The 72,089-nt window shown below is 35.6% G+C and overlaps 4 protein-coding genes across 4 annotated transcripts; 1 reads left to right on the forward strand and 3 right to left on the reverse strand.

The window, feature by feature from the left end:
* Positions 1-32,295: 32,295 nt before the first annotated feature.
* On the forward strand, positions 32,296-33,867 carry LOC111893041 (aquaporin TIP1-1). Its single transcript, XM_023889113.3, has 2 exons — positions 32,296-32,759; positions 33,281-33,867. Exons 1-2 carry the CDS (start codon positions 32,376-32,378, stop codon positions 33,647-33,649), a joined length of 753 nt encoding a protein of 250 aa, XP_023744881.1. The 5' UTR covers positions 32,296-32,375; the 3' UTR covers positions 33,650-33,867.
* A 20-nt stretch (positions 33,868-33,887) lies between these two features.
* LOC111893040 (carbonic anhydrase Nec1) lies at positions 33,888-36,303 on the reverse strand. Its single transcript, XM_023889112.3, has 7 exons — positions 36,102-36,303; positions 35,756-35,973; positions 34,938-35,044; positions 34,720-34,834; positions 34,484-34,651; positions 34,235-34,288; positions 33,888-34,083 (listed from the first exon to the last, which is right to left on the reverse strand). Exons 1-7 carry the CDS (start codon positions 36,181-36,183, stop codon positions 34,015-34,017), a joined length of 813 nt encoding a protein of 270 aa, XP_023744880.1. The 5' UTR covers positions 36,184-36,303; the 3' UTR covers positions 33,888-34,014.
* A 9,514-nt stretch (positions 36,304-45,817) lies between these two features.
* Positions 45,818-48,055, reverse strand: LOC111893047 (carbonic anhydrase Nec1). Its single transcript, XM_023889119.2, has 7 exons — positions 47,836-48,055; positions 47,460-47,677; positions 46,862-46,968; positions 46,634-46,736; positions 46,323-46,490; positions 46,173-46,226; positions 45,818-46,048 (listed from the first exon to the last, which is right to left on the reverse strand). Exons 1-7 carry the CDS (start codon positions 47,924-47,926, stop codon positions 45,968-45,970), a joined length of 822 nt encoding a protein of 273 aa, XP_023744887.1. The 5' UTR covers positions 47,927-48,055; the 3' UTR covers positions 45,818-45,967.
* Positions 48,056-52,888: 4,833 nt separating this feature from the next.
* Positions 52,889-55,387, reverse strand: LOC111893030 (carbonic anhydrase Nec1). The gene is made up of 7 exons (XM_023889104.3): positions 55,186-55,387; positions 54,781-54,998; positions 54,279-54,385; positions 53,719-53,821; positions 53,298-53,465; positions 53,156-53,209; positions 52,889-53,072 (listed from the first exon to the last, which is right to left on the reverse strand). Exons 1-7 carry the CDS (start codon positions 55,280-55,282, stop codon positions 52,992-52,994), a joined length of 828 nt encoding a protein of 275 aa, XP_023744872.1. The 5' UTR covers positions 55,283-55,387; the 3' UTR covers positions 52,889-52,991.
* Positions 55,388-72,089: the final 16,702 nt, after the last annotated feature.

A 72,089-nucleotide genomic window follows, 5' to 3' on the forward strand; every position in this document is an offset into this window, starting at 1 on the left:
ATTTTAGGAAAGTTGCCTAAAATGCTTTTATGTGCTAAATGTTATATGTTGCCATATATGATATTATTTGTTCGGATCTACGGTTTGTTGCCAACCGGATCTGAAGGTTTTTGTGTTTAGGATTCTAAGCGTATGTATACGACATTAGAACTAGCATGTAATCGTTTGGAGTAATAAGGTGAAATTATTCGGTGTGTAGATCAAAAATGGTGAGAACAAGAAGCGGAATTGGAAATGCTGATGAAAATAGGAATCAACCGCCTGTAAATCAACAAATACCTGTCGTAGCTGATGCACCTGAGCCGATAACAATGGCTGGTGTACAAATGATGATTCAAATGATGTTGGATCGTCAGATGGAAGAAACAAGACGCCTGTTTAGGCAGCATCGTGAAGAACCGTCGATTCAAGCAGAAGAGCCCGAGGAGAATGGAGAGCAATCTGGAGGAGAAAACTTTAGTGGGATTATTGGTCAAGACGAACAACCAGTGGTTAGACGCAATAACCAGTATGGAGGAAATGATGGTCGTGGGTGCAAGTATAAGGATTTCATGGCATCCAAACCACCATGTCTATCCGGAAGCCCGACGCCGGTGCAAGTTATGGACTGGGTCTCTGAAATGGAGACTATGTTTGAAAGTTGCGAATGCAGCAACAGGCAGAAGACCGCTCTTGCGATCCCTCTGCTAAAATCTGGTGTGCTGAGTTGGTGGAAGTTGTTAGCTGACTCTATGCCCAAGGGAGAAGCAAGCAAAATGTCTTGGGAAGACTTTGTGGAACAATTAAAAATGCAATACTGCTCCGAGCAGGACCTTCTGGAAATCAGTAATGAGTTTCAGAATTTGAAGAAAGGGAAATTGAGCGTTACTGAATACGCTGCAAGTTTCACGGAAAAGATGAAGTTTATCCCATATTTGGTGCCTACAGAACTCTCTAAGGTCAACAAGTTTTCCCTTGGACTACCAGTAGACTATGGTCCAATGGTTAAGCAAGCAACTACATTGAAAGCCGCCATCTGGGCTGCTAGAAATGTTGAGACTCAGATCAGGGAAAAAGGTCTGGAAAGGTCAGAGGTTGGTGAAAAGAGGAAAATCGATGGATTTTCAGGGTCCAGCAAGAAAAGTAAATTCTCGAAGTCTAGTTCGAGAGGAAGTGGAGGAAAGGTAGAGGCGAAATGGTGCGACAAGTGCAAAAAGAAGCATCATGGGAAGTGTGGCGGGGAAACCACATGCTTCAAATGTGGAAAGCCAGGGCATTATGCCAATGACTGCACCTTTACCAAGAATGTTTGTTATGGTTGTGGTGAGGAGGGGCACATCTCAAGGGATTGTCCGAAAAAGAAGGAAGTAGCAAGACCCAACATTCCGCCAAAGCCAAAGGCGAGAGCATTCCAGATGACACTGGAAGCTGCTAAAGATGAAGCTGATGTCGCTTCAGGTACCTTTCTCGTTAACGAATTGCCTGCCCAAATTTTATTTGATTCTGGAGCCAACTACTCCTTTATATCGCATGAATTTGGTAGAAAGCTAGCTTTGCCTGTTGTTAGACTAGATAATGCCTTATTAGTCGAAGTTGCTAGTGGCAAGTTTGTACCTGTTAGCTATCGCATGAAAAACATCTTAATTGATCTGAATGGGAATAAGTTCCACGAGGAATTATTGCCTATCGAACTTAATGGTTTCGACATCGTATTGGGAATGGATTGGCTTAGCGCCAACGACGCCGAAATTTTATGCAAGAAGGAAATAGTCAAAGTAAACCCGTCTGGGAAAGATTCGTTTATGGTGTATGGAGATAAACGCAGAGTGAATTCTGGAATCATTTCATTGATGAAAGCCAGAAAATGTTTGACCAAGGGGTGTACATCATATTTAGCATTCGTGATTGATGCTAAGAAGGAAAAGAAGGTGATGCAGAATATTCCAGTGGTGTGTGATTATCCGGAAGTATTTCCCGAAGATCTTCCTGGATTACCGCCTGATCGACAAGTGGAATTCCGTATTGACTTGTTGCCAGGAACGACGCCAATTGCAAAAGCACCTTATCGATTAGCACCGATGGAGATGAAGGAGCTAATGATGCAACTTCAGGAGTTATTGGACAACGGTTTCATTAGACCTAGTTCATCACCCTGGGGAGCTCCGGTGTTATTCGTGAAGAAGAAAGATGGAAGTATGAGAATGTGCATTGATTACCGAGAGCTGAACAAGGCAACAATAAAGAATAGATATCCGTTGCCGAGGATTGATGACCTGTTTGATCAATTGCAAGGTTCGAGCTATTTCTCGAAGATCGATCTAAGGTCAGGATATCATCAGCTAAAAGTAAGAGAGCAAGATATCGAGAAGACTGCATTCAGAACTAGATATGGACACTATGAGTTTTTGGTTATGTCGTTTGGACTAACCAATGCTCCAGCAGCATTCATTGATTTAATGAATAGGGTTTGTAATCCTTTTCTTGATAAATCCGTAATAGTGTTCATAGATGACATTCTGATTTACTCGAAAAGCCAGAAGGAGCATGGCAGACACTTGCGAGAAGTGTTGGAAGTTTTGAAGAAGGAGAAGTTTTATGCAAAGTTCTCCAAATGTGATTTTTGGATTCGTGAAGTCCAATTCTTGGGTCACGTGGTCAACCAAGAAGGGATAATGGTTGATCCAGCAAAGATTGAAGTTGTAACGAAGTGGGAACAACCGAAAAGTCCCACGGAGATCCGAAGCTTTTTAGGATTAGTCGGGTATTACCGAAGGTTTATCCAAGGCTTTTCTTCGATTGCTACTCCGTTGACAGCTTTGACCCACAAAGGAGCTACTTATGCTTGGGGTGAGAAGCATAAGGAAGCATTTGAGAAGCTAAAGGATAAGCTATGCGAGACACCGATACTTTCTCTACCCGATGGAGTTGAAGACTTCGCTGTCTATAGCGATGCGTCTGGTGTTGGATTGGGTTGTGTTTTGACCCAAAGAGAAAAGGTGATAGCATATGCGTCTCAACAATTGAAAGAGCATGAAAAGAACTACCCGACTCATGATTTAGAGTTGGCAGCGGTAGTTTTCGCTCTGAAAATATGGAGGCATTACCTCTATGGCATGAAGTGCAAACTTTTCACTGATCATAAGAGTCTCCAATATCTTTTTGGTCAGAAAGAATTGAATATGAGGCAATGACGCTGGCTGGAATTACTTAAGGACTACGACTGTGAGATACTTTACCACCCCGGTAAGGCCAATGTTGTTGCTGATGCTCTCAGTCGGAAGGTCAATCTTGAAAAGAAAAGGCCAACAGCGTTGAGAATTGAAGTTGTCTCGACTATTTTGGAAAGTATCAAGAAAGCTCAAAGCGAAGCTTCTGAGAAAAATGACCGAAAGGAGGAACGTTTGGGCAAAACGTTGGTGTTCGGTGTAAACAGTCACGGACTGAAGGTGTTCCAAGATCGGATTTGGATACCTAAGACAGGAGGAGTCAGAGATCTTCTGATGGAAGAAGCTCACAAAACCACGTACTCGATTCATCCCGGTAGCACAAAAATGTATAGGGACCTGAAACCCTATTATTGGTGGCCGACGATGAAGCTCGACATCGCGAAGTATGTGGCCGAGTGTGTGACTTGTGCAAGAGTCAAGGCACAACATCAGAAACCATACGGGATTTTAGAACCATTACCTGTGCCTATGGGTAAGTGGGAAGACATTGCTATGGATTTTGTCACTAAACTACCCAGAACAAAAAGTGGTCACGACATGATTTAGGTGGTCGTTGATCGATTCACTAAGAGTGCGCATTTTATAGCAGCCAACGAGAAATGGTCTATGGAAAAGCTTGCGAATTCTTACGTGAAGGAAATTGTGAGGCTTCACGGTGTTCCGCTAACGATTGTGTCGGATCGTGATAGTCGTTTCACCTCGCGATTTTGGAAAAGTCTACAAGAGGAATTAGGTACCAAGTTGTGTTTAAGTACAACTTACCATCCGCAGACTGATGGTCAGAGCGAAAGAACGATACAAACACTTGAAGATATGCTGAGAGCGTGTACCTTGGAATTCCTAGGTAATTGGGATGAACATTTACCTTTGGTAGAATTTTCCTATAATAATAGTTTTCACTCGAGCATAAAGATGGCACCTTATCAAGCATTGTATGGACAGAAGTGTCGTACGCCATCTTGTTGGCTTGAGGCTGGGGAAAAGCAGTTTATGGGACCGGAGATAGTCCATCAAACGGCTGAAAAGTTGAAAATAATTAGGGAAAGAATGTTAGCAGCTCAGGACCATCAAAAGAGTTACGCTGACAAAAAGCGAAGACCGATGACTTTTGAAGTTGGAGATTCGGTTTTGCTTAAAGTCTCTCCATGGAAGGGACTTATAAGATTTGGTAAAAGGGGAAAGTTAAGTCCAAGGTTTATTGGACCATTTAAAGTTCTTCAGAGGATTGGGAACCAAGCTTACAAGCTCGAACTACCAGAAGAACTGAATGGAATTCATAACACTTTTCATGTGTGTTACTTGAGGAAGTTCACGGGAGAAGTTCCCGACATAATTCCACGTTCGGAGTTGAGGATCGATGAGAACAAAAGGTTGATTGAGGAACCGGAGGCAATTGTTGACCGAAAGACTAAGAAATTGCGACGTAAGATGGTTGAGTTAGTGCTTGTCCGATGGAAACACACGAATGGGCCGAATCTCACCTGGGAAACGGAGAGTGACATGATGAGTCGCTATCCGCATTTGTTTGCTGGTGTGTGATTCCGGGGACGGAATCATTCTAAGGTGGAGAGAATTGTAACGCCTGTGTTTCTGGGCTTGCCATTTTTAGCAATGTAATAGTCTAGGTTAACCATTGTAACCCCAATTTGAAATAATAAAATGTATTATTTGTGAATTTGTGTATTATGTGAGTTATGTGTTTATTTGCTTAATTATGTGATGTAATTAAATTAAGAATAAAATAAGCGTCAAAATTAAGGTGTGAGATAAGCCCGATATCTTTGCATAAAGTTGTAGTGGTTGAAACAAGGATTCCGGAGATATAAGGAATGCCAAAATCCGAGTTATAACGAAGAAGTTATGACCTGTCGAAGTTTCGCGTCAGAACCGGCACGACGCCGAGTAGCGTAAAATATGAATTTAAGATAGAGCGATATTTAGCCTTAGCAATCTAAACGAAATTCGTAGATTTCGTTAAACCGAGAGCGTGCGTAAAAGGAACGCCCAAATCTGACTTCGTATGATGAAGTTATGATTTTCTGAAGTTTCGACGTGGCAGTATGCAGCCCGAATACTCGATTTGAGATCGAGCGATTTCTAGCCGAAACAATCTAAATGAGAATCGAAGATCTCATTGTTAGTAGCGAAACGATGAAAAGATAGGCGAGAACGAACGTCGGACGAAGAAGTTATGATTTTATAACGAAGTTTTCCTGTCCGAGCCTTCTAAAAATAATTAATAAAAATAAAAGTCAAAATTAGCCGATGGTGTCTAAAAGAAAGTTGTAAAGCGTAGTCTCACCTTCGCGTGGATATAAAGAACGTCGAAAACGGAGTTCGTATGAAGGAGATATGAATTTTTGAAGTTTAATAAATATTTAATATTTATTTTTATTTAACTCCGATATTATCTGAAGAAGGATGAGGCGGTCTATCCGAAGTACGCAGCGCGTACTGCTGTACGCCCCGCGTACAGCGAGGGGCACTCGAGTAGTCCGAAGTCGTATGCAGTGACGTAAGGGGACCGATGACGTAAGTGCTGACGACCACCGAGGCGTACGCCCCGCGTAGCCTCGTACACCCCGCGTACGTGCGAGGGTTCAGCACCTATAAAAGGAGATCCGAAGCAGCCGAGTTTTCTTTTACAAATTCTTCATCTTCTCTCATCTTTTGCCTCGATTTGCGTGCCATTTATACCCCGAAGCCCCGGTATTATTCCCGAGCCCCGAAGCGAGATCCGAAGCCCCGAGGATCCCGAAGAGCGTTATTTCCGAGCCGAAGCCCTGCCCGCGAGGAGCCCAGTTTTTGTGAAGATCTTCCAGATCTACGGAGAGACATCACTTCTGTAAGCCGTAGTGCTGTCGGATCATCTTTCTGATCAAGTGAGTGTATAGTCCCTTTTCAATACGCAATATTATGAAGTATTTAATATAAAAGACGTGTACGTGTATATATTTTGTGGTTATATGTGTGAATGTATATTCTCTATGAAATATGTGTTATGTGTGTATGCCTCATCTGTTATGTGGAATATGTATTGATTAAAGCATGCTATACAGGTTTTTAAACAGTGTATAAAAATGTATATTTTTATCTACTAATATGTTAGGTAGAACATGGGTAGATAATTGGTGTGTAATAAACAGATGAGAGGCCTCGGTGTTATTGGTGTTATTCTAGTCATTCAGCAGAGTATGGATGACGACCACGGACTATTCTAGACTGTCCTGTGGAACACTAGCAGGCTCATTACATGTAGGTGTTGTGAACGACGTGTTCACCGGTGTACTCTATCCCCCACATGGTTGCCTTTAGGACACTTATTGTCGAGGAAGCCCCTTTGCAGTAATGTCCGTCCCGATGAAAATCCTAAAATAAGTTCCTTGTAATAGACGTTATTTTTAGGAACGTAAGGTGAGGATAACGGGAATGGGTAATCGGGTTTATTGTTGAATGTTGTAATTAAAATATAATTATTGTGGGTTTGAAAACCCTATATGCTCACCAGGCTCCCAAGCCTGACCCACTCAGTTGATTTGTTTTACAGGAAGTGGCGCAAGAGCTTAAGATGGTCGAACATCAAGTTGTTTTGTTTACAAGTCTGTATATGTATATATTTGTTGAACGACTTGTAATATCATCGTTTATGCTTTATGATCTGTATCGGAACATGACATCCCGACTTTTGATTATGAAATGAAATCATGAAATGTTTTGATAAATATCTATTTTATCATGTTTTGTTTTGGGAACAAATTCCGCATCTCTTTTAAAATCAAACAGATTTACTCTGAAAATGTTTTAAAAAGCATAAATGAAATCGGTCTTTTCTGGCCGGGATTTTGGGGATGTCACAGTTGGTATCAAAGCATTAGTTTAAGCGAACTAGGAATTTGTAGGATTTCTAGACTTAAACTTAGTATGCTAAAGGGAGATTGTGAGATGTGTGTCTGATAAATTTTAGACACGAGCACTAGTTTATTTTAGGAAAGTTGCCTAAAATGCTTTTATGTGCTAAATGTTATATGTTGCCATATATGATATTATTTGTTCGGATCTACGGTTTGTTGCCAACCGGATCTGAAGGTTTTTGTGTTTAGGATTCTAAGCGTATGTATACGACATTAGAACTAGCATGTAATCGTTTGGAGTAATAAGGTGAAATTATTCGGTGTGTAGATCAAAAATGGTGAGAACAAGAAGCGGAATTGGAAATGCTGATGAAAATAGGAATCAACCGCCTGTAAATCAACAAATACCTGTCGTAGCTGATGCACCTGAGCCGATAACAATGGCTGGTGTACAAATGATGATTCAAATGATGTTGGATCGTCAGATGGAAGAAACAAGACGCCTGTTTAGGCAGCATCGTGAAGAACCGTCGATTCAAGCAGAAGAGCCCGAGGAGAATGGAGAGCAATCTGGAGGAGAAAACTTTAGTGGGATTATTGGTCAAGACGAACAACCAGTGGTTAGACGCAATAACCAGTATGGAGGAAATGATGGTCGTGGGTGCAAGTATAAGGATTTCATGGCATCCAAACCACCATGTCTATCCGGAAGCCCGACGCCGGTGCAAGTTATGGACTGGGTCTCTGAAATGGAGACTATGTTTGAAAGTTGCGAATGCAGCAACAGGCAGAAGACCGCTCTTGCGATCCCTCTGCTAAAATCTGGTGTGCTGAGTTGGTGGAAGTTGTTAGCTGACTCTATGCCCAAGGGAGAAGCAAGCAAAATGTCTTGGGAAGACTTTGTGGAACAATTAAAAATGCAATACTGCTCCGAGCAGGACCTTCTGGAAATCAGTAATGAGTTTCAGAATTTGAAGAAAGGGAAATTGAGCGTTACTGAATACGCTGCAAGTTTCACGGAAAAGATGAAGTTTATCCCATATTTGGTGCCTACAGAACTCTCTAAGGTCAACAAGTTTTCCCTTGGACTACCAGTAGACTATGGTCCAATGGTTAAGCAAGCAACTACATTGAAAGCCGCCATCTGGGCTGCTAGAAATGTTGAGACTCAGATCAGGGAAAAAGGTCTGGAAAGGTCAGAGGTTGGTGAAAAGAGGAAAATCGATGGATTTTCAGGGTCCAGCAAGAAAAGTAAATTCTCGAAGTCTAGTTCGAGAGGAAGTGGAGGAAAGGTAGAGGCGAAATGGTGCGACAAGTGCAAAAAGAAGCATCATGGGAAGTGTGGCGGGGAAACCACATGCTTCAAATGTGGAAAGCCAGGGCATTATGCCAATGACTGCACCTTTACCAAGAATGTTTGTTATGGTTGTGGTGAGGAGGGGCACATCTCAAGGGATTGTCCGAAAAAGAAGGAAGTAGCAAGACCCAACATTCCGCCAAAGCCAAAGGCGAGAGCATTCCAGATGACACTGGAAGCTGCTAAAGATGAAGCTGATGTCGCTTCAGGTACCTTTCTCGTTAACGAATTGCCTGCCCAAATTTTATTTGATTCTGGAGCCAACTACTCCTTTATATCGCATGAATTTGGTAGAAAGCTAGCTTTGCCTGTTGTTAGACTAGATAATGCCTTATTAGTCGAAGTTGCTAGTGGCAAGTTTGTACCTGTTAGCTATCGCATGAAAAACATCTTAATTGATCTGAATGGGAATAAGTTCCACGAGGAATTATTGCCTATCGAACTTAATGGTTTCGACATCGTATTGGGAATGGATTGGCTTAGCGCCAACGACGCCGAAATTTTATGCAAGAAGGAAATAGTCAAAGTAAACCCGTCTGGGAAAGATTCGTTTATGGTGTATGGAGATAAACGCAGAGTGAATTCTGGAATCATTTCATTGATGAAAGCCAGAAAATGTTTGACCAAGGGGTGTACATCATATTTAGCATTCGTGATTGATGCTAAGAAGGAAAAGAAGGTGATGCAGAATATTCCAGTGGTGTGTGATTATCCGGAAGTATTTCCCGAAGATCTTCCTGGATTACCGCCTGATCGACAAGTGGAATTCCGTATTGACTTGTTGCCAGGAACGACGCCAATTGCAAAAGCACCTTATCGATTAGCACCGATGGAGATGAAGGAGCTAATGATGCAACTTCAGGAGTTATTGGACAACGGTTTCATTAGACCTAGTTCATCACCCTGGGGAGCTCCGGTGTTATTCGTGAAGAAGAAAGATGGAAGTATGAGAATGTGCATTGATTACCGAGAGCTGAACAAGGCAACAATAAAGAATAGATATCCGTTGCCGAGGATTGATGACCTGTTTGATCAATTGCAAGGTTCGAGCTATTTCTCGAAGATCGATCTAAGGTCAGGATATCATCAGCTAAAAGTAAGAGAGCAAGATATCGAGAAGACTGCATTCAGAACTAGATATGGACACTATGAGTTTTTGGTTATGTCGTTTGGACTAACCAATGCTCCAGCAGCATTCATTGATTTAATGAATAGGGTTTGTAATCCTTTTCTTGATAAATCCGTAATAGTGTTCATAGATGACATTCTGATTTACTCGAAAAGCCAAAAGGAGCATGGCAGACACTTGCGAGAAGTGTTGGAAGTTTTGAAGAAGGAGAAGTTTTATGCAAAGTTCTCCAAATGTGATTTTTGGATTCGTGAAGTCCAATTCTTGGGTCACGTGGTCAACCAAGAAGGGATAATGGTTGATCCAGCAAAGATTGAAGTTGTAACGAAGTGGGAACAACCGAAAAGTCCCACGGAGATCCGAAGCTTTTTAGGATTAGTCGGGTATTACCGAAGGTTTATCCAAGGCTTTTCTTCGATTGCTACTCCGTTGACAGCTTTGACCCACAAAGGAGCTACTTATGCTTGGGGTGAGAAGCATAAGGAAGCATTTGAGAAGCTAAAGGATAAGCTATGCGAGACACCGATACTTTCTCTACCCGATGGAGTTGAAGACTTCGCTGTCTATAGCGATGCGTCTGGTGTTGGATTGGGTTGTGTTTTGACCCAAAGAGAAAAGGTGATAGCATATGCGTCTCAACAATTGAAAGAGCATGAAAAGAACTACCCGACTCATGATTTAGAGTTGGCAGCGGTAGTTTTCGCTCTGAAAATATGGAGGCATTACCTCTATGGCATGAAGTGCAAACTTTTCACTGATCATAAGAGTCTCCAATATCTTTTTGGTCAGAAAGAATTGAATATGAGGCAATGACGCTGGCTGGAATTACTTAAGGACTACGACTGTGAGATACTTTACCACCCCGGTAAGGCCAATGTTGTTGCTGATGCTCTCAGTCGGAAGGTCAATCTTGAAAAGAAAAGGCCAACAGCGTTGAGAATTGAAGTTGTCTCGACTATTTTGGAAAGTATCAAGAAAGCTCAAAGCGAAGCTTCTGAGAAAAATGACCGAAAGGAGGAACGTTTGGGCAAAACGTTGGTGTTCGGTGTAAACAGTCACGGACTGAAGGTGTTCCAAGATCGGATTTGGATACCTAAGACAGGAGGAGTCAGAGATCTTCTGATGGAAGAAGCTCACAAAACCACGTACTCGATTCATCCCGGTAGCACAAAAATGTATAGGGACCTGAAACCCTATTATTGGTGGCCGACGATGAAGCTCGACATCGCGAAGTATGTGGCCGAGTGTGTGACTTGTGCAAGAGTCAAGGCACAACATCAGAAACCATACGGGATTTTAGAACCATTACCTGTGCCTATGGGTAAGTGGGAAGACATTGCTATGGATTTTGTCACTAAACTACCCAGAACAAAAAGTGGTCACGACATGATTTAGGTGGTCGTTGATCGATTCACTAAGAGTGCGCATTTTATAGCAGCCAACGAGAGATGGTCTATGGAAAAGCTTGCGAATTCTTACGTGAAGGAAATTGTGAGGCTTCACGGTGTTCCGCTAACGATTGTGTCGGATCGTGATAGTCGTTTCACCTCGCGATTTTGGAAAAGTCTACAAGAGGAATTGGGTACCAAGTTGTGTTTAAGTACAACTTACCATCCGCAGACTGATGGTCAGAGCGAAAGAACGATACAAACACTTGAAGATATGCTGAGAGCGTGTACCTTGGAATTCCTAGGTAATTGGGATGAACATTTACCTTTGGTAGAATTTTCCTATAATAATAGTTTTCACTCGAGCATAAAGATGGCACCTTATCAAGCATTGTATGGACAGAAGTGTCGTACGCCATCTTGTTGGCTTGAGGCTGGGGAAAAGCAGTTTATGGGACCGGAGATAGTCCATCAAACGGCTGAAAAGTTGAAAATAATTAGGGAAAGAATGTTAGCAGCTCAGGACCATCAAAAGAGTTACGCTGACAAAAAGCGAAGACCGATGACTTTTGAAGTTGGAGATTCGGTTTTGCTTAAAGTCTCTCCATGGAAGGGACTTATAAGATTTGGTAAAAGGGGAAAGTTAAGTCCAAGGTTTATTGGACCATTTAAAGTTCTTCAGAGGATTGGGAACCAAGCTTACAAGCTCAAACTACCAGAAGAACTGAATGGAATTCATAACACTTTTCATGTGTGTTACTTGAGGAAGTTCACGGGAGAAGTTCCCGACATAATTCCACGTTCGGAGTTGAGGATCGATGAGAACAAAAGGTTGATTGAGGAACCGGAGGCAATTGTTGACCGAAAGACTAAGAAATTGCGACGTAAGATGGTTGAGTTAGTGCTTGTCCGATGGAAACACACGAATGGGCCGAATCTCACCTGGGAAACGGAGAGTGACATGATGAGTCGCTATCCGCATTTGTTTGCTGGTGTGTGATTCCGGGGACGGAATCATTCTAAGGTGGAGAGAATTGTCACGCCCGTGTTTCTGGGCTTGCCATTTTTAGCAATGTAATAGTCTAGGTTAACCATTGTAACCCCAATTTGAAATAATAAAATGTATTATTTGTGAATTTGTGTATTATGTGAGTTATGTGTTTATTTGCTTAATTATGTGATGTAATTAAATTAAGAATAAAATAAGCGTCAAAATTAAGGTGTGAGATAAGCCCGATATCTTTGCATAAAGTTGTAGTGGTTGAAACAAGGATTCCGGAGATATAAGGAATGCCAAAATCCGAGTTATAACGAAGAAGTTATGACCTGTCGAAGTTTCGCGTCAGAACCGGCACGACGCCGAGTAGCGTAAAATATGAATTTAAGATAGAGCGATATTTAGCCTTAGCGATCTAAACAAAATTCGTAGATTTCGTTAAACCGAGAGCGTGCGTAAAAGGAACGCCCAAATCTGACTTCGTATGATGAAGTTATGATTTTCTGAAGTTTCGACATGGCAGTATGCAGCCCGAATACTCGATTTGAGATCGAGCGATTTCTAGCCGAAACAATCTAAATGAGAATCGAAGATCTCATTGTTAGTAGCGAAACGATGAAAAGATAGGCAAGAACGAACGTCGTACGAAGAAGTTATGATTTTATAACGAAGTTTTCCTGTCCGAGCCTTCTAAAAATAATTAATAAAAATAAAAGTCAAAATTAGCCGATGGTGTCTAAACGAAAGTTGTAAAGCGTAGTCTCACCTTCGCGTGGATATAAAGAACGTCGAAAACGGAGTTCGTATAAAGGAGATATGAATTTTTGAAGTTTAATAAATATTTAATATTTATTTTTATTTAACTCCGATATTATCTGAAGAAGGATGAGGCGGTCTATCCGAAGTACGCAGCGCGTACTGCTGTACGCCCCGCGTACAGCGAGGGGCACTCAAGTAGTCCGAAGTCGTATGCAGTGACGTAAGGGGACCGATGACGTAAGCGCTGACGACCACCGAGGCGTACGCCCCGCGTAGCCTCGTACACCCCGCGTACGTGCGAGGGTTCAGCACCTATAAAAGGAGATCCGAAGCAGCCGAGTTTTCTTTTACAAATTCTTCATCTTCTCTCATCTTTTGCCTCGATTTGCGTGCCATTTATACCCCGAAGCCCCGGTATTATTCCCGAGCCCCGAAGCGAGATCCGAAGCCCCGAGGATCCCGAAGAGCGTTATTTCCGAGCCGAAGCCCTGCCCGCGAGGAGCCCAGTTTTTGTGAAGATCTTCCAGATCTACGGAGAGACATCACTTCTGTAAGCCGTAGTGCTGTCGGATCATCTTTCTGATCAAGTGAGTGTATAGTCCCTTTTCAATACGCAATATTATGAAGTATTTAATATAAAAGACGTGCTACGTGTATATATTTTGTGGTTATATGTGTGAATGTATATTCTCTATGAAATATGTGTTATGTGTGTATGCCTCATCTGTTATGTGGAATATGTATTGATTAAAGCATGCTATACAGGTTTTTAAACAGTGTATAAAAATGTATATTTTTATCTACTAATATGTTAGGTAGAACATGGGTAGATAATTGGTGTGTAATAAACAGATGAGAGGCCTCGGTGTTATTGGTGTTATTCTAGTCATTCAGCAGAGTATGGATGACGACCACGGACTATTCTAGACTGTCCTGTGGAACACTAGCAGGCTCATTACATGTAGGTGTTGTGAACGACGTGTTCACCGGTATACTCTATCCCCCACATGGTTGCCTTTAGGACACTTATTGTCGAGGAAGCCCCTTTGCAGTAATGTCCGTCCCGATGAAAATCCTAAAATAAGTTCCTTGTAATAGACGTTATTTTTAGGAACGTAAGGTGAGGATAACGGGAATGGGTAATCGGGTTTATTGTTGAATGTTGTAATTAAAATATAATTATTGTGGGTTTGAAAACCCTATATGCTCACCAGGCTCCCAAGCCTGACCCACTCAGTTGATTTGTTTTACAGGAAGTGGCGCAAGAGCTTAAGATGGTCGAACATCAAGTTGTTTTGTTTACAAGTCTGTATATGTATATATTTGTTGAACGACTTGTAATATCATCGTTTATGCTTTATGATCTGTATCGGAACATGACATCCCGACTTTTGATTATGAAATGAAATCATGAAATGTTTTGATAAATATCTATTTTATCATGTTTTGTTTTGGGAACAAATTCCGCATCTCTTTTAAAATCAAACAGATTTACTCTGAAAATGTTTTAAAAAGCATAAATGAAATCGGTCTTTTCTGGCCGGGATTTTGGGGATGTCACAGTTGGTATCAGAGCATTAGTTTAAGCGAACTAGGAATTTGTAGGATTTCTAGACTTAAACTTAGTATGCTAAAGGGAGATTGTGAGATGTGTGTCTGATAAATTTTAGACACGAGCACTAGTTTATTTTAGGAAAGTTGCCTAAAATGCTTTTATGTGCTAAATGTTATATGTTGTCATATATGATATTATTTGTTCGGATCTACGGTTTGTTGCCAACCGGATCTGAAGGTTTTTGTGTTTAGGATTCTAAGCGTATGTATACGACATTAGAACTAGCATGTAATCGTTTGGAGTAATAAGGTGAAATTATTCGGTGTGTAGATCAAAAATGGTGAGAACAAGAAGCGGAATTGGAAATGCTGATGAAAATAGGAATCAACCGCCTGTAAATCAACAAATACCTGTCGTAGCTGATGCACCTGAGCCGATAACAATGGCTGGTGTACAAATGATGATTCAAATGATGTTGGATCGTCAGATGGAAGAAACAAGACGCCTGTTTAGGCAGCATCGTGAAGAACCGTCGATTCAAGCAGAAGAGCCCGAGGAGAATGGAGAGCAATCTGGAGGAGAAAACTTTAGTGGGATTATTGGTCAAGACGAACAACCAGTGGTTAGACGCAATAACCAGTATGGAGGAAATGATGGTCGTGGGTGCAAGTATAAGGATTTCACGGCATCCAAACCACCATGTCTATCCGGAAGCCCGACGCCGGTGCAAGTTATGGACTGGGTCTCTGAAATGGAGACTATGTTTGAAAGTTGCGAATGCAGCAACAGGCAGAAGACCGCTCTTGCGATCCCTCTGCTAAAATCTGGTGTGCTGAGTTGGTGGAAGTTGTTAGCTGACTCTATGCCCAAGGGAGAAGCAAGCAAAATGTCTTGGGAAGACTTTGTGGAACAATTAAAAATGCAATACTGCTCCGAGCAGGACCTTCTGGAAATCAGTAATGAGTTTCAGAATTTGAAGAAAGGGAAATTGAGCGTTACTGAATACGCTGCAAGTTTCACGGAAAAGATGAAGTTTATCCCATATTTGGTGCCTACAGAACTCTCTAAGGTCAACAAGTTTTCCCTTGGACTACCAGTAGACTATGGTCCAATGGTTAAGCAAGCAACTACATTGAAAGCCGCCATCTGGGCTGCTAGAAATGTTGAGACTCAGATCAGGGAAAAAGGTCTGGAAAGGTCAGAGGTTGGTGAAAAGAGGAAAATCGATGGATTTTCAGGGTCCAGCAAGAAAAGTAAATTCTCGAAGTCTAGTTCGAGAGGAAGTGGAGGAAAGGTAGAGGCGAAATGGTGCGACAAGTGCAAAAAGAAGCATCATGGGAAGTGTGGCGGGGAAACCACATGCTTCAAATGTGGAAAGCCAGGGCATTATGCCAATGACTGCACCTTTACCAAGAATGTTTGTTATGGTTGTGGTGAGGAGGGGCACATCTCAAGGGATTGTCCGAAAAAGAAGGAAGTAGCAAGACCCAACATTCCGCCAAAGCCAAAGGCGAGAGCATTCCAGATGACACTGGAAGCTGCTAAAGATGAAGCTGATGTCGCTTCAGGTACCTTTCTCGTTAACGAATTGCCTGCCCAAATTTTATTTGATTCTGGAGCCAACTACTCCTTTATATCGCATGAATTTGGTAGAAAGCTAGCTTTGCCTGTTGTTAGACTAGATAATGCCTTATTAGTCGAAGTTGCTAGTGGCAAGTTTGTACCTGTTAGCTATCGCATGAAAAACATCTTAATTGATCTGAATGGGAATAAGTTCCACAAGGAATTATTGCCTATCGAACTTAATGGTTTCGACATCGTATTGGGAATGGATTGGCTTAGCGCCAACGACGCCGAAATTTTATGCAAGAAGGAAATAGTCAAAGTAAACCCGCCTGGGAAAGATTCGTTTATGGTGTATGGAGATAAACGCAGAGTGAATTCTGGAATCATTTCATTGATGAAAGCCAGAAAATGTTTGACCAAGGGGTGTACATCATATTTAGCATTCGTGATTGATGCTAAGAAGGAAAAGAAGGTGATGCAGAATATTCCAGTGGTGTGTGATTATCCGGAAGTATTTCCCGAAGATCTTCCTGGATTACCGCCTGATCGACAAGTGGAATTCCGTATTGACTTGTTGCCAGGAACGACGCCAATTGCAAAAGCACCTTATCGATTAGCACCGATGGAGATGAAGGAGCTAATGATGCAACTTTAGGAGTTATTGGACAACGGTTTCATTAGACCGTTGTCCAAAATTCACAATATCCTGGGGCATTCTTCACCAAATACTCTCGGGCAAACCGATCTACTACACATTTGGTCATATTCTCTCGCTGGAAACCCTAACTCCGCTACCGGCCGCCGTCTGTCGCCGCCGCCAGCCACTGCCACTCATTTTGACCAAAATTTTCAAAATTCTTGTTTCTCATCAGAGATTCAAAAGATTCAACCTTGTAGGTCAAATTCAAGCTTGGGGTGCGGTTTTGTGGATTTCTTTTTGAGTTTTGACACTCGAATTTGGTACATTCCTTTTAAATTAATTGCATTCAATTTCTAATTTTCACAGGACTTATGTTTTGCATTAGAGTGATTAGAATTAGTTTGCTTTGACTTGATTGGATTGCATTGCATTGAATTTTACCAAATCGCAAGTTTGGAGTATTTTTCCGGTTTTTATTTTTTATTTTTGTTGAATTGATTGGATTGGTGTGAGGCGACTGTGAAGGATAATTTTGGCCAAGTTTTTGTCTTTGCTAGGTTCTCTTTGCAAGTCCAATGGGAAAGAACAAAACCATTCATGCGACTCATCGTTCTTCCCGTGAAGGTCAATCATCACAGTCAACCAAAAAAATGTCCACCGACCATGTCGATCGTAATGGTAACCTTGCCCTCACTAGTGCACAAATGAAGCAATTCAAGTCCAACATCCAAAAACGTGTGATCCGAGCTACAAAGTTTTACCACCAGGAGTCGATGATCAACATTGGCCTTGATGATTGCTTGCAACAACTGTTCTTCAACATCCATTGGCAAGATTTCCTAGATCTCTCCGCACGCACATACATGCAACCCACACTTGAGTTCCTCTCTACTTATGCACAGAATGACATGGACTAGGTGCTCACATTTCGACTCCAGGGTCGGCAACATCAACTCTCATACACCACCCTCAACACAATCATGGGCACATACGATGAACACAACACTGACATTTATAGTTATTAATGGACTCAGTTCAAGAGTAGGCCGAAAGTAGAGTTTTGGATCCAGATCACCAATCTTTTAAACTTCAATCCAAGTCGACAAAAAGATCCTTACATCATCCATCCTTGTTGGAGAATCGCACAACGGATCCTTTCCACTTCAATCTTTGGTCGTCATGAGCCGGGACAAATAAACATAGTCGAGCTATACTTCCTCTATTGCATGACTAGCCGTCGTTGGTCTTTCCCCGGTTTCACTATCTTTTTCTTGGATAAATGTGACAGTATAAGCACGAAGACTACTGGCGACATTTGCATTGGAGGTCTTATTACCCTAATTGGTTTGGGTATAGGCCTTCAATTTCCCGAGTCTGAGTATGTACCAGTGGATGACCCACCTCGCTACCTCCTCGACTGCTTCGCTCTCACCCAAATGGAATTATTGGTACCTATCAGCAATCGTCAGTACCCTTGGCTCAATCATGCCAAGGAATTAGTTTACACCTTACCTAATATCAGCATATCCGCCTTTACCACCAACGACGCTGCAACCTAGTTCTTGACCGAAGAGTTACATGATGATGATGCTGACGATGCTGATGACATGTAGGTAGACATTGGCCATGCTGGTAGCCCATGTGAAGCCGAAGACCATTATGACCTCCCAATCTGACAACTGCCACCACCCTATTATGGTCAGCCCTCGGGAGCACACTTCGATCCACAATATGAGTACCACTCTTATCAACAACACAACGAACCCGAACCCGAGTTCCCTCTTGATATCTACAGTCAGCTTGCTTCATTGCGCCTCTAGGGAAACCGGAATACAATAGCCATTCGATGCATCGAGGAGTAGCAAGCTCGTGCCAACAACTACATGGAGGATCTTTGGTATCATTTTCGTCCTGAAGGCGGTTACCGTCCTTATGGGCCTCCTCCACCTTGATCCTGGTATGATCCTTCCTTACTCTCATCCTAAGCATTAAGGATAATGCTTAATTTTAAGCTTGGGGTGAGGTATTTTTATATTTTATTTTTTATTGCATTTAGGTTGTATATAGTTGCATTTGGAGTAAGTCATTTAGATCATTTAGGTCATTCATAAAAATTGCATAAAAAAAGTTCAAAAATATTGCATATTTTATTTCTTTCTTTTCTAATTTTCATACTTTTTAGATGCATCTTAGTTTAAGTTTCATGCATTTTTTCTCTCTTGTCTTCTCATCCCTACATGTACCATAGCGTTGATTCATAAGTATTGAATCATAGATTGGTCCCGGGTCTTGATATGGAATTCCTTGTATTGGATAAATGGGACACGTTTTGAGCCTCACAGACCACTTTGAGACCGCTTGTGTGGGGGTCAGATGCAGGTAGCTTGATTGGGTCTAGGTGCGGAGGGATGTGGTTGGTCAAAGCGATGTGTGCGAGCAAAGATTAGCCCAGTAAGTTATTTTGAAGACATTGACGACTCACATCTTGGTTTTGGGGGGAGTACCCCTTAGTACTCCCGAGTCTCGTCCGAGCCTTGCTGAGTTTGATTCTCACCATTTTTTTAAGATAGTTCATCATTTTTCTAGGGGTCTAGAGTAGATAGTTAGATAGATTTTGTTTATCACACCTTACATTGAGGTGCTTGATGAACTTTGAAGTGGGTCCCCAAATTCAGATCTTTTGGGGCCAAGTTTTTTAGGTAACACCCATTTTTGAGTTATATCCCACCCTTTTTAGTTGATCTTGGCACATTTTCAATGATCATTAGGTGTTCATGTTAGCCTCCATCCTATGTTACATGGTGAAATTCCTTTGACCTTCCAAGAAGAAAACACAAAAAAATGAAGAAATTGGAAAAGTGAAGACAAAAAGAAACAATGAAGAAGATTAAAGAAAAGCAACAAAAAATGAAGAATAAAAAATGAAGAAAAGAGCAACACAAAATGAAGAACAAGAATCCAAGATCAAGACTATCTTATGTTTAAAAAAAGGATCAGGCTTCAAAGAGGCTGAAGACCAAATAACAGAAGCACAAGATTGAAGATTTAAGTTGTTAGGTTTAGGTTTAGGATGAGTAGAACTTTTTATTATTTTATTTTACTTTTGATTTTTGGTGAAAGAAGGCTATGATGATGAGATGGTAGATTGTAAAGGAAAGTACAAGGGAGAAACCTCTGAAATCGGATGTTTGCCTAGAGGCCATGCTGCAAAACCCTATTTCGTACTATACACTTTAGCTTGACAAATGTAGGAATCATAGTGTTTGAAGAGGCGCCTTTCCTTCATGCACTATGGTCTACATTGGTGATTTAGAGTGCCCCTAATGGGTGCATCCTCTATTTCCTTTGTCTTGCACACCGCGACTACATCTAGCCGTGATCTATTCGCCCTTCAAGTGGTTTGAGAATACGGTTTATGGCTCTAAAGCGGGGAACATTTTGAAGATGTGTAGGGTCCATGAAAGACTGATTCTGACCATGTTGACTGATGTTGACAAAGTTATATGGTATTTTTCTTTTTTCTTTTTAGTTTAGCATATCCCGAGCTCATTTTAGTCTTGTTCTAACTTGAGGACAAGTTAGGTTTAAGCTTGGGGGATTTGATAGCTTATTTTTATTTCCTTATTTTTATTAGTTTATTTTAGATTATTAGATCTTTTTATCATTATTACATTGTATTTTATTTATTTTCTTTATTATGGATCATACCGGCGACTTTTATGTTGCATGAGGTAATTTTGTAGGGTTTTGGAACTTGTTGCGGTTATGGTTTAGCTTGGAAATGGGCTTTATGGGCTTCTGAGGCATTATTGGGCTTTGCGGATCCATTAAAGGAAATTTGGGCTTAAAAGGCTAAAGACTTGGATAAAGTGGGCTTGTGAAGATGGATCATGGATTGTTAATTTGGGCTTGGAGCATCCATATTTGAAGCTAAAAGATGATTAGTTAATTTGAATCATGTGGGATATGGAGGGGACTAAGGGAATCTTTGGTAGTGGGATGGTTAGTGGTGGAAAATGACCCAATAGCATTCCATCAATACTTGCGCGGGTGGAATCTCCATCGCGTGGGTACCCGCGCAATTGCCCAGTTTTGGGCATTTTGGTCATTTGGCTTGCCATTACCTTAAGGGATTGGATCTATCAGCTATCACTTCGATTTTACACCATTGGAGACCAGAAGAAGGCGATTTTGGAGCTTCAAACTAATTTCTTTTCATCTTTCCAAGTTATTGGTAGTTTCTTTATGCAATTAGACTTTTGTGATTGTTATTTTATTGCCATGAGTGGCTAAATCCTCTATTTTGGTTTTGGTAGACCTTGGGTAAAACCTTTGAATGTTTGTGGGTTTTTGAAGGATTTATGTTTATTTATCATTTATCTTAAGTTTGTGATTCTAGTTCATATTTCTTATGCTTGTTTAATGCTTTGATTATGAGCTTGGTAATTTAATAAGCAATTGTTGGTTTATTTCTTTGGTTTAGCATTGAATAATTGAATTTACTTAAAACAAGGGCTTTATGATGGTAGAAATCATCTCTAGCTTATGAATCATAACTCCTTTATGGATGTGTAAGCATTGATATCCTCTAGGAATTGGGGATTCCTTCATTCTCAAGGCTAATCAACTTCTTGGGTTCAATTGCTTCAATTGGATCCTTGATTTTGATTAAGAAGGTGTGTTGTGGGCTTCCCCAACCTCTATACAACTTATGAGGAATCTTAGCATATCATGTTTCATGATTGCTATAACTAATTTGGGATGAATGATAAGATTCATACTAAATCCTAATGATACACAAACAAATGTTCATTGTGTTGAATTGCATTGGTTTACCAATTCTCTCCGATATTTGAGCATCTCATCACCTTGCTTAATTGCAAGTTTTCTAGTTATTCAAGTCTTTTAGTATTCAAGAAATCATAACACCCCCCCCCCCCCCTTTAGTTTAATTGTATTTAGTTAGTTTATTTACACTAGTTCTTTTGGATTGCATTGGTGATTGAATACAACCATTTCCCCGAGGATCGATACCCCTTTTTATCATTATATTATGTTTTATTTGCAAACAAATGGTGTAATTTTCTTGGTGGACTTGACATCCCACCACACGCTCACATGAATTACTTCATGGAACTTATCACGAGTGACAGTGAGACGATAATATCATATAGTCCTCAAACCAAGATATATGAGTTGTTGATTACGAGTTGGTTGTGCATTGATAGTATGAAAACACATTAGTAACTTGATGTTATAAAATGTGTTGTTGTGTATAATTTAACAAGTAATTAGTACAAGCGTATAAGTCAAAGTTTATATGTTCCTTTTATCCTAAGAGGATTAAAAGCGATATCTTGGGCCCCTCGATGTTTTTGTTTTGACTTATGTGTTGGGCCCGGTCAGGACTCAATTGATGTGTTCAATTAAGTTCTATGTCAAAAAAATCAAAATCGAGAAACAAACTGTTGGACAATAAGTATGACCTTATTCCATGTCTTTGTCCACACGATATCTTGAAGAATAGAGGATTATATGATCCCTTATCTACAAGACAACGACTTTTGAGAGCTATGATTGCTAATCGGATTTTAAAGTTACATTGGCAATTATAGTTATTAGACTTATCCAAGTGGGAGATTGTTGGATTAGGTGTCTAAGCCCATAACTATAATTGGTTTGTACTTGACCCAATAGTATCATGGTCCTTTTGGGTTACATTCACCGGAGCAATTTGATAGGATGGATAATTGAGAAAGAGGTTATTTGTGATTTATTAGTATATTATATGAATAATATATTAACTGAGAAATCATATTATTTAATTAGTATTGATCAAAAATTAATTTGGAGTTAATTTAGTGATCAAAAGAGACTGATTAAATTTACAAGACTGATTAGGTAAATCAGTAATACTTATAGTTTGGTCTAGTGATCCATGTTGATTAGGGATGGGCTAAATCTATGAGAGAGTCCATGAAGAGTTAGTCCAAAGGGCCTATCATATGGATCATTGGAATACTTAAAGGTTTAAGTAAATTAGGGTTTTATGTAAGAAACCCTAATGATTCCACACTATAAATTGAACCCCTAGCCTTCCCAAAACCGGCCTATCTCTTCTAAGGTGAAACCCTAGCCGATTTTGGTGCTTCCTAACCTATCTCTCATAAGCCTCCTCTTACTTTTGGTGTTTGTGACTTATTTGAGGTATCACATTTAAGGTACTAAGCTCTTGAAAGGCCAAGTTCTACAAGATACGACAAAGAGGTATTCGTCTAACTTGTTTTATGTTGCAAATCTCTAAATTGTATGCTAGTTAGGGTTCATGATTTGGAAAAATGAAAATTGCATGTATAACTTGAGAAAACTTAGATCCAAAGCATTAGGGTTTTATATGCACCATAGGATTGTTATAGTGCTCAAAACCCATCAACCCCTACTTTATTGAATTCAAGAATGTATCTTTTTGAGAAGCTATATGGTCACCTACCAGACTACTCTTCCTTACGGGTTTTTGGATGTACCTGTTTTGTTCTTCGTCCTCATGTTGAGAGGATCAAGTTGGGGCCGAAATATATACTATTTGTGTATTTTTGGGGTATGGTGTTGGACAGAAAGTATACCGTTGTTATGATCCTGTGAGTTAGAAGTTATATGTTTCCCGACATGTCACTTTTTTGGAACATACTCCTTCCTAATCAATTCCTGCTACAACCCACAATGTAACGAAGTCAAATCTTCTGCATATTGATCCTTTTGATGAAAAGATAGAGGCTCGAGACCCATCTATGCCACCTGATCCTTTAGCTCATGACATACCCACTTATTCAGAGAGTTCCTTGACTCCCCATGTTCCTAAGTATGCTCCTTTGACTATTGAAATTAAAGATCCACCTCCACCACCACACCTCAGGAAATCTACTTGTCTTGTTAAGTCCACAAAGCTTCCAGATTTTGCTTACTCTACATACTCAGGACCATTTGCTTCATTTATAGCGAGCATCCATCGTCTGTCTGAACCTAAATCGTATAAATAAGATGTTCTAGATCCTCTTTGGCAGAATGCTATGGCTGAGGAACTCACTGCTCTTCATCAGACTCATACATGAGATTTGGTTTCCCTTCCTTCTGGGAAACATACGATAGGTTGTCATTGGGTGTACAAGATAAAACAAAATTTGATGGATCTGTTGAGCGGTACAAGGCCAGACTTGTAGCAAAAAGGTATTCCCAACAATACGGTTTTGACTATAAGGAGAAATTTGCTCCAGTTGCAAAGATGACGACAATTCGTACTATGATTTTAGTTGCATCCATTCGATAGTGGAAGATCTTTCAAATGGATTTCAAGATTGCATTTTTGAATGGTGACCTCCATGAAGAGGTTTATATGACTCCTCCCCCAGGAATTCAGCACCAGCCAGGTGAGGTTTATCGGCTTTGCAAAGCTTTGTATGGTCTCAAGCAAGCCCTTCGTGCTTGGTTTGAGAATTTCTGCACAATGATTTCCTCTCTTGGATTTGTCAAGAGTAATCATGATTCAACTTTGTTTGTTAGATGCTCGAGTGCAAGACAAATTCTTTTGTCCTTATATGTGGATGACATGATTATTACTGATGATGACCATGGTGGTATTGATTCTTTGAAGAATGATCTAGCTCATCAATTTGCTATGAAGGATTTGGGCTTGCTGCGTTAGTTCTTGGTTATTGAGGTAGCTCAGTCTAAAAAAGGGCATCTTCTTTCTCAGACTATATATATATATATATATATATATATATATATATATATATATATATATATATATATATATATATATATATATGACTTGTTTACACGGGCGAGCCTCTTTGACAATCGGACTGTTAATACTCCTCTTTAAACCAACGCACAATATATATATATATATATATATATATATATATATATATATATATATATATATATATATATATATATATATACTAGCCGTCTCCCCGCGCAAAGCGGCGGGCGGCGAATAATTTGATATCTTTAGAGTTAAAACCATTTTGCGTTCACTTCGAGAAATGAATATTAAATGACATTTATTTTTCAAGAGCATTACCATACCATATTAAAGGGGTGTTTGGCTAAGCTTTTTTAAAACAACTTATTAGGTTCCACATCACTATAAGTTAAAAAAGTGTTTGGATTAAAATAAGTTATTCCGGTGGGGAACCTCTAATACGTCATTTTTTCATAAGTTACCCTACACTTACTTATTAACTTATAAGCTAATAAACTAATAAGCAATAAGCTTTTTTTGCCAAACACCCTCTAAATGGTTATTATTTCCATTTATACATACCCAAACCACTTGTACTGTTTATCGTCCTCTTTTTTTTTCGTTTTCCTTAATTCATTTATTAATTTAATGTCCTACTAAGTAAAATGCTAAAATATATAAATAATAGTTTATAAAAATAAAGCTTTAGAATATCAGGTGTTGTGATTCAAAAGTCGATAAATAGGCCTTTGAGAAGGCCAAAATACTCAGGTGTCAACTTGTTCATTGTGATCTTAAACCAAGTTTGGTCACAAATTAAAACATTTTCAACGATGGTATGTAATTCAAGGATTCATATTGATTTAGGTTCTCGAAACCTTAAAATATTGAACAAAATCTATATAGAACCTTATAATAAGGACAATAATCACCGTAATCAGGAAGTCCATATAATGAAACTTGATAGTATAAGGACCAATGATGAAAAATGTTTCATTTTTAGACTAAACAAGATTAAAAATATACAAACTACCTTAATCATGTTAAATCTTGTGTTTAACCGTTCTTTATTGCAAAAGTAAGATGCCAAAATATACAAACTAATGATAATACAATACTCTAACTGGCCCTCTTGGTTGAGTTCTTTGAACCTGCAAAGCCAACACATTAAAGAAACATAGTAAAAATCTTTTTAGGAACAAACCTGATATAATAAAGCCTTCACCCAATATATTTATAAGATAAAAATACAAAAAGTTAAAAATGATGAAATCAATTACAAGTAAGGATTAAAATAAAAATATGTTAAGAAAGAGCCATCTGCAGGAGGGATATTTGAATCAACATGTATTTTCTGATGGTTTCAAATTTTGAATTATCCGAAATTTAGGGAAGGAGATAGAATTTGTTGAGAAATATAAGGATTCAAAACACAGGTTAAAATTTAATATTATTTTATTGATGACTACTTGTACTATTTTTAGAAATAGTGGGATTTTTTTTATAAGATAGTATATATATATATATATATATATATATATATATATATATATATATATATATATATATATATATATATATATATGACTTGTTTACACGGGCGAGCCTCTTTGACAATCGGACTGTTAATACTCCTCTTCAAACCAACGCACAATATTCTCCTACTGATGGTGTTCCTTTGTCCGATCCGAATCTTTATCGCATTGTTGTGGGAAGTTTGGTTTATCTCACAGTTACTTGTCCAGATATTGCTCATGTTGTTCATGTTGCCAGTCAGTTTGTTATTGCTCCTACCTCTGTTTATTGGTGAGCTGTACTCCGTATTCTGACATATCTTCGTGGCACTCAGTTTCAGACCCTCTTGTTTCCATCAACGTTTTCTCTTGAGTTACTTGTCTATAGTGATGTTGATTAGGACGATGATCGTCATGATCGTAAATCCACCACCGAATTTTGTGTATTTCTTGGAGAGTCTCTTATTTCATGGAAGAGCAAGAAATAGGACGTTGTCTCTAGATCTTTCACGAAGGCTGAATATCGTGCTATGGCTGTGACTAGATGTCAAATTATCTGGTTACGGTGGCTGCTTGCGGATATGGGTGTTCACATTTCTTCATCTACTCCTCTGCATTGTGATAACAAAAGTGCGATACAAATTGTGAATGATTTTGTTTTTCATGAGCGGACGAAGCACATTGAGATTGATTGTCACTTTACCCGTCATCACCTATAGCTTGGGACCATATCGTTTCCCTTTGTTTCATCAACCTTGCAGCTTGCGGATATTTTTACGAAAGCTCTATCGGCTTCTCGGTTTCGGTTCTTGTGTGACAAACTCTCAATGCTTATTGTCGTGACATTGTGAGTTTGAGGGGAGATGTTAGCATATATATTATTAACCCACATGTTTATGAGCTCTTTAGTCTCTAGTCTATTAGGGTTTTGTTTACCTAGTATTTATATCCGTTTTATTCTTTATAATCTTTATGCTTTTTCGTTAAGAACCTTGTAATTTTCTCTATCATAATGATATGACAATATTATAAAACAAAACTACTTCGTTTTTAGTAAAGCCATCTTCCATGCATTTTCATTTGTTATATGAATATCTCTTTTAGCTATAAAAATATACTATTTTACTACATTATAACTATTGTATTTAATTACGTACCGTTAGATCTTTTTTTTTTTGGCGATTTAACTGTAATGAACATTAGGTTTTTCTAAAATCTTCTTCAAAGAGTTGTAATCCAATTAATTACTCAAGCCTTTACGCTCATCAAATCAACTTTTCAAACATACTTTATATTTTACTCGAATAGATATTCCAAAACATGACTATAAAGACAATTGTAACGCTATCAAGAATCAAGTTGTGATAAAGTCATTAAGAATCTTTTTACCTTTAATGTTGATTGCTTGCTTTTTTTTTTCCTGAAAGAAGTCGAGCAACTTCTGCAACATTCATCCCACATGATAAGTTGACTTATTCGATCTAAAATACACAGTTTAGGATAATAAATTATAAATAAGTTTAAACATTTATAAAAAATTAAAGTTTAACTATTTTCCCCAAAACATAAATAACTTTATAAGTTCTATGAGTTTTTCAGTTTATTTTCCTCTTATTTGTATTCATACTATTTTCCGCATCATTCTAGTCCTTATTCATTTACAAATATATAATATTTATTTACTTTTTTTTGGGTGATGTTTGATTGAATATTATCCATAACGTGGCATGTCGTTTTAGTTTATCCATTGATTCGCTGGACTGACAGAGTGGATCCAAATCACTTCTAAATTAGTTATTATAAAATACTGAAATGGTTTTTCAGTTAGAGCTAAATTGAAAGAAAATTCTAATAAAAGAATCGAAATTCATAAAACTTTGACATGCAAATTAGGTTTTTAAACAATAAAAATGAGAATTGTTTGCATAGTTTAAAAGAAACATATATTAATTAGTTTGAAAATAAATAATACCATTTATGTACATTTCAACATATATTTGTTATATCCACCAATATTGATTTTTATATAATATCATAATATTGGTTATATATATATATATATATATATATATATATATATATATATATATATATATATATATATATATATATATATATATATATATATATATATATATATATATATATATGCAACAATCAAATATCAATTTAGGCATTTCGGGATTGGTGTTGCACATCTTTTTACTGCAAACCCCAACTTCTTATTACATAGTATCTTATTCTTTTTGTTTGAGGATTTATATATCAATTTAAGGCTTCTCTGTCTTTCTTTCTCTCTCTTTCTTAGTTATTTAATATTAATATTTTATATTAATATAATTCAAAATAAAAATCTACTGTATATAATTACAACATAATTTTTTTTATGTGATAAATCTATTTTTTAAAACAAGAACAGTTTACTGAATTCATATAAAGCTTGGGACAAAAATGAAAAAGCTATAATATATGAATTAATTGTTGTAATAATTACTTTTCCAACATTTATCATCACACTTAATAAATTTTAAGAATTAGATAAAAGTCAGGGTAAATGGTACAAAAAAAAAACTTTTTTTACACAAAAATTCGATTTTGACACCGTGTTTTTCAATTTGTTACAATTCTGACCACTTGATCGGTTAACCAGGTTACATGCTGACGTAGTATGATGACGTATCAGTTTTGATGACGTGGCATGCTGACATAATATGCTGACGTGTCAAAATTGATTTTTTTTTCCACAAAAACACTAAGTTTTTACTTTTTTTTTCGATTTTGATACTAAGTTTAATTTTTTATTTCAATTTTGACACTATGTTTTTTTTGTTCCAATCGAACATTATGTATCAAATTTTGTTCAATTTTGTCTATTTTCCATTTGAAACCGTATAAACATATTTTTTCGTTTAAAAACCACATTTTTATTTAAATACAAGGTGTTTTTTTTCTTACATTCAAAACATTAGTTATATCATGAGAATCAAACTAACCATAAGCTTCTAATAATATGTAAAAATTTGATGGGTTGCAAACTTGATATCCGAGTTTTGATCGACTACACGCCTCCAAACCTCCAAACACATTTTAAAGTTGCATATTTAATATAAAATACAAATTTTATATAACTAATACATATTTATACATAAAAATATGGTTTGAGTGTAAAAAAATTGTATTTATACAAAACTATGGTTTTTAAATGAAAAAAAAAACATATTTATACGGTTTAAATGTATTAAAAAAATATTTATACGGTTTCAAATAGAAAATTATCAACATTGAACAAAATTGAAAAAAAATGGTGTTCGATTTGGAACAAAAAAACATAGTGTCAAATTTGAAAGAAAAATAAACTTAGTGTCAAAATCGAAAAAAAAATAAAAACTTAGTGTTTTTTTAGAAAAAAATTCAATTTTGACACGTCAGCATGTCATGTCATCAAAACTGACACGTCATCATGTCACATCAGCATGTGACATGTTAACCGGTCAAATGATCAGAATTGTAACAAATTGAAAAACACAGTGTCAAAATTGACACAAAAAAAACACAGTATCAAAATCGAATTTATGTGTAAAAAGAATGTTTTTTGTATCATTTACCCGAAAAGTTATTGTAATGTAATTTTTCATATCAACTTTCTATTCTAATATTAGTTTATAATACGTGAGAACCACGATTACAAAATTAATTAAACTTTCATATTAAAGACTCAAAATTATTAAGCCGGTTCAAAAAAAATATTGTAAATAAATTATTAATTAAGAGATATTTTTTTTAGTTATATAAAATTCTAATCGTTGATTTAAATAAATACATGAAATTATATCAGCTTATAATCTGTATTAAGTTTATTTTAATTTTTATTATAATGTTATTAATATTATTAATTTAATGTAATTAGAGTGAGAAATTTAAACTTTGAAATTTAAAATGGAGAAGAATCAATAGCTGAGAACTATCATGACATTAATTATGAGACCTAATAGTGTGACATATGACAAAATGAGAATAATCCTATTGTTTTATTAGAATAGGGAAAAGAATAAGTTTATTCTTTTTTTGATATTTGTCATCGAAAAAACATCATAAATGGTCCATGTGGTTACCCAAAATCTGAAGTTTAGTCCTCGTGGTTTAAAAACCTCATAGACGGTCCTTGTGTTTTCAAAACTTTTGATGTTTAGTCCTTTTTGCTAACTCCATTAAGTTTATCCGTTAACTGAAGGGTATTTTCGTCATTTCACAACCACATGGACCGTTTATGATGTTTTCTCGTATTTTTAAAAAAAGAAAAAATTAAACATAATTAAATATATTAAAGGTCTCTCTCTCTCTCTCTCTCTCTCTCTCTCTCTCTTTGACGTAAATAGTAGAAACACTACAGCAAAATCAACATATTCATCTTCTCCACTCATCCCTCCTAAAAACCTTAAAATCGATAAAGAAATAAGGCATCAGAAAGCTAAAATCAGTTTCCTTTTAATCTTCTCTTCAAACAATCAAAAACACGAAACCACATCCAACCCTAAACACCCAAATCCTAAATCAGAGACGATGATGAAGAATTTTTTGCTGTCTGTGAGCAATGATGAGAATTTTCATATCTTGGAGGGGTAATTTCTGGAGGCTTTTGATGGAATTTTCACCATAAAGTACCAGAGATATCTGAAACCACGACGATTTGTTCCTCTCTACTCTAATTACTAATAAATATGAGTGTCGTGTGTGTCCCGTTCTTGTTCCTTCTAATTCCAGACTTAAAATGGTGGTGTTTGTCGATTGTGGTGCTAGAAACCACAAACGGTCGTCTCTACTAAGGTTTGTAGAGTCGATGCCGGTTGGCGGCGCCCTAGGCTAGGGTTTTACCGACAATGAAAGAGATACACACCGTCTCTGACGCCTCTTAACATCTGGATACATTTTTCTTCAGATCTATCGCCTTCAGTTTGACCAGGTTTGATATATTTCACTTGCTTGGATCGAGATTCTTCCATTTCTATTGCTTGATCTGCTGGTGGTAGTGCAAGGTAGATTTCTACGAACATTACAAATCTTCACCCACCTTCACCATGAACACAAATTGCATGTCTGATTATGGTAGGTTGGTTAGTTAAGGTCCAGTGGTTTCCGACAGGGGTGGAAAAGATCTAGTTCATATATTCTTCACTTTTCTTAGAGGATCATCTTTGTTATTGGACGTGCGTGAAAGGGGAGAAAGGGGCAGCTCTTAGTTCTTAAACAACTTCAAATCGATATCAATGTTGAGATTGAAAAACAATCCATTTTAAGTTTTCCCTTTTTCTTTTCTTGATTGACAGGTTGAATTTAGAAGGGCGGAAAAAAGGAGTTGAGGAGAGAAAAATGAAGACAAAACCATGGTGTTGAGAGAGAGAGATAGAGAGAGAGAGAGAGAGACAGACAGAGAGACAGAGACAAAGAGAGACCATTTATATATTTAATTATGTTTAATTTTTTTTCTTTTTTTAAAAAATACGAGACAACATCATAAATGGTCCCTGCGGTTGTGAAATGACGAAAATACCCTTCAGTTAACGGACAAACTTAATGGAGTTATAAAAAAGGACCAAACATCAAAAGTTTTGAAAACATAGGGACCATCTATGAGGTTTTTAAACCACGGGGACTAAACTTCAGATTTTGGGTAACCATAGGGACCATTTATGATGATTTTTCTTTGTTATCCTATTAAGGTCATCTCCAATGGGAGTTTAATGGGGGGTTTAATGAGTAGTTTAATCTCATTAAATTCAAAATCCTCATTGTGAGAAAATGACTAGAATTCAATGGAATGAGGAGTTCAATCTCCATTGAACTCTATATTCTCTTTCCTCTCTCTCCCACACACACACACACATTTTTAATTTCATGCTAATTAATTTTTTAAAAAATAACAATAAATAAAAAGAAAATTATAAATAATGTGATAATCCATTAAATTATATAAAGTTTAATGTGTAAAGTTGTATAATGAATAGAATGCACATGTGTCAATCTATTGAACTCATATGAGTTCAATGCATTGGAGATGGTCTAAGCCTTCTAATTAATATCATGACACTTGTCAATATTAATTTTCTATTTTAAAATTTACATTTTAATCACATTAAATTAATAACATTAAAATAAAAATAAAAATAAAATTAATAAAGTTTATAAGGTCACATATTTATTTAAATCAATGATTATATTACTATATAATTAAAAACTATCTGTTAATTACTAATTTATTTAAATAATTAATTAATAATTTTTTAATTTTTTACAATGAAAATTTAATTAATTTTATAACTGTAATTCCTATAAATTATAAACTATTATATAATAATATAAAATACAACTTCAATACGATAATTACGACTATAAGTTTTAAGTTTTAATTTAATTACTAAACACGAAGTAGACTTGTCAAAACAAAACCAATATCCAAAAGCCTACTATTAACTAAATTGTGATTTTATCTAACCCGAATTTTAATAACACAAAATGTGGAGACGTTTGTGACCGGTAAACCGGCAGTAGCAGGTAAAACACAAAAACAAAATCAGTATATAAACAACCCCATTTGCATGCGATGTGCATACCGGTTCAAACCTCCCTCCTCCCTACTCCGCCTATCACCACCTCTAATCAATCCTAACTATGCCGATCCGAGCAGTCGCCGTTGGCCGACATGATGAGTTTAGGCATCCAGATACCATCAAGGCCGGGGTGGCCGAGTTTATCTCCACCCTCATCTTCGTCTTTGCCGGTTCAGGTTCCGGCATGGCTTTCAGCAAGCTAACCAGCGACGGCGCCGCCACCCCTACTGGCCTTGTGGCGGCTGCTATTGCCCATGCTTTCGCCTTGTTCGTGGCTGTCTCTGTCGGTGCCAATATCTCCGGTGGACATGTGAACCCCGCCGTGACCTTCGGTGCCTTTGTTGGCGGCAACATCACTTTGATCCGTGGTATTGTTTACGTGATTGCTCAGTTGCTTGGATCCACTGTCGCTTGCTTGCTACTCAAATTTGTCACCAATGACATGGTGAGGATTTCATATTAATTTTCTTTTTATAAACACAATTAATTTAATCTGTGTATGTTTACATGAAAACGGATGGATAAGGGTTATATAATTAGTACAATCTAAGTTGTTTTTATCAAAATAATTAGATTAAAATGTTAATAATAGCTTTATAATTATACTTTTTTATATATTAACTGATGTCAACCGATTCACTAATCCACTTCGGAGTTAAGTACTCTAAATGAACGAAGTTGTCTCTTTCATGTTTCAACTTTCTGGTATTCTCTTGTTTTAAAAGAAAATAATAATTATAAAACAAAAAATAAAAAGAAAATCATGTAGCTACATGTCTATATATATTATATTAAACCACCATCAAAAGTTTGTTCAGTGGTGATCATTCAAAGTTTAAACATTTCAAATAAAATTGTTTCAAATTCGAATCTCTCATACTTTAATCTTGACATAACGCATCCTTCTAAATAAACATGTATATTGTTTTATACGCAACTTAAAACGGTAAATATCGATTTTTGCAGGCTGTGGGTGCATTTTCATTGTCTGCTGGAGTTGGAGTATCGAACGCTTTGGTCTTTGAAATTGTAATGACATTCGGGCTCGTGTACACAGTATACGCAACCGCAGTTGATCCCAAAAAGGGTGATTTGGGAACAATTGCACCAATTGCCATTGGTTTTATTGTTGGAGCAAATATCTTGGCGGGTGGGGCATTCACCGGAGCATCCATGAACCCGGCTGTGTCATTTGGGCCAGCTTTGGTGAGCTGGACATGGGCCAACCATTGGGTATATTGGGTTGGGCCTTTGGTTGGTGGTGGCATTGCTGGGCTTGTTTATGAATCCCTCTTCATCAACCAAACCCATGAACATTTGCCCACAAGTGCTTAAATTATAAAAACGAATTCCTCAAAGTTAAGAATGTATTTTTCAAAATTTGATTTTTTTCGGTGGATTTCGTTTGTTTGTTTATGGTCTGTCGATATTGGAGTGTGAATTACCCGTTTTGTCCCTGATGTTGTAAAGATCAACGGGTTTGTATTCATTATTTGATGTTTCTATCTGTTTGTTTTATTTACTGTTTCGGTATATGAAAGATTGTTTCAGTATATTTATATTCCAATTGCACTTTCATCAACTGAAACTCACATTTTATTATATTTTCAAGATTTTGGGTATTACAAATACAATAACATTCGTATAAACATAGATAAAAAAGTATTGTTCAAAATTCGAAATTGCTCTTAGTTGCTTTCTCATGGACCAATCAACTGGATGTCTCTGTGATGATTTGGCTGCAGTGGTCTTGAATTTTTTTGTGCATGCTGCAATTTATTCACCAGTATTTAGTTATTAAAATTTTTAACATACCTAAAATTAAACACCAAAATCTATTTAATAATTATTTTGTAACAAATTGCATGATAATTAACTATAAAAGTTCTCAATAGAAAAAGAATCATTTTTTGTACTTACATCATGAACAGCATCACGTAACAATTTAACTTGATCAAGTGATACTGTCCTCACCTACACAACATAATATCTAAACGTTAACAAAATGTAATGGTATCCTACCTTGAAATAAATGATACATTTAGTTTCACGATCTATAAAATATTTAAAATACTCTTCGATAGCAAAAAGTTAATGATTAAAAAATATATTTTCATTCGGAGACAAATTTATTCGGAATGTTACCAAATAGCCCCTACGTCAGTATACCTTTTTGCTGATGGTCCAAACGACACCTTCGGTACATGGAGGAACAGTGAGTGATCCAATATAGTTGTAGTATCTTCTGCAACTCATTTGGATTTCTCTAGGATCAATCACCCCTGGGTGTCCAAGTTCTTTATCTTCTTTCACCAACGATGTTATATTTGGAATCAACTGAAATTTAAATTGTTAACAAACTAATATATCTTTTTTTTGTTAAAAGTATCAATATATGTTTTTACCTTGGTAAGAAAAGGGTTTGGTTTTCCAATCTTGTAGAGGACACCAATGACGGCAATCTTGTGTTTGGAAGTTGGATCTGTGGTCTTATGAACCATGTGTAATTCCAAAGAGTACCTGAAAAGTCAAAATTAATTTCAATGAATTTGGTCAACAATCTTAAAAGTCGACGACATTGATTTTGACCATTAAGAAAGTTAACATAAAGAGAGAAATTGACCTTCTACCATTGATGGTGTGCTCGGAAGGTGAGTGCCAATGGGCTTGTATTAGTGAGAAAACTGTCCCATTTATTTCGATCGAGCCAGCATTGCCCTCCCAATGAACCTACATTCAATTATAAATCAAGTGAAGCTGAATACAAATTGCTTAAAACTGTGTTTTTATTGTATATTTATAATTATACTTTTCTTCACAAGTATTAAGTTTATTAATGTGTGTTGTGTAATTAAGGATTATTTTAGCACAACTCGATTAAAAAACTCAAGAAATCAATTAATTTCACCAATACGTGTGTCCATGTCTTTTGTGTAACGGTCATATTTTAAACCTATTAATAATAGTATAATATAATAATTTATTAGCTGATAATCGTGATGGGTTGATGATTCTTGGATTTGTATATCCAATTTTATATGTCTCAGATAATAAGAATTTTACATCTCATGTTAATTTTTTAATGGTCACTTCTTTATCGTTAAACTAAAAATGTATATATAATTTTTATTGTGTCTGCCAAATTACTTTTACATCATATTATATACTCATGTTACATTTTCAATAGAGAATGTAAAAATCAAGACATATAATTATAAATCACTAGAATTTATTTAATAAAATATAGGTTTTAGGGATATGTATGACGTGGGTGGGGGTAGATCTACATACATGTAGGGTGCATGGACGCCACTTGGTAATGGGTCCGATCCCTACATGATTTTTTATACATATTGATTATTATTTTAGTATATATATTATAGACCTTTCATTTAATGTTGTTATAAATGTATATATCAAGTAGGTGTGTAGATGTCTCACCGCTATATCGTGTCCACGATTAGCTATAATCGCGATGCATGGCTTGTAGCTTCTTGCCAACTTGTTAGATTTGTGAATGATATCAACTCTTTTATTCGACAAGTCAATCGGAGACTGCATTTTACCATTGTTACAAGCATACCATTCTTTGTGTAGCTCACCCCATTTTAAGGGTCCTTTTCTGCTTCCTTTTATGTAGTCGAACTCTCTCTCATCCTCTACACACAAATTCAAACCATCAAAATTGGACAAGGATCAAAATGGCTCGAATTCCGTACTAAATGTAGAACAATGCATGTTATGATAAAGTCGAGGTAACTGAATTAGAATGGAGGAGTGAACTAACCAACTTCTTGAGCATAGATCAGAATGGGATGCAAAATGATAAGTAAAAGTAGTAAAGACCAAATTCTGAAACCAATATGCATTGTGTGGCTATTGAGGTGGAAGGCCAATGGATTTGATGGTGGTGATGGCGGCGTTGGTGGTGGCGGAAGAGGAGGAGGAGGAGACCTGAAAATTTAGCTAGGTGGTAGTTTAGTTAAGAAGATGTAGTTAAGTGGTGCACTTGTAAGGAAAGAATCATAAATATTATTTTCTTTTTCTTTTAAAAGTGATGGAAAGTACTAGACAAGTAGTATTAGTGGTTGATGCAACCAAGGAAAGAATCATAAATACCATTTTTTTTTCTTTTAAATCTAGTAATTAATAAAATATGTTTAACTATTGATAGCTAAGAAGTAACATCTAATATATTTTTAAGAGAGACAAATTGGAAATATTGTTATAGAACAAAAACAAATGTGGAACATGTTTAGTTGAAAGCTCGTATTTGGTAGCTGATATTGGTAGTTTTTTTTAATAGTAAATCTAATATATTTTTAAACTACATACTCCTTAAATTCAATGACAGAACTTAAAAATATATAAACTAGAAGTTGATAGTTTGTACCTGGAAAATAAAAGCTATACTTTTTAATTGTATAAAAATATTCAACATAGGTAACTTGAAAATTTTGAAATATGTAAAATTACATTAAAAAAACATATAGATATAAATTAAAATTGAAACATAGTGATGATAAATTAATTTTTTTTTAAAACTATAATTATCAAAAGTTAATAACCATCCACATTTTAATACCAAATATACCGATTAAGCTTCTCAACTGGTAAGAACTTTTTAGCAATATGTGTAAGGTTGAGTTTGACGCGCTAGAACTAGTTTTTGAGAATTTTTAAGTTTTCATGTTTAATAAACCAAAAGTAGTTTATAAACTATCTTTTTTAAAAACATATTTAGGTTTTGTTTGACGTATTAGCTGAAATGTTAGTTGTTAACTGAAAAAGTTAACTTATAAGTTGGATAATAAAAAAAAATATTTGGAAAATCCTAGCTAGCTGGAAAATATAAAATTAATTACATAAAAAATAATTTAGAAAAATATGTTATGAATAATTACAGTAAATTACACTGATGGTCCTTGTGGTTTGGGGTTACTTATACGTTTGGTCCCGAACTTTTTTTGTAACTCGGATCATCCCTACGATATATTTTTGTTTGCGTCCTTGGTCCCTACAAACTTAAAAAGACTATATTACCCTTCTTAATTTATTTTTAAATTTGTTTATTTCTTATATAATAGCTAATATAACTATTAAAATGCAATGGGTCCTTCCCCTACCCCCACGTGATCCGTTCCTACATCCATTCTATGTTTGGGTACAACCATACCACTTGATACATTTCCTTCAGTTTCTGCTTCTTTTCCAACCAGTCGACCCGTCATCTCATCCTCCCATTCTAGATTTAGAATACCACATCAAAATCAGAATCGATGCCAAAACAGATTTCATTTTTACAGTCCACTTCCATCGTCGCCTACAACTATGTCTTCTCTAACTAGAATTCCTCTCACCCCCACCTGAAATCAAACCATTGTGTCTTCTCTGCTTAAACTCTAAATCAAAATCCAAATTAAAACTGAAATGAAAATCAAACTTGAAACCAACGATCAAAAGCAAACAAAAATCAAATACCGATAGCAAAATAACTTGAAATCAAAACCTAAATAGAAATCAAAATTACTGATAAAATCCCTGAAACTTGAAATCAAAAATTATGAGGGGTCTTCGAAAACCTGATGATAAAAACCCAGATATTGATGAGTAGATGTGTTGGTGGAGATGGCGGAGTAAGTTGATACTTTATTTTATTTCCTTCATTTTTATAGTTTATTTTAGTATTTTCGCTCTTTTTATTAGTATTGCATTGTATATTCTTTATTTTCTTTATCATAGATCGTATCAGGTACTTTCTATTTTGCATGAGGTATTTTGCAGGGTTTTGGAGCTCATTGCGATTGTGGATTAGCTTGGAGATGGGCTTTGTGGGCTTTCGAGGTGTCATTGGGCTTTTTGGATCCATCAAAGAGGAATTGGGCTTAAAATGTTGAAGACTTGGATGAAGCGGGCTTATGAAGATGGGTCTTGGATTCTTATTTTGAGCTTGGACTATCCATATTTTAAAGCTTTAAGATGATTGATCAAATTTAAATTATGTGAGGTGTGGAGGGGACCAAGGGAATCTTGAGGAAGTGGGGTGGTGTAGTGGAGAAAATGAGCCAATAGCATTCCAACATCATTTGCGAGGATGGAGTCTCAGTCGCGCATCGCTTGCAAGGGTACCCACGTAACTGCACAATTTGGGGCGTTTTGGTCAGTTTGCTCATGATTTACTTTGGGGGTTAGGGCTAGCAGCTCATACTTTGATTTTCCACCATTAGAGACCATTGGAGGCGATTTTTGGGAGCTTGATACACATTCTTCTCATCTTTCTAAGTAATTGTTAGTTTCTTGATGCAAAAACACTTTTGTGATTGCTATTTTTTTTACCATGAGTGGGTAGTTTCTCTATTTTGGTTAACTTTGGCTAAAACCCTTGGATATTTGTGGGTTATGAAGGATTAATGCTTAATTGTCATTTATCTTATGTTTATGATTCTAGTTCATATTTCTTATGCTTGTTCAATACTTCGATCATGAGCTTGGTACTTGAATAAGCAATTGTTGGTTTATTTCTTTGGTTTAACATTTAATCATTGAATTTACTTAGAACAAGGGCTTTATGATGGTAGAAATCATCTCTAGCTTATGAATCATGACTCATTTCTGGATGTGTACACATTGACATCCTCTAGGAATTGGGGATTCCTTCATTCTTAAGGCTAATCAACTTTCTTGGGTTCAATTGCTTCAGTTGAATCCTTGATTTTGATTAAGAAGGTGTGTTGTGGGCTTTCTCAACCTCCATACTACCTATGAGGAATCTTGGCATATCATGCTTCATGATTGCTATAACCAATTTGGGATGAATGATAAGCTTCATATTGAATCCTAATGATAAACACACAAATGTTCATTGTGTTGAATTGCCTTGGTAAACCAATTTTCCCTAATATTTGAGCATCTCACCATCTTGCTTAATTACAAGCTTTTTAGTTATTCAAGTCTTTTAGTTTTCAAGCAATCACAACCCCCCCCCCCTTTTAGTTTAAGTGTAGTTAATTAGTCTATTTACACTAGTTCTATTAGATTGCATTGATGATTAAATACAACCATTTCCCCAATGAATCGATACACCTTTTTACCATTATATTACGTTTTATTTGGAAACAAATGGTGTAATTTGCTTGGTGGACTTGACATCCCACCATAAACCAAAGATGAAACAAAGACACCTGAACACGTCGCCCCAGTCACTAGCTATACAATCACATAGATCGATTTTATTTTGCTTGTGATGTTATTTGAAGGTTGATTGATTTATAGACCACAATCAACCACTACCTTCTTAATCTTGATCCCCATTCTTCTCTTGTTCTTCAACGTTCCCTTGTTCTTTATTTGTTTTTTTTCTGCTTCTTGTTTTTTTATTTTAGGGATCTTTGTTTCACACCTATTATAATCAGAGTTCATAATGGTGGGTTGGACATCGTGGTATTTTAGGGCTCTGGATCACTGATAGGACTGGAGGATGGTGGTGGGGTGGAATGTGGAGAGAGGAAGACCATAGTTTGGGGAGGTAGAAAGTTGACGATGGTTTCCAATCGATTTCTCCGGTTCTATCCACTACAATTATATCAAGAAGAAGAAGATGAAACGGAAATAGAAGAAAGAACAGAGGAAAGGGGAAAGAAAGGGTGTGGGGTCTAGGTGGGTAGATTGCGGTGGGATGTGTTTTATTTAAATAATAATATAAATTATGAATATATAACAAATAAATTAAAATGTAATTATTAAGGGTAAAATAGTCTTTTAGGGTCTGTTAGGGATCGGAGACGTAACAATAACATTTAGTAGGGACCGTCCGAATTAAAAAAATAAGTTAGGGATCACACATGCAAGTTATCCTAAACTACAGGACCATTCATGTAATTTAATCTAATAATTAATTAAGAATATATTTAGAAATAATAAAAAAAATCATTAAAAACCAGTTTAAAACTATGTTTGGCATACTAACTAAAAAACTAGCTATTAGTTGTTAGCTTATAAGATATTCAACAGATAGTAGACCCTTGTAATAATGAATCGAGACACATATGCTTCAGATATAGGATCGACTACATATGCTATAAATTCGATTATTCTATTTTTCAAATGTTATAAGCATTGTGTGAAAAGGATTACAATTTCATGTGACTAGTGTTATTAAACAAATTGTCAAGAACATTCTTAGGTTTTACCGAAGATTGGTTTCTTAGGGATAGTTAGACATGACATTATTTGGAAGGACCATAGTGACACGTTTTGGATTGAGATGATTCTTGGTCAAAATTGATGGCTATATGAGAATATGGAAATGTTTCCATAATGGGAGATGTCTGCAAAATCTACATGTGAGTTGGAAACTTTAATGAAAAGAAGTATTTAAGGAGAGTACCTTAAATTTGATACTTCATAACCATGGAATTGTTTCAAGTAACAAGTTTCAGTAGAACATTTTGTAATATTGAAGGCTCAGTCTCTATAACTTCAGAACCTCGACATCACAGACGGATAATACATGTAAAGATGAAATTCCACTACATTTTAAATAAGGACAATAATTTGGAATTGTATCATTGGAGTAATGTCCAGTTGATCTGTTCATAAAGGAAGGACCATCGAGAGGTATAATGTGCATGTTCATGACATGGCATGACTGATGTTATCTAATTCAAGTGGTTAGTTGATCACTCAAAACATTATACAATGAATAAATTTGTAATTGTTATGGTGATTAAATAATATGAATTTATTTATGATCAATATGTATGATATTATATTCAATTGATGTATTATTGTGTTTCACTTTACATGTTTTACTTCCCTGGGTAATTTTAATATTATTCAAAATTTCACATCCGTTCATACTTTTGGAAGTAAGTAGTGAATTAAGATTTTCACGAATTGATTGTAGATTGTCGATTGAGGTTAATACATTGCCATTGGAATTGCTACAATATTCATAAGTACTTTGAAAATCGAGATTGTAAGTATTGGATAAACCCACTCTCAGAGATTACTTCATGGATTCAACCACAAGTAATTCTAAGACAATAATATCTTATATTCTTAAAGCAAATATGTATAGTTCATAGTTTACAGATCAATTGTACATTGGTTTGCTCAAACACATTTCATAACTAGATGTTATAAAGGGTTATTCCATGTGTGGTTTGATATGTAAATTGTATGACTATATAGTCAATGTAATTTATTCCTTTTACCTGAATAAGGAAAAGAGATATTTGTGGGCCCCTTAGTGATTTGAGTTGATCTATGGAAACCAGGCACTTGGTCCGGACTAAATTGATGGTTCTATTTTATAGTCTAAATTGATCACAAATTGAGAAATCGGGATAAAAAATAAATAAACATGAGGTTGATCATTCAGTCGATGACTCGGTTCATGTGATATTTTGTAGAACGAAGGAATAACTGATCACTTATCTTAGGGTCAATGTTTGATTTGAATCAGAGTTCAACAGTGGCTTTGGAAAACACTCTTTATTATTTAGTTTAGGGATGAGCAAAAGGACCGAACCGGCCGGAATCGGCCCGAACCGGACCGGACCGGGGAACCAACTTCGGCCAAAATCAAGAACCGAACCGGCCCGGTGGTTCTACCGGTTCCCGGTTCCTACCGGTTCTTGTTGTGTCTTCAAATGTTGGAACCGCTCCTTGAAAAATAGCATCATACGGTTCCGGTTTTTGCCGGTTCTACCGGTTCCGGTTAAATCGGTTCCGGTTCCTACCGGTTCCCGGTTCCAAAAATCCACAAAAATAACGTCCCGGTCCCGACCCGACCGGTTCCATCGGGTTCCGGTTCCGGTGCCGGTTCCGGTTCTGGCCGGTTCCCCGGTCCATATGCTCATCCCTAGTTTAGTTCAAGGTCTATACTTGCAATTGTAGTTACAGACTTATCCAAGTAGGAGACTATTAGATTAAGGTGTCTAATCCAGTAACTAAATTGATATATTCTTGTAATTAAAAGGAAAGTCATTTTTAGGTTGTCCTCATGACCAGAAATGGCTAGAAATGATATTAGGAGAGAGAAGTATATTATATGATTAGTACATTAATTGGAAATAGACAGTTGATTTGTTGATTTATTATGTGATTAGTAAATTAATATGAGATCAATTGTTAAATAATTGATTTGTTAATTTATATGATTAATAAATTAATGTGAAATCAATTACAGTTGATTAATTATTAATCAAAATTAATCTGGAATTAATTTGGGATTAATTGGGTTTAATTAAAAGTGCAATGGATAAACTATAATTGTTCAATAGTTGAACAAAAAAAAGCATTCTAGAACCTTCCATGGTGTGGACGGTGTTGGAGGGTTTCCTAGAGTTTCTAGAAGCCTCCTGGTTGCATAAAAGGAAATGATTTGAATTAAGATTAAATCTATTATTTAATTAAGACTAAATTGCAAATTTGGTCCCTGTGGTTATCAAAAAATTATGGATAGAGTCCAAAATCTTTTCAATTTGCACCATTGGTCCAAAACCGAATTCTTTTTGTGGTTTTAGTCCCTAGAAAAGTTGAATTGACTTTTTTTCCCTTTTAATTTTATTTTTGAATTTCTTTACTCTTTTTAATATTTAAAAAAATGAAAAAGAAAAAGAAAGTGGCCCACCCACACCATATGTACCCTCATGTGTATTTCTCTCTCTCTCTCTCTCTCTCTCTCTCTCTCTCTCCCTCTTCCCTATCTATCCTGTTTTTATGCCTTGTATCCCTAATTTGGAACATGATAACTCATCGAACTCCTTCACTTCACTTCTTCACCTAATCAAAATCCAAAAAACACTAAAATCAGAACCAACAAGAAAGCTGAGATTCCAGCACCGACCCATTTCGTTGTCCCCAAGGGATGTACATGATTCAAATGAGGGAGGAGCTGGTGGTGTTTTCCAAGGAGCATATAACAGAGGCAATCGATCGAAAATAATACGGATTAAATGGCGATTGACTAGAGCCCGCACCTAGTAGGTATGTAGAGGCCGAAAATGAAGATTGTTTCTACTTTATTACCTGCATCTTGATCAGTTCTAATGCTTGAGAAGTTGTTTACAAAAACCTAATTTTTCTATTTTGGGTTTCTTGATTATGTTAATCATAAGTGGGGCTTGCTTCAACTATTATCTCCGTTGATGAAATCTCATTTTTACCTGATTAGGTTATGTGTGGCATCTTCAATTTGGGGATTCTTGAGGAACCAATTCTCTTCAGTTGGTTGTTGGTGTTTGGGTAACCAACAACGGGAGAGTAGAGGAGGGAATGGAGGAGGCAGAGACTGGAACAAGCTGGGGTGGGAATCAGTTTGTTTACTTCTTCCCCATTATTCTGATACATCTCATAGTTTTTTTTGTGCTTCATATCTTAGAGATCAGTTTCTACCATCTTCCGGAGAGGTTGAATAGCTACGAAAAATGTTATAGGTTGGTTTCTAGCATGGATAGTTTAGATTAACCTCCCACCGCTCCATGATATTTTGGTGTAGTCATCGATCATATTAATTGTGTTGTAAAAGGGATTTTGCAGATCTAAGAGAGAGAGAGAGGGGGAGATACAGGGCGGGGTGGGTTTTATTTTAAGTTGTAAATAGGTGTATCTACATGTGAAGTGTTTTTTATGTTTTGATATTTCATCAGTGGTTGTGAAGAACGTGAAGAACATTGGTAAGTTTTGCAGGTTAATGTGCTTAACATAGAGAAAGCGAAGGGGTGAAGACGACAATAGCAGTGGTAGGAAGGAGAAGGGGGGAGGGGGAGTCAAAGAGATGAAGAATGTAAACATGAGAGCAGGGTTACGGGTGGGTAGAATATTGGCCACTTTATTTTTTTCTTTTTCCTTATTTAAATGTTAAAAAAATAGTAATGAAATTCAAAAATAAAAGTAAAAGGGCAAAAAAGTCATTTCAGCTTTTATAGGGACCAAAACCACAAATAGAATTCGATTTTGGACCAATGGTGCAAGTTGAAAAAATTTTGGACCCCATCCACATTTTTTGATAACCACAGGGACCAAATTTGCAGTTTAGTCTTTAATTAATTCAAATCTTGTTTTGTCTGCAAGTTACCTATACTATAAATATGAGCTTTGGCATGCAATTTTGTTCACCACATTACCTAGAGGCATAGAAATGAAATTCCCTTCATGTCTCCTCTCTCATCCTCATTCTAGTGTTTCTAGTTTTGGGTGTGAGTCATTAGAGACATCATCCCTTTGGTGCTTGCTTTCCAAGGAACTTCAAGAGGGTTTGATTTGATTATTTGCCATAATAATCGAAATCTATGTAACCGTAATCTTTATGTTAATTTCTATTTTCATAGCCCCTCTCTAGGGTTTCTTGATGTTCACAGATTATTACTATCAATAGAGAAAACATAGATCTTTTCTAGGTTGCATGTGAACTTAAGGGTTTAAATGTTTTTCCTGTTACATGAATTTTTTATAACCTAGAAAACCCATCATTCTGAACAGTAAGGGCATGGGGAGACGAAGAATTGTCAGCATGAGTGATGGGGAAGTCACGTTTTTCATCTTGCGCCATCTATTGTTCTTCACATAATAGAATGGATCTAGAATCCCAAAAAGATGGAGGTGGATCTCGATGTCATATGTTAATTGCAATATAGTTTTTTTTGGAGACAAGCCATTAATCATGTATGCAACAAGGTTAGTTTCAAAAACTTTGGCATCCATGTGTTTTAATCGATCAACAATAGATTTGATTTTATTATAGTAGTATGTGATAGAAGAGTTACCAAGAGAGATGTTACTGAGTTCTTGATTTACTTGAATAACCTTGGATGCTTTGTTATCACGAAAAACCTTTTCAAGGTTTTCCCAAACTTCATAAGCTGTTGCATGCTTCTTAAAAATCATGTTGCGAAGAGATATGGAGTGAGTGTCGTATAGTGATGATTTCACGATGGACTCTACACGAAGCCAAGTGGCCTTCGTAGCATCAGATTCTTATGTAGGTTTTTCTTTGTCTTTGTCGCTTGTTGTAGTAACAAGAGGCTTGAGATGATCATCCACTAAATACCCAATGTAGTGAATTTCGAATACCTCTCTCCAGAAATCATAATTCATTTGATCCAAGTCCATGACACAAGGAACTGCATGCTTGATATTAATTGTAGATGAGGGCTTGTCATTCATGGAGAGAGACATGATGAGAGGTAGAAGAAAAAAAGACAGATGGAAGAAGAATGGTGATGAGAGATTGCACAACAGACTGATAAGACAACATCGACTTAGGGTTGAAGGGTAATGAGGCTATGTTGCTCTGATACCATGTAATTGTGAATACATAAGTATAGAAAATGGGCCATAGTAAACATGGGCCGGCCGTAACAGATGCATATACAAACTAATAAAGCTATGCTAACATCGGCGATGATGGCGCGTCCAAGGCGAGCCCTTGGTGAGCTGCACTCCGTGCGGTCTAAGAGAGATATTTTATGAAAGGTTATTCATAATGGACATATAAACTTGTAAAGAAGCAACTTTTTATTTTTTTCTAGAATATAATGGTCGTACAATTGTACAAAGAGAAAATGAAGAATCAAGATATAATTAATATTAACTCAAAATGGAATTTTTCAGGCACTACAAAAAATTGACTATCTATATAGATTCATATCATTGTCTTGAAGCTGGACCATAAAAACGAATGCCTCGATGGTTAACTGGTTGTACTGGTCTTGCATTATTTTCTGCATACTGCATTATAATTTATAAACATCAATTAACATCCATTTTATATACCTTAATAAAAATAGTGAACAAGAAAAGTGACATGAAAATAAGATACAATTTACAATATTTTAACACAGCTGATACTTACATCGTGTACAGCCTCTCGAAGCAATTTAACTTGATCTTTTGAAACAGTTCTTATCTACAAAATTAACAAAAAGAAAAATCTTTAGTCAAACATACTGAATAAATGGCTTTTTGTGTCAGTTACAATTACAAACATGCATGGTGATTTTACCTTTTTACTTATGGTCCAAACAACTCCTTCAGTACAAGGAGGAACTGTGAGCGAGCCGATGTATCTATAGTATCTTCTATTACTCATTTGAATCTCTTTAGGATCTATAACTCCACTGTGTCCATGCTCACCCTTTTGGTCTATCATAGCCGTTATATTTACAGTTAACTGCAAGTAGTTCAATGAAAATGTAAATAATTTTAAAAACTATCGTTAAAGGAATTATTTTCCTATCATTTTTATGCAATAACTAGGAAAAGAGAAAAAGGGCTGAAAATAGAAAATGATGATGCTGGTAAATATTTAGCTACCTTTGAAAGAAAATGGTCAGGCGCGCCAATATTGTAAAGAACAGCAATGACAGCTATTTTGTCATCGGCGCTGAGGTGGACAAGATGTAGTTCCATATCATACCTGTTCATATTGTCAAGGAATTTGTTCAACAACTATAAAAGTAATAAATTATTCTGAAAAGTAACAACGTTAATTAATTGTCAAATTGAAAGGTGATATACATATACATATTTCACAATATATACCTTCTGCCATTGATGGAATGCTCCGAAGGCGAGTGCCAATGAGCTTGTTTCAAAGCATACTCGGTGCCATTTATGCGAATTGACCCCGCATCTCCTTCCCATGCAAGCTGCAACATTAAATAATAATTTTAATTATTAAAAACTCTCAATAATTGAAAGACACCAAAACAACATAAAATAAGTATCATAGAAAAGCCAAGATGACGACAATAAAGTGTTCCATTTAAATCCACTTTTTCTTTTCTTGAACTTTTTATACTAATCCATGAAAGGACACTCAATAAGCGAAAAGGTTTATCTATATATTTGTATATTAATTCATGGTGTTCTAGTAAATAATGCTCAAAAAGGTTTATAACGTTCAAATTTCAAAACCCAGCTTTAATAAAAAATATAAATATGTATTAATTAAAAGATAGTGGGAATCTAGTCAAAAGTGACCAAATAATTAGGTAATGCCAGTTGTTGCTACAGTTAATGAATGTGTTTCGGTTTTATCTCTAAACCAATAATAATCCTATAACAGTAATCAAAAACAATCCCTGCTAAATCTAACGGAAATCGTATCAAGAGTGTATGAAAGATTTAACGAAATTACCATAATATCATGGCCTCTATTATTGATTGTAGCATTAGAAGCCTTATAGTTTCTGAACAGCTTGTTAGAAGTAACCACCATCTCCACCCTCTGACTCGACATATCAATCGGAGATTGCATCGTCCCGTTGCTGCAGGCCGACCATTCTTTCCTTATCTCCCCCCATTTCTCCGGCCCCATATGCCCATCTCTTGCGTAGTCAAATTCTCTTTCATCCTCTACATTTTCACACACAAGATGATTAACTTTAAAAAAACAAGAAGATGGAGAAACCATGTTAGTGATGGGTTTTCAAGTTTCAACCCATGGCTCTCTGTTATATATTATTAAAGTCAAAAAAAAATAACCCAGTATATAACGAAGTTTAGGGCATTACCAACTTCTTGAGCTTGGGTTAGTGATGGATGAAACAATATAAATAAAAGAAACCCAAGTGCTAAAATTGTGTTTGATTTCATAGTCTTCATGTTTCGCACCTCAGAGAGAGAAGAGATCTAGAGAGAGAGAGAGAGAGAGAGAGAGAGAGAGAGAGAGAGTAGAGTTGATAGGTAGTGTCTGTTGTGAGAGAGAGAAAAGAGAGAGGAATATGTTAAATGTGGCTTCTGTTATGAGTCTATATATAAGGAGGATCGTATATAAGAACGCCTTAATATGTGTGCAATGACGTGGAATTTTCTTGTATGGTTCTAGAAAAAGGGGCAAACAGGTAATTTTCGTGGATGTAAAGTTATGAATAAAATATGTAAGTGTGAATGAACATGATATCTAATCTTTGTATGTTTATTGTTTTTTTTACAAAGAGAGAAACGTGTGGTGTCACGTGTTTCCGGGGTTTTACCAAAATCTTGGAAGTCAAAGCTGCAGCATGTTTTCCTTCCAAAAGTTCCAATGTCCAAATGTTAAGGACACCCTTCACAAAGTTAGAAATTGTCTCCGAAAGTTAGGAATAAGATCCGAAATTGATTGATCATGATGTAGTCAAAATCGGGATTTATTTTAGATTCAAGTTTTTATAATGATAACCGACAAATATACCTTCATTGTAGATGTACAGGGCTGCCACAAAATCTACTAGCCCCCTTTATTCAAATGTCCAGTAAACTAATAGATCCAAGGGTCTTTATTTATTAACTAAAGATAGCTCTTTATTTTGTAAACGTCATTTTTTGCTACTAATTATAAAGGCTGCTCTTTATTTAATAACTAAAGATGACTCTTTATTAGGTAAACATCATTTTTTGTAACCAATTATGAAGGCTTGGTTGGGGCTGCTATGAACTTTCTTTTAAATCAATACCAAAACCAAGGTAACTTTAATTCATATTATATATTCAAATTTTTTGTAATTTGTAATTGATAATATTATTATGAATTGTAATTTATATTTTTATAATAATAAGATAATCATGAGGTAGATGATACTTCCAAATGAAAATAAAACATATTTATATTCTTGCAAAAATATTTTGATAGCGTTTATGGTCTTTCGAAAATTGACTTTTACAAATATCGATATGGGTTCTATTTAGATGATTTTATTTTGATAATTTCTCTTTCAAATTAATACATTTGTTTATGTTATTCAAATATAAGTATATTATAATATTTTATTAAAACACCCTTTATTATAAAATCTTAACTCCGTCCCTTTGTAAATCATCAATTTTGTCACTTTCCTCCTTATTATTCATCCTCAACCACATCTATTTTCAATTTTAGAAAACTATATTACTTCCATTTTCAAATAAAAAATGTTTCACTTTCGGATTAGGTTAAATATATATAATCGATAATTTATAAATAAAGTCAAATTTTGCTTGTTGCAACACTTATTGAAGTTTATCATAAACCGCGGTTGAGTTTATCGAATTTGAGTAGAATCAAACATTAAGCGACATATGATTTCAACCGATACTAAATGACAATAGATGTCGGATTGCATCTCTTTCATTAATTTAGAACATAGATTGTTGTTTTTCTCTAAAAATGTCTATAATTACATATAGATATGTAATCCGTGGAAGTATGAACAATAAGTTTATTTGTTTGCAATGAAAATGATAGATTCTTTTAAAGTCGGAGTTTAGGAACAAAGGGTTCCTACAAAAAAATCCACCATCTCATTCCTTTCTAGACCACAATGCCCTTCTTCGCACCTGCCATCCACTGCCCCATCTCTATCTTCCATAAAATCTTTATAATCCATGTAACATCCTGTTTTCTATCATTTTTTATTTTAGGGTTGTGGGCCGGAAGTCGATTGTGTAAAAGTTTTGGGCCTTAAGGGGGGTAAATATTAGACCTTGTGGAAGAAGGTAATGATGGTTGAGAGATCCAACCCTTGAATTGTGTTTTGGGTTGAAGGGTAAAAGGGGAAAAGTCATAGGCCAGGTTCTTGCATGAAATATGGATTTTTGTTCGAGAAGTTTTTAGTCCAAGATATTTAAATAATATCTCTTCAACACCTTTTCGTGGATATAAAGAACGTTGAAGACGGAGTTGGAACGAAGAAGTTACGAACATTTGAAGTTATGACGATTTTTGGGTTACACGTGTACGTCGGGCGTACAAGGAGTACGATGGGTGTACTAGGGCATCCCTAGTACGCTGGGCATACTATGAATACACTGGGTGTACGCGATCAGTGCCCAAACCTTATTTTTGTGGTTTGAGCCCTATTTAAGCTCCTTAACTTCCCCAAACCCACTCCATTCTCAACCTCCACCTCTCCAACACCCTTTCTTGAAATCCTAACCCTATATTTTGCCTTGTAAGCAAAAAAGAAGGTGTTTTTAAGTGCTTTGGAGTGTTCTTGGTGCACTTTGGAGAAGAAGGAACTTATTGAAGAAGCGTTGGTTGCATTGGAGCTTGTAGATCCAGACCTTGTTCACCTTGATTTTTCCTCTGGAAGTATAATGTTTGAATCTTGATGATGAAATTGTTAGATCTAGCTAGTTTTGGGTATTATGAGCTTTTGGTCACTTTAAGTTCATAAAGTTTAGATCTTGTAAGTCTGTGACATTGTTATGGATAAAGTTGGAAACTTAAACATCATATTGATTCAGATCTTAATGTTGGAGACATGGACTTAATGGATTAACTTGAAATAGATGCACTTTTGGTCCCTTTATGACTTAAAGACTAGATCATGTTTGTTGGGACTGTTCTAATGGATAAATTTGGAAACTTTATCCATTATGGAACTATTAGGAACCATAAAAATGTGATCTTGGTCCTTCTATCCTTTCCATGAAAGAGTTGTGATGTCTTAATGGATTAATATGTTAGGGTTTTAGCTTTCGGACCTTCCCTAGCCATGGAAAGTCATAAAGGTGGAAAGTCATATACAAATTATAATCTTATACATGGGTTAGATGTTACAAATAGAATACTTACAAATCTTGAAGAACGAAGTAAGGTTCATGATATAAAATCATCATTTTTTTAGCGTGACTTGAAATAATCATTTAGATCTTCAATATTAAGCTTTGATTCCATTTATAGATTCCATTATTAAATGATACACATAATTAAGAACATCGAATATGAATCAAACGGTAAATTACAAGTACTCTTATCAAAGCTTTTGCATATTTATTGAATAAGCATAGAACAATACAATCACTTTAGGGCTTAGCTCAACTAATTTGATGTTGATACAAATCAGGAACGTATTCGAAGGTTAGGACTAATTACATCATTAAGCCTTATATTTTGTAGGTTAATACAATGAATCACATAATAAACTTTCACACTGCTATACAAATCAATACACAAAAATAACACATCTCATAGTTTTGATATTTCAACCCAACAGGTTTTGATGTGAAGCATATTGAAGACCTTTCAGAAACCTACACATAGAAATATGAGGACATATAGGGCCAACATAAAACAAACATAATTTTTTATCCATCAAGATTGATGTAGAGCATATTGAAGATCTAGCAGAAGCTTACATGGAGAAATGGGATAAGAAAAATGGGTATGGTAGAGTCCAACATAAAACAAACATAACTTTTGATCATTTAGGAATTTAGAGGCTTGCGATACAAGGTCAAGAAGTTCTCTTTCCACAAACTCCCAAAAAAACAGGCAACAACGGTTTGCCTATTGATGTTGTGAAAACCATATTTTTAGGGCCTCAAGTTCAAACAACCAACAATGGTCCCTATGGTTTGCATTTGTACGAGTTTTGGTCCAAATTTTGACAAATTTAGATAGATGGTTATTTTAAGAATCTTTCGTTATTGATTTGTTATCTCTTAAAATAGAAATGACTATTATACCTTAAAATATTTATTTTTCTTTTTTATTTTCTTAAACCATTTTATCATAATTAAATATAGAAAAGGGCCCACATACCCACCCTCTCTCTTGTTCAAAACAACGACACAATGACATGAATATGAATAACAAACCCACCAACACTTCATTGGATTTTAATTGAAGTAGAATCTATTGTATAAAAAGTTAAAAACTATAATTTATTATTATCTCCAAATTTCATCATCTCCATCAAAATCTCATCTCCTAAAGAAAAAGTTACCCCATCGATGGAACAATAACCCGGAAGAAACTTTGCATACTTAAAACCAGAGCATCAAGAATAAAAACCCATAAGCAAAGTTGGGTTATCAGTCCACCGGTGGTGCAAATACGAGGTGGAAGGCTTTTTCTCCGAAAATTAGTGGGCTTCCCTAACGAAGCAAATTAGAGGTGGTTGGATGGTGGACAGAGGCAGTATTTTCCTCCGGGATCGGTTTTTACAATGGTGATTGGTAAGAGCTTCCATTGGCCGGTGAAACCAGTGTATACAAGTCTTTGGGGATTGAAGAATAGTTCACCAATGGAGTTCAAGAGACAACACCTCAGTAATTTTATTTTTTGGATGGACAAAATATTTTACGAAACCAACTGAAAAATGATTTTTCTACAAATTTTGAGAGGTTTAGACTAGTTTTCTGAAAAATACAATCAACATGGATCATTTTGTAGTTTTATCTTTATTTTATTTTGTTTTAATTTTCATTTTCCCATATTTATTTGGAAGGTTAATTAGAGGAATGTATTGCTAATTTCAATATTTCCAAAATTTCGCATACATACCAAATTTAGTTCCTAAAGGATTCTGTAAGCCTTTCACATACACTATACTTTTTGATCAATAATACTCATCCCTTTGAACAATGATTTGGTCTTTGCTTTTGTTTTGCGTTAGGTTTCATATGTCTATATGAAATTTGAATTCAAACATCTTACATACATATATACACATAATGCACATAAGGGATAGAGATTGTTGAGTGTTATTTATAATGGGACTAAAACAAGATTTGTACATAAGTTCAATTCTAGTTTTTTTAGAAAAAAAAAAAAAAAAGTATTATAAAAAGAGTAATTAATAAATAAATAAATAAATAAATAAATAAAGAATCAATATATATATATATATATCATTAATACGGAACCAAGATGGATAGCATGTACTACAAAATATTTAAGTGTCTATAATGATCCATACATCCATAACTATTGTGTCGAAGCTGGACCATAAACTCGAAGGTCTCGTTGATTCACCGGTTGTACTGGTCTTGCATTATTTTCTGCATACTGCAATACAAAAATCAATTTCAACTTACTTGGGGATTAAAAAAACAACAAAATTGACATTCATCTGCTCAATTGACACTTACATCGTGCACAGCCTCTCGAAGCAATTTAACTTGATCTATCGAAACAGTTCTTATCTGTATAAGAAATTAAAATCTTTAGTCAAACATACTGAATAAATGGCTTTTTGTGTCGATTACAATTACACATGCATGGTGATTTTACCTTTTTGCTTATGGTCCAAACAACTCCTTCGGTGCAAGGAGGAACAGTAAGTGAGCCGATGTATCTGTAGTATCTTCTATTACTCATTTGAATCTCTTTGGGATTTATAACCCCACTATGTTCATGCTCACCCTTTTGGTCTATCATAGCTGTTATATTTACCATCAACTGCAAATGGTTGTTTAAATATGTAAATTCATTTGAAAACTATGTTCAAGGAAATCATTTTCACCGAATATGTAATAAATACCATTTAAAAAATATTAAAAAAAAACAATAATATTAATCTGGGATGTTGGTAGTATAATGAAAACACAAGTAAAAGCAATGAAAAATAAGTTGACATTTAATTGAAAGAGAATTAAGGGTGAAAAAAAAAAAAAGAATAAAAAAAAAGTTAAGGGTAGTAGTAAATGGTTACCTTTGAAAGAAAATGGTCAGGTTTGCCAATATTATAAAGCACACCAATGACAGCTATTTTGCCATCAGTGCTGAGGTGGACAAGATGTAGTTCCATGGCATATCTGTTCATATGTAATCATATAGTCAAGGAAATTGCTCAACAACTAAGGTAAGTATCCTAATAATAAAAAATTGATTTTATAAAAAAATATTTGTTATTAAATTAAATAGATAAACTTACTTTTTTGAATTTAACTTTTTTTAATTAAAAATTTATTTGAAATTTAAATATGAAATTTGTACTCTTCATATGAAAATTACTGTATATAAAGTATTTATCCTTTAGAAAAAATAAAGTATTTATCCTTTAGAGAAAATATTATTTTTTAGAAAATGGTAACTGAACCATCTGAACAATATATATTTATACAGGGCTAATTATTCATTTTTTTTTTAATAATATGAATCCCCATATGCATAAACCCTAACGAGTTATTGTTTTTTTTTAATATTTGTGAATCATCATAGATAGATAGATGTACATATTTTTTATATGTAAAATGCACAATGTATATATACCTTCTGCCATTGATGGAATGCTCCGAAGGCGAGTGCCAATGAGCTTGTTTCAAAGCATACTCGGTGCCATTTATGCGAATTGACCCCGCATCTCCTTCCCATTCTAGCTGCAACATTAAATTAAACTCGTTAATATAATTAAAATCATCAATACTTAAAACACGCCAGCACGCCAAATAATAAAATTCTATAAAAAGTCAAAACCACCAACATGACAATCGTAAAGTGTTCCATGTAAAATTTTCTTTTTAAAAATACGAAAGTTACCAACATATACTTTATCATGTTAACAACTAAAATCATGATGTTTTACGAAATTCCATGAAACCAAACTCAATAACCAAAAAAGATTATATTAATTTATTCATTCAAATCTCAAAACCAACTTTTTATAAAAAATAATTCAATTATCGAAAGATAGTGGGCATCTAATCAAAGGTGGCCAAATAATTATAATTAATTAATAATATTAAGTAATATCCAAGGTGTATTTTGTTCTTACCATAATGTCATGACCTCTATTCTTGATCGTAGCATTACGAGCCTTGTAGTTTGTGAACAGCTTGTTAGAACTGGCCATCATCTTCACCCTCTGACTCGACATATCAATCGGAGACTGCATCGTCCCGTTGCTGCACACCGACCATTCTTTCTTTATCTCCCCCCATTTCTCCGGCCCCATATGCCCATCTCTCGCATAATCAAATTCTCTTTCATCCTCTACATTTATACAGTTACACACACAAGATCATTAAACTTTAAAAACGAAAAAAATGGAGAAATTAACCATGTTAGTTATCATGTGGTTTTTAGAGTTTCAACCCATGGCTCTCTCTCTCTGTTAGCTAGATATGATCATCAAGTCAAAAACCAGTATATAACGTCATAACGAAGTTTAGGGCATTACCAACTTCTTGAGCTTGGGTTGGTGATGGATGAGACAATATGAGAAAAAACAAAAGAAACCCAAGTGCCAAAATGGTCTTTGATTTCATAGTCTTCATGTTTTCACACACGTAGAAAGAGAGGGAGTAGAGAGTTGATAGGTAGTGTGTGTGAGAGAGAGAGCGAGAGAAAAATGAGACGAATATTTTATATGTGGCTTCTGATATGAGTTTATATATAAGGAGGATTATATTATATATGTAAAACGCACAAAGAAGACCTTTATGTGAGTGAAACGACGTGGAACGTTCTTCTATTGTTCTAGTGTAAGGGCAATTGGGTAATTTCGAGTAAGTAAAATTATGACTGAAACACAGCTAATAAGGTGTGAATGAACATGCTTTCTTTTTATGTTCTATTGTTTTTTTACAAAGAGAAAAACGTGTGGACGTGTCATGTGTCATGTGTCTCCGAGTCCGAAGTTTTACCAAAATCTTTGAAATCAAATCTGCATATATTTTCCTTTAGAAATCGAATGCCCATAAGTTGGAAATTCTCGCCGAAAACGATAGAAATTAGATCCGAATTTGATTGATCGTGATGTAGTCGAAATCATGATTTATTTTAGATTCAAATTTTTTATGTCACCTCCCATCCTTAGCAATATTCTCTCTTTCACATCACCGCATATAATTAGCCACTAATTAATCAAACATCTTTTTCATCTGGTCAACCAAAACAAGTTGTACAAATACCAAAACAGAGTAATACCAATACCAACTATGTAATGAAAGCAAACAAATTAAGGATTATCAGGATACCTATGACCTAAATTAGGCAATAGCCTTTGTACCAGGACACCAAGAATGGTGTTCCCAGCGGTACCACATCAAAAAAAAAAAAAAAAAACTCGTCCTGCTTAGAGCATAACGACCAATTTATATTTTATCTGTCAACATTTTGAGAGAAATAATAATTATTATTTTTAAAACAAATATTAACTAAACAAAAAAAATATTAATTAAAATTTCTCAAAACATTACCTAATAATACAAAAAATATAGCACTTTTAATTGAAAAGACATAAAACTTTAAAAAAATATTTAAATAAATAAAATTATATCTAGTATGTCAAAGTAGTCACGGATATGACAACGTATCGTGTCCGGCTACACGATCTCTGTTGAAAGCAACACTTCTTGTCCTTCGATGCGAATTTTTCAACGTTATCAACCAAAATGGGTAAAAATATCAAAAATATACAACAGAAAACCAACCGAACCACTAAAGTTTACAACCAACTTGTTAGGTTGTTAGTATTGTACCAATTGAACAATCTTGGTAAGGTAATTGACATATTTTTGAACATCATGGTAATACTATACCAACCAATTATATATATATATATATATATATATATATATATATATATATATATATATATATATATACACACACACACACACACACGTAAGTTCCTTTGAGAACCAAAAGATTTGTGAGAACTTGAAAACTCCTAATCCGCTCATCATTTTTCAAAATCAAAACTACCAATAGACTCCTAGACTAACGATTAAGACAAATCCATGGTCCAAAAAATGATTTGATGAACTTTTTTTTATTTTGTTTTTTTTTAAATGTAGATTCATGCATAATCAGCAGTATATATAGACTGTGAATATGCACAATCTGTAGTCAAATGAGCTGTTAATAAGCTCAATCAGCAGTCATATGGACTGTTGATGAGCGCAATCAATAGTTATAACTGTTAATTATGCACGTCCACAATCCATATTACTGTTGATTGTGCTCATCAACAGTCCATATGATTGTTGATTGTGCATACATGTAAATTTCCAAAAAAATAATAATAAATAAATAAATAATGTCAACTATTTTTTTAGCCTACATATGGTTTAGATGCACCATTTGAAAAAGATTAATATTTTTGATAGGTTTTATAGGTTATAATTAATACATGTGGCGAAAACAACTTAACCCTTAAGTTCACATTCAACCTACTTTGGATCTAAGTTTTCTCTATTGAAAGCAATAAACAAATGAATATCATAAACCCAAAGGCAAGCCTACTATAATCGAAATTACTAGGACTGGGGTTTACATACCTCTTTGATTATTTTTGTAAATAATCAATAATTCATTTCTTCAGTTTGTTTGGAAAGCCAACGCCACAGTTATGATGTCTCTAATGGTTTATATACAAACCCTAGCTATGGAAAACTTGAGAAGAGAGAGGAGATGGAAGCATAAGTTTTGCTCTTCTAACTCTTGGAATTGGGGCTGTAAACGAACCGAACGAGGCTTGTTCATATTCGTTCGTTTAAGTTAGCCGAACAAATGAACGAACACGAAAAGATAAACGAACGAATTTCTTGTTCATGTTTGTTCGTTTAACAAATTGCATTGTCCGTGTTTGTTCATTTATATTCGTGAACATGCTAAACGAACATAAACGAAAGAACATAAATGAACAAAGATAAACAAACATAATTTAAACATATATGAACATAAATGAACATATTATATAGTAATGTAATCAAATACAATTAAGCATATATGAACATTAAAAGAACTTATATGAACAAACATAAAAATATATATATATATATATATATATATATATATATATATATATATATATATATATATATAAACGAACAACATAAACGAACGTTCACGAACATAATTGAACGAACGAGATCATTGTTCATGTTCATCCGTTTAACTAAACGAACAAGAATTTGTGTTCGTGTTTGTTCATTTATTAAATAAACGAACATAAGCGAACTTCTCACCGAACGGTTCACAAACAGTTCGTTGAACGTTCGGTTCGTTTACAGCCCTACTTGGAATACATAGGACAAAAATAGGGAGTCCAAGGAGCCCTATTTATAGCTAATAGGAAAACCTTAGAAACCACAATTTGAAATAAAATAATATTATTTCAAATTTAGTTTTATCTAGTTTCTTTATTATCCACATAGGACATTCTATAAACGCTATGAGGCTCCTAAATTTCATTCCCCCTAGGAAGGATCTAGAATCATTCCAATGTTCAACTGTTGAACAATTACAACCTAAGTTCTTGCACTTTTAATTAATCCAAAAAATAATTTCAATTAATTATTAATTACATAACATTATTTCTAGTTATTATATTAATAAATCATTTGAATATATATTGTGCGGACGTATGTAGATGGTTCTATTCTATAAAAACGACTAAGAGAATATGTTGTTTGGTAATTTGAATACGTTCAAACTCACATAAATATCATCATTATCATGCATTCTCGCTAATTGTATTCATTTTTGTTTTCACGCATTGTTTTTCACTCATTTTTATTTTTACAGAATACGGTTATCGAGAACACATTATGATAGAATAAGAATCATAAAAAAAAACGTCCATAACACCCCTACAGACAATTTACTTAGTAAAAATGGGAGATAATGATAATAGTTATGTAAGTTTAAATGTATTCACATTACCAAACAACAATTTCTCTTAGTCATTCTCACATAATAGTATTGTCTACACGTCTGCATAATTGATGTTTATCCACATATGAACCTAACTAACTAACTAACTAACTAACTAACTAACTATATATATATATATATATATATATATATATATATATATATATATATAATTGTAATGATAGGCGAAATGTCTATGTTTTATTATTCTAAAGGTGGGAGAAAAGATAAAACTAAAATAAACCGGATTTTTAATCCGAACTTAAGATTTAAGTTTGAAACTCATTTTATTAAGGGAATGAATTAACCCACCTATTCTGACAGGGGAGAACAGGCCATTCGGTAGGGGGGATTCTGAAATTGCGGAGGCTTGGTTCGACCAAGTCGTTGAGTATTAGAAACAGGCTATAGCACTTACTCCTAGTAATTACATTGAAGCGCATAATTTGTTGAAGATCACTAGACGTTTCGAATAAAAGACGATACCATTCTCTTTATTTTAGTTATTATTGAATTTCTAATTTAGATTGTTTTAGATATTTTTTGTTATAATTAATTGTTTGTTGGCCCCATCAGTCAAATAAAATAGATCATGTGTGTGTAAACAAACAAAATGGTATATTTCAATTCAATTGTGTTTAGTGTTTATAGTTTTAAGAACATAATATACATCATTTAGCATAATTACTCAATAGTTACTACCATTGTAGCATCCGAATCCTTGAGGTACTTAAATTCTTGAATTTTTGCATTTTGGAGGAGGCTCACAATGTGAGCCATAGTGGTCATGATGTGAGAGTGCCCATTGACCATTTGACCCGTATTCTCGAATCTTAAGACGTGAGGCATAAGGTCTCACAATGTGAGCCAGGTCTGATGACCCAAAACCCTAATTTTCGAGTATCTAATGGAATGAGAGGTCTAGGATCGCCCATCCTCAGCCTCTCTCACTTTCTAGCCCCCTAAAAACCCTAATTTTGGCCACAACACCATGACACCCATATACCGCACCGTGGGGAAAGGTACGATGTAATTTATCTCTTAAGATGAGCTCTCTTCGTGCCATGGTGATCTATACACCATGTCGCGGTGGTTGCTTGACGGCAGCGGCTGATTATTCCAGCTTTGGGACATTTTTGTCCTAACTTCTAACTTTCATAACTTCTTCGTTTCTAGCACGTTGTCTACGTTCTTTATATCCACACAAAGGTGGGAATATACTCTACAATTCTATTAAGTCATATCTCACTGACTTAATATGATTCTTAATCTATTAAGTCACAATGTTGGCCTAAAAAACATAAAATCCCCATTTTATCCTTTTGACACAAAATGCATCTTCCTATGCATTTTTTCTCTTAAACTTACTATTATAACCTTTTTTAATTGACTTAAACTTTTATTTGTCATTTTCATGAAGTCACAACTTCATATTCTTATCTCTTACTCATAATTGATCAATTTTGCACTTTTGGTCAATATTTGACCAAAAGTCAACTTTCTCTAAATTTTAGGTTCTTACAACTTATATATTAGAGATTAGGGTTTGGTGGAAAGCTTGGGCCAAGGGTATGATGCAGAGTGTGCATCTTAATTTTCCTTATATATAGGCATGGATCGTGTTACAAAGTAGCTTAGTCCGACGTAGTCCTTTCTCGTCAACAACAGTTTATAGTATTTATTGCTTCCTTATAACATTTATAAGGTTTCATATTAGCATCGGATCCTCAACTATTCACTATTTTCCATGATTGTATACCTTATTAAGTTCATTTAATGGTGTTGAAATACAAATCCTGGTATTCCTTTTAATGTCATTGTCGTTACCAAGACTTAGCAATGGGGTCCTACTCTCGAAAGAGCAGGCGAAATGGGGGATGCCCCTTGTAGGGTGTAAGGGAAACATGTTGGAAATAGTATCCAATGTCATTAAGTAGTTTGTAATATTTTTAAATAATAACAAGGTCCTTTTGGGTTGACCTCATGACACAATTAGCAATAATGAATTGGAGAAAAATATAAGTTGTTAAGTTATTAAGTAATTAATAAATTAATTGGAAATTATTTTGGTAATTAATTAAAAAGTTTTAATTAATTGAAAGGTTGAAATATTAGTTAATTTTTTTAGATTAACTGGAATATGTTGGATTAATGTCTAAGTCCATAACTATAATTGGTAAGACTTGACCCGACCCCGCATGGTCCATTTGGGTTGCATGGCATCATGCATTTAGATAGACTATAATGAGAGAAATAACACTTAAGGATTATTAATATATTATAAGTTCTAATATATTAATAGGATTATTTAAATAGTATTGATCCAGAATTAATTTAGAATTAATCAAGTGATCAAAAGAAGACTAATTAAATATATGGGTTGATTGTGTAAATCATCCATACTTGTATAGTGGGCTAATGCTCTATGGATTATCAAGTTGGGCTAAAACCCATAGGATGCTCCATGGTGTATTTGAACCCATGGATCCATGGAAATGGATAGCCATGACCATTAGGGTTTACCCTAATTGTGACACTATATAAAGATCATATCATTGGGAAAATCGGCCACTATGAGTGAATGATAGGGCAAGCCGATTTTATGAAGTGTTCCAATTTTTGTCAAGTCATTCCATGTGTATTTGGTGTTGTGTGAACCATTTGAGGTGTCACACTTGGGGCACTAGGCACTCAAGCTTGATGAAGAAAATCTACATCAAAGAGGTATGTAATTCTAACTTGATATATTCATTTGAATCAATGTTATTATGCTAGTTAGGATGAATACCTTGGAAAGTTCATATTTGCATGTATAATAGAGAAAACATAGATCCAAGGTATTTAGGGTTGCATGTACACTTATGAGTGTTAGAATGCTCAAAACCTATCAGTGGTATCAGAGCCTATGTTTGTTTTCTTGTTATACTTGCAAAATTGGCTGAAAAATCGAGTTTTTATGTTGTCTACTCAGCAGACTCGTCGAGTCCACTGATGGACTCACCGAGTCCAAGGCAAAAAGCGTCCAACTTGCCGAGTTTGTTCGTGTACTCGACGAGTTGGACCCCCAGACAGCATATATTCGACTTTTTTGGCTGGAATTGGACTAGGAACATTACCCTAAGATGTTTTTGGACTTATAAACTTGTTTTTGATGTGGTAATTTTCATGCTAATCCAATTTCAAAGATAATTGTCAATAGATTCATATTTTGTATTAGTTTAAGGTTTAGACTAATTACATGAAAAGGTTTGATTTGAATTATCTTGTTCTTATGAGTTGCTTAGATTAATAGAAAAGTTAATAGATTATGTGTTTTCAATCAATTTTAATCTAAGAGTTGATTCTAAAATGTGTTTTTGTAACTTATCCTCAAGTTATATGAAAAGTCACATTTAAGTTTCATAAAACTCATAAAAGTTGGCAATGGTTACAAAAATGAAGAGTCTTGTCCTCAATTTATGGAGGTTCAAGAGTCACTTCATTAAGTAATAAAATGTGTAACCTTAATTAATTCCATAAGTTACAAAATAAAGAAAAAGTTACATTCTTTGATAATTTAAAGTCTTCCATAACTTGTCCTCAAGTTATGGAACTTGAAGAGTTTTTGGATTAAAACTACTTTAAACACATAAGTTATGGAATTAATTAGTTTTGAATAGTTTCAAAACTTGCCCTCAAGTTTTGGAATTTGAAAAGGTTTCACTTATGAATACTTTAATTCCAAGTTAGCCCTTAGAATTTTAAAAGTTAAAATTCAACCCTTATACTTTATAATATTATAAGTTAATAATATATATATATATATATATATATATATATATGTATGTATGTATGTATGTATGTATGTATGTATGTATAAGAGCAAGTCAGTATTACCGTTAGTAAGCCTCATTCACGAAGCCGGTCTATAAGGGGGGTATAAGGTTACTGCCTATAAAATGGCAGTTTAATGGGTGCCCATCTCACCCACCGCTTCCTTGACCGGTGGAGGGTCGTTAGCCGAACGGGTAGGACAAGGACTATAATTCTCCCTTCATTAAAAGTATTAATTATAAATACTAAGTAACTAAACCTTTTATAAATACCCAATCTTAGTTACTTAGGAAAATGTGAATTTTGTGCTAACCCATGAAATTACACATTGCACTTTGCTTAAGTCGTTAGTGGAGCGAGTGTGGTTAACCGGCACACTAACCTGGACTTAACAAGGTAAGCAAAGGGTAACTTAATATTTATCATAGTATCGGTGGAGCGTGTGTGGTTAACCGACACATCGATTAAGGGGTAGATAATTAAGGGTACCAAGTATATTGCATGGTTATTCACACCTTGTTTTGTGATCCTCGGCATCCTAGTCACGAAACCTGAAGGGCACACTCGAGATTGAAACATGTCATTGAACAGTTCAATCAATATCAAAATAATCTAGGAGTTTCAAAAACCAATTAAAACCTAATAATACATTTCATTTATCTTGGTGGAAATTGGTGAATCGTCATTCACCTACCTTTAAATATTTTAAAGCTTGGATTACGTCATCCCTCTTCCGAGTTATAAAATAGTTTGTAGGGTCCTAGCCTTAATAATTCATATTGGGTGTTATATTAAGGACTTTAAATCAACCATCTTGAATATCTCCCAAAAGATGTCGGGTTTAGACATTTATGATCTTCCCAAATCTCTTGAAACAAGCTTTCCTAAATGGAGATGATGTCCCATGGAAATCATACTTCTTTCACCTCCTCCAATTATTCTCCCTAACCCACAAGTTCTTGAAAATTTTAAGGTCACTCAAGCCCTATTGGCAAGCAAAGGTCTATGTGTGATCACATCTTGGAGATGAAGTCACATATTGACAAGCCGGGAGAGTTGGGTGTCAAAGTCTTGAGAAAGTTGGTGGCTCAACTACTTTCTAAGTCACATAGTGAGTTCCTTTGGGAATCCTATGAAATAGACTATGACAAGACCCTTAATGATCTTATCTATTTGCTAAGATCAACTTCTAAAACTTTATGGACATTGACAATGATGACATTGGATATCCAGTAAAGCTCTCTCTTCCCAATGGAAAGGGCTCGGCCATAGTCAATCTGGTTGACTAAATGGTAAAGAGAAAGGCTACGTTTGTGATAGTCCCATGTTCCATTACCAAAGTGTCCATATGTTGAATTGCCAAAGAAAGGGGCATTGGTTACGAAGCTGCCAAATTTACCTAAGGATGTTAAAGTCAATAAGTTTGACTCTACTTCAAGTAAAGTCCACTATCTAACTCTGCTAAGTTTCTATTTTGAGATTCTTGATACATGATGTGACTGGGTCACATGTTGATGTTTAAGAATCAAAGAAAAGTGAAGAAACTTAAAGAAAGAATATGCTTAATCTGATCGCGTAGATGGATTTCTATCGCATAGTTTTAAGATCGGATTCTTGAGCTACTTCTTAGGAGTTATGAGATATTGCTTAGGAATAGATAACAACAAGTTTTCATATGGATTGTAAGGATAAGTTTTTCCGCAAAGTTTTTAAAAAACTAAAAGGAAATTTTTGATTTTATTTATTTTATCTATCCTTACAATGGCATTTGTGGAAAATTGTTGCTTATAAGATTCCACTGATAGCAATATTGGAAAGTGAATTTGATTCTTTCATTTGTGGTAATGTCTAAATTTACCAAATAAGGAAAGATCCTCATTACCCAAGTTTTAATTGGACCGAAACTTGGAATCATGCAAGTGGTATAACATGATGGATGAGAACTTTCAAGCATTGGAAAAATTAAGACTAACTACTTGTTCACATGGATGTGTGAGTCAAGTAAAGGACTAAGGGATCGAGTACACATTCTTATGCACTGGTTAAGTCCACCACAAAAGATCGATAAGACAATTCGCCATTATTTACTAACGTTTAGTAAATATGGTTATACTTACAAGCTTAAGTATAAGTTCTGAGACATTGGAAAAGGTTCCAATGTATGGCAGAGTGAATAAGAAGAATCAACTTAGGCAGGAAGATAAAAGTTTCTCAAATCTGAAAAGATGGGAGAGTACTTTAGCATCATGTTTTAAGACCATCTTAATGATTTTGAGACCTTATCACAATTCATCCTCTAAGTGCATTCTGATGACTAAGAAAAGGAGTCAAGAATTGTTGAAATGGTTAAATCAAGAAGATGATTCATACTTTGTTCCAAAAACAATTCTTAGAGTTATACTCTATGATTGTAACTTGAGTGACATGTCTTAAAGAAGGTTTAAAACACTTTTCAAATGTAAGAGTAAAAGTTTTCTACTCTTGTACATTTGAAATTGGTAAGTTGTGATGTTTTGGATAAAACAAAGACCAACTAAGGCCAATTGTGTGAAGTGTTTGTCTTGATTAGAATCCACACTATCTCTTGAATAATTAACAAGAAAGTCTTATATGTCAAGAGGAAAGTAGGAGTCTTAATGGTCTTGAAAGTCTCAAGAACTAATCAAGAATAAAACCTGAAGTTCTTCACTAGCACACGACTTGAGGTTTATAACCTATCGTGTTGACATATTTTGTGCCCATTCCAGTTAAAGTTGGCTTTGCATATGAGTTCTTAGAGTTCTCAATTGGTTGCACAACAACTTGGAAGCAATGGTAGGACCTTGAGCTGCCAGGTGGCAAGAAATTAAGATTGAGTTCAGTCCATATGAGTTTGGATTTGTCATTATCCTTGTCGTGTGACTATGGTTTTGACAATTTACATGGATAAGAACACATATACTATTAAATCTAAGTGTCATAAGGTTTATCTCCGATTCATGAAAATGATGGTGAGGAAACACTTTCACTAAGTAGATTTTAGCTAGATAGCAATTGTGATATTTGCATTCTCAAAGTCGTTAGTGGAGCGTGTGTGGTTAACTGGCATACTAACATGGACTTGTGAGAAGTGGCAAAGGTCTAAACAATCGAGACTATGATTATGGCATCCCTTTTCATAGTTCTTAAAATTGTTTAGACACACTTGTAAGCTATCTAAGATAAGGTGTATGATATTGATAAAGTTTTGTCAAAGCAATCTAGTATCAGAAATCTGAACTTTGGTAAGAAAGTCAATAAAGTATTATTTTTCTAGAAGTTCAACTGATTTCTGAGTACATGTCAAAGCTAGTGGGAGCATAAGTGTTATGCTAATAATCATCATGTTAGTGGGAGCACGATAATTATGATAAAGGTTGCAAGTTAGCAATGTTAATTATAGAAAAACAAAAGGTTTCAATTGGGAAAAAGTTATTTTGCTATAATTAAAGGAGAGGGAATTATACTTCATCTCAAATCTAAAAGCTTAGATTGAGGTTTTAATCGTATTTAGTCAAGGATATATATATATATATATATATATATATATATATATATATATATATATATATATATATATATATATATATATATATATATATATATATATATATATATGAATTTCATGTTGGCATTGCTCAACATAAGGAAATTCTATATATGGGTCCATTATTTGCGTTCTAAAATTCTATTATGATTACGACATCCCTTTTCATAATCTGAATTATGAGAACTTGGCAAATAAAAATGGAAATGTTATAGCAAAAGACGGGTTTAGTCTTTATGTGAGACATCATGAATCGTGTCCCATATGCTTCGGATATAGGATCGATTACATGTGCTATATTCATCCTTTCTAAACTTTTCCAAATGCCTGGGGAATTAAGAAGGGAAAAGGTCTAGAATTGGATATGACTAAAAGGATTAAACAATTGTCGAGGACAATCTAAGGTTTACCAACGATTGGTTGCTCAAGGACAATTAGAAGTATAGTGATAATTCTGGAAGGACCATATATAATCTGTAAGGAAGCAACTCTTGTTCAGAAGTGATAGTCAAAATGGAATCTGGAAATGTTTCAAAGTTAGAAATTATTCAATCTGTGTAAGATTAGGAAACTTAATGCAAGAAGGATGTTTCCAAGGAGCTGATCTCCTTTGGAGTGCTCTGTAATGGTTGTTGTCAAGTCTTTCTGACTTTGTGCATAATCATTACAAGAGGATCAATGCATATAAGTTTAGAATCTAACAGATTTCAGTAAATGGCATGAATTTGGAATTCTTGCATTTGCAGTAAGGATTTGGGACTGTCAAAAGAGGGTCATTGGAGTTATGTTCAATTGATCTATTTCACAAAGTAAAGATCATAGACAAACATAGTATGCATACTTGATGTATGGCATGAATAGTGCTTAGAAAACATAGTGTATATGCTTGGAGCATGGGACAACTATTGTTTTTAAATTCAAGAATAAAGTTGATAGCTGAACCAGTATACAATGAATAATGTGTAATCATATGGTGATAAATAAAATGTGTTTTATTTATGTTCATAGGTTTTGATACCATATTGGATTCAATTATTATTGTGTTTCACTTTGCATGTTTTAACTTCCAGAATAACTAGGTCATTGTTATGGATGACTAAGTTATTCAAACCATCCATAGTCGGTCATATGTTGGAAGTAGATATGAATTAAGACTGTCATGGGTTGGCTTGTAAAGGTCTAAGATGTTGGACAAAGGGCTACAACACTCATGAGTGCTCATAAGTTCTGAGTATTGGATTCAACCCGCACTCATTGGAATCACTTCATGGATTTTATCATGAGTGATCATGAGACGATAATATCTTATATTCTTCAAACCTAGAGATATGAGTTGGTCGTACATTGATTGCACAAAAACGCATTCGGTAACTCGGTGCTATAAAACGTGCCTTTGTGTATGATTCAACAAGTAGTAGAACAAACCATATGAGTGAAAGTTTATCCATTCCTTTTACCTTCGGGATAAAAGTGATATATGTGTGCCCCTCAATGATTTGATGATGACAAATGGAAGTGCTCGGCCGAGCCAGGACTGATTTGATTTGTTCAATTAGTCCGTCGTCATAAATCGGAAATCGGGAAACAACAAATGGACAAAGAGAATGATTATAATCCATGTCTCAGTCCATATGATATCTAGAATGGAGGAATATATGATCCCTTATCTAATGGACAAGTCATTGACAAAGGTCAGAGTTCATCGACAAGGTCAGAGTTCGACAGAAGCTTTTGAGAGCTACGATTGTTGATCAGTTCCTGAAGTCATACGCAATAATAGTTTTAGACTTATCCAAGTGGGAGACTGTTGAATTAATGTCTAAGTCCATAACTATAATTGGTAAGACTTGACCCGACCCAGCATGGTCCATTTGGGTTGCATAGCATCATGCATTTGGATAGACAATAATGAGAGAAATAACACTTAAGGATTATTAATATATTATAAGGTCTAATATATTAATAGGGTTATTTAATTAGTATTGATCAAGAATTAATTTAGAATTAATTAAGTGATCAAAAGAAGACTAATTAAATATATGGGTTGATTGTGTAAATCATCCATACTTGTATAGTGGGCTAATGCTCTATGGATTATCAAGTTGGGCTAAAACCCATAGGATGCTCCATGGTGTATTTGAACCCATGAATCCATGGAAATGGAAGGCCATGACCATTAGGGTTTACCCTAGTTGTGACACTATATAAAGATCATATCATTTGGAAAATCGGCCACTATGAGTGAGTGATAGGGCAAACCGATTTTATGAAGTGTTCCAATTTCTGTCAAGTCATTCCATGTGTATTTGGTGTTGTGTGAACCATTTGAGGTGTCACACTTGGGGCACTATGTAACATCCCGGAAATTCAGAAGTAAAATGGAAGGACTAAAGGTGTAAATAAGAAGGTCGACTCGGCGAGTCGATGGATAGACTCGGCGAGTCGAGTCGTGTTCGGGTCATATGTTAAGTGATCAACTCGACGAGTCACATTGGTGGACTCGGCGAGTTGGTGTTGTGTGGAGAAAACTCTAATTTTGGGGGTTGAGCCCTATATAGAGAACATGATATCCTCTCCCCAACCTCTTTACCTTCCCCTTGAGTTCCAGAAACCCTAGATTTGTGTGAGCTTTCCTTGTGAGAGATTGGAGCCTTTATGGAGGGAATCTTAGGGAGAAATTGAAGAGCAAGAAGGTTAGAGCAAGGGGCTTTGTAGAGAGTTAGCTTATTCTTCAGTTGGAGCTTTCATTTGAGGTAATAATCTGTTGTTTGAGCTTTTGTGCATCTACATCTATCATTTGTGGGGTTTTGGGGCATAAATGAGGTCCATCTCAAGTTTGTTGTAAGATCTGAGGTTGCTACCTCAGATCTAGGTTGTTAATAATCCAAAAAGCCATAAAGTCTATGCACAAGAGTTGTGGGTGAAGTTCTTTTGTCCCAAACCCTAGCCCTAGAGTATATTATGCTTAGATCTCTTTGGATTCACGTAAAGTTTGCCACTTTACGTGATGGATGGCTTGTAGAAGAGTAGATCTATGGATTTGAGACCCTGCATGGCTTGGAAAGCCTCTGTATGGGTTAAGAGCTAGTGGTACTCGGCGAGTCACATGGGTGTACTCGGTGAGTTGCTTGAAGATAGGCAGAAACTTGACGAGTTGGAAGAACAACTCGGTGAGTTAGTTGAAGATAGCCTTGGACTCGGCGAGTCTGGTCGTGAGGTCCTAACCTTTCCTGGTTGAGCTATGAATCGGCGAGTCAAGGGACGACTCGGTGAGTTGAGCAAGAAGTGACTCAGAGTTCGTGGGACTCGGCGAGTCTTGGGGCGACTCGGCGAGTTGGGCCGCGATAGGGGAGTTTCAGAGTTGAGGGACTCGACGAGTCAGCGGGCTGACTCGGCGAGTAGGGTCAGTCAGTAAGTTTGACTTTGACTGAGGACTTTGACTTTGACCCAGAGTTGACTTCCAGGGGTAATTTGGTAAATATTGGTATTCGGTCTTTTGATATTGTCAGTGGTGGAGTTCGTGTCAGAGGTTGGAGCTGCATGATCTTATCTTTTTCAGTCAGCAGCTGCGAGGTGAGTTATCCTTACTATATCAACCGGGTCTAAGGCACCAAGGCCGGCCCTTTATCGGATTGTAATCCGGGTATCGTTGTTATGATTGTTTCTTTGCTATGTTTGCATCCAGGTATATAGGATGGTACATGTTAGAGACCTGGTTAAGGTTGGCATCCTGGTATATAGGATGATGCTATGCTAGTGACCGGTTAGGTCGGTATCCTGTTTAGAGTATGTCATGTTATGTGATATGCTAGATCGGTTTGATTGGATGTGACTTGTTATATGATTGTATGTTTATGTGCACATGGTTGTTGGACCGGGGTTGGGTTGAGCGGGTCCTGCTTTGTGTTGTAGGCCAACATACCCAGGGCGGACCGGTTATCCCGAAGGCCCAGCGAGTGGTCCGGATAGGCTGTAGGCCCTGCGAGGGCGGACCAGACGTGCCGAGGCTCGGAGAGTGGACCAGACCGACTAAAGGCCCGGTAGGGCGGACCAGTCATACTGTAGACTCATAGAGTGGACCAGGTGGGTTGAAGGCCCGGTGCGGGCGGACCAACCACACTGCAGACTTGATGGATATGGCTAGACTCGGAGGGTGGACCAGGTGGACTGTAGGCCCGGTAGGGCGGACCAGTCACACAGTAGACCCAAAGTGCATGGCTGTTCTGTGCGATTGTGATATGTTATGCGTGGTATATGTGGTTGGTATTTTGGGGGTATCTCACTAAGCTTTCGGGCTTACATTTGTGGTTTAACGTTTTTCAGGTACTTCAGGAGACCGTGGCAAGGCGAAGGCATGATCGTACCGCTCCTCATGTTATTGTTTTACGATATGGTTTTGGGAAGACTCTGATAATAATTGTATTGAAAACCTTTTTGTAGTGACTTAACGAAAATGGGTTGTTTTTGAAAAGTTTAAATTGGCTTAAATTTTTAGAGTGTTACACACTAGGCACTCAAGTTTCATGAAGACAATCCACATCAAAGAGGTATGTAATTCTAACTTGATATATTCATTTGAATCAATGTTATTATGCTAGTTAGGATGAATACCTTGGAAAGTTCATATTTGCATGTATAATAGAGAAAACATATATCCAAGGTATTTAGGGTTGCATGTACACTTAGGAGTGTTAGAATGCTCAAAACCTATCAGAATATTCTAGAACCCTCTAGAAAGAATGATAGGAGCGATATTATCCTAAAGAATTGGGATAAGACATGTTTTCAAAAGGTAAGGATTGTCCTTAAGAATCTGATTAGCTTAAGGATTTACATGGAGCATATAAATAGGATGATTAGGATCAAATCCATGGGACTCCTAAGACTTTGATTTCGTTCTCCCCTTTCTCTTTCTTCTCTATAAGTCAAAATTTATATCAGCTGTCTTGGGATATAGAAATTTTGATTTAACCCTCACAAGGGTTTTCCTTGTTGACTTCTTGGAGTCTTGTGTCTGACTACATTAGAGAGATTATACTTTGGGTCATTCATCCTTTGAAAGAGATGTAATTCACATGATCTAAGGATCAAGAGGTAAGTGTTCTATCCTTTCTTTATTTGATTTTAAAGTATGTTGATAAAACTATTAAAACCTAGATCCTATGTGCATGTATACTTAGGTAAATCTTTGATTATTTCTGCTACCTTTAGATAGTGTATTGATGTATAGAAAACCCAACACTACGTCCTAGGAAGAATTTTTCCTTCCTCGATGTTAGTGGCGGTGCTTTTGGTGCTCAATCTAACATCTACAGTGCTCGACGCAAGCTCTATGGTGTTCATTAACAAAGTTTGTGGTCCTCAATAAGCAGGTATGTAGTGTTCATACATTTGGACCATAATGATGTTTTGGGTTTGGCATATAAGTAGTTTTAGATCAACTTGCTATTGCAAATAGAAATATTTATACCTTTGTAACTGTAATTCAAAAGTATATGTGACAGCTCGCTCTCTCTCTCTCTCTCTCTCTCTCTCTCTCTCATAACAAAGCAATAATCTGGAAATCTAAAGTTAATTTTGGATTGGTCCGTTGACAATATGTGTGTCTTACATAAAGGTCTAGTGTTCAATTTCTATTAATAAATTTTATTATTAAAAATCTTTCTATAATTGAATTTCTATGTCTTCTTCGAAAGCATTTTTTTGCCTTGGACATAATGGGCGTGTTCGGCACGGAGCGTTTTGGAGCGTTTGGGAGCTTCTAACTTCTAGCGTTTGACAAAACGCTACGTTTAAAACAAAAAGTCTTGTTTGGCACTACAAGCTTCCAGCGTTTAGTTTAATCAAAACGCTCCAAATCCAAATGTTACTTCATGTAGCGTTTAACAAAACACTACAAGCTGCAAGCTACCCGCTACCTACTACAAGCTACCCGCTACCAGCTAGTTTTGCCGAACACGCCCAATATATGTTTGGATCACCTATGCCCAGTAGTTTAGAATCAAATTGTTCAAACATTGTGTGTGTTCATAAGATATATTCAC

Source organism: Lactuca sativa, chromosome 1 (assembly GCF_002870075.4).
Source record: "Lactuca sativa cultivar Salinas chromosome 1, Lsat_Salinas_v11, whole genome shotgun sequence".
Lineage (NCBI taxonomy): Eukaryota > Viridiplantae > Streptophyta > Magnoliopsida > Asterales > Asteraceae > Lactuca > Lactuca sativa.

What these genes read in the sequence shown, in the direction of transcription:
- LOC111893041 (XM_023889113.3), top strand. Translation starts at nt 32,376, where the DNA reads ATGCCGATCCGAGCAGTCGCCGTTGGCCGACATGATGAGTTTAGGCAT. An exon ending in AATTTGTCACCAATGACATG is followed by an intron (nt 32,760 to 33,280) that starts GTGAGGATTTCA and finishes CGATTTTTGCAG; the next exon opens with GCTGTGGGTGCATTTTCATT.
- LOC111893040 (XM_023889112.3), bottom strand. Translation starts at nt 36,183, where the DNA reads ATGCATATTGGTTTCAGAATTTGGTCTTTACTACTTTTACTTATCATT. An exon ending in ATCGTGGACACGATATAGCG is followed by an intron (nt 35,045 to 35,755) that starts GTGAGACATCTA and finishes AATTGAATGTAG; the next exon opens with GTTCATTGGGAGGGCAATGC. An exon ending in TACGTGATGCTGTTCATGAT is followed by an intron (nt 34,084 to 34,234) that starts GTAAGTACAAAA and finishes AATAAATTGCAG; the next exon opens with CATGCACAAAAAAATTCAAG.
- LOC111893047 (XM_023889119.2), bottom strand. Translation starts at nt 47,926, where the DNA reads ATGAAGACTATGAAATCAAACACAATTTTAGCACTTGGGTTTCTTTTA. An exon ending in TTTGGACCATAAGTAAAAAG is followed by an intron (nt 46,227 to 46,322) that starts GTAAAATCACCA and finishes TTAATTTTGTAG; the next exon opens with ATAAGAACTGTTTCAAAAGA. An exon ending in TTCGAGAGGCTGTACACGAT is followed by an intron (nt 46,049 to 46,172) that starts GTAAGTATCAGC and finishes ATTATAATGCAG; the next exon opens with TATGCAGAAAATAATGCAAG.
- LOC111893030 (XM_023889104.3), bottom strand. Translation starts at nt 55,282, where the DNA reads ATGAAGACTATGAAATCAAAGACCATTTTGGCACTTGGGTTTCTTTTG. An exon ending in CATTCCATCAATGGCAGAAG is followed by an intron (nt 53,822 to 54,278) that starts GTATATATACAT and finishes ACATATGAACAG; the next exon opens with ATATGCCATGGAACTACATC. An exon ending in TTCGAGAGGCTGTGCACGAT is followed by an intron (nt 53,073 to 53,155) that starts GTAAGTGTCAAT and finishes TTTGTATTGCAG; the next exon opens with TATGCAGAAAATAATGCAAG.